Below are 71,683 nucleotides of genomic sequence, written 5' to 3'. Positions count from 1 at the left end.
ACTTTGTTTCGTTTCGTTTCGTTTCGTTTATTTAGGGCTTGTCCACAAGTGGCTATTACGGCCCAGTCAATACATGATAGGTACACACACCCACACACACACATATACATACATACAATATACACGTCAATATAAAGCAACACCCGCAGAAGCATACATAAAATATCTAAAATCAGTCATGTCACTTGTCAGTCACTATCTAAAGTGCTGCACCAGCTGTCTCCTGGAACCAGTCGCCTTCACCTCCGGCGGCAGGCCGTTCCATGCAGCGGCGGCTCTATACGAAAACAGCCGCCTGATCGCCGCCAGTCGAACCCGCGGCAGGTCGAGCACAGCTGCGCCCGCAGCCGTGGCCCGCGTGACTCTATTGGAGACGGCGGCACGCGGGCGAAACATGGACCGCAGCGAGTCGGGGGCGCCGGCGGCGTACAAGGCGCGTTGCACGTTCACCGCGTCACGGCGTGCGATGACCTCACCAATGCCGGGCCAGCCGAGCGCGCCGAGGGCGGGGGTGATGTGGTCGAATTTGCGGAGACCAGAGACGAGCCGTACAGCGAGATGGATGGTCCTCTGCAGCCGGTGCAGGCGGGATTTGGAGGCACCACCCCAGACTGACGAGCAGTACTGGAGGTGGGGGAAAACGTGGGTTTGAACGAGGATTTTAAGGATGTCAGGGGAGAGGTGATGGCGAATTTTGAACAGTGATATAAGGACAGTGATATACTTTGCTTTGCGGAGTGACTTTGCCATGCTTCTCGAAAAATGCTTTAGGAAGATATCCAATGATATTTTACGAAGAATGTAATTATTTGTTATGCACAAATAAAAGATAATTGATAGGCCTTCCAATAAAACCAACACTGAGAGATAAGTTACCACTAAATGCCTAACTGCGCTCCATTTTATTTGAGTCATTGAAATGGTCAAATTTGAAGAGGTCCGAACTTTGTATTATCTAACCATGTTTTAGACCAACCGCGATGCTGATACTTGGTATGCTTGATTATGACAAGGCTATTAAGTATTAACCCGCGCCCGGCTGGGGGTCCTGGATTTCCGGGATTTCCACGCCCTGCTGGGGGGTGTTTGAACCCCCCCCCCTTCTAACTCGGCTCCTGGGCCACGTAGCGATACGCGGAAGGCGGCGTTCGAAAGAGCGTCAAAAATAATGACGAAATCACTTCGGTCAATTTTTTGGTCAGGTCAAAGGTCAGGTCACCAGAGGTCATTGAAGGCAAAATTTCGCCGATTTCCAGGTCGAATGTCAACAATTTCCAAGAAGCCAACGCATAACTCGGGAACCAAGAGCTACAGCGCCGCGGAAAAACGCATTTGATAGCCCTATTAACGCCCTTTCTGGGTAATTTTCTCAGATTTGACCTAACGTCAATGGTTTTGCCTGCAGGGGGCAAAAACTGCAAAAATAGCCGATTTTTTCGGAAACAGTTTTTCTGCAATAACTTTTGACCCAAGCCTTGTACGAGCTTACTTTTACCGGCATCGTGTTCCTCTCGTCAAGACGCATCGAATGAACTATAACTTGACCTTGAAAGGTCAACTTGAAAATTTGACCTCAGGTCAAGGTCATGACCTGACCGGAAAGGGTCATGTTGCATATCAGTCGATCCGTATCGTCGAGCTGAACACATCTAAGGCGTTTTCATCGCTCTAGCGTGCCTCTATCAAAAGTTATTTGCGAAAAACTGTTAGATACCATTCGTGACCTAAGATGACCTCAGGGCATAAACAGGGGTCACGGACACCATTTTCATGTTCAGTGTGTCTAAACCACTTGTAATTCAGTGTTTGGGAGTGTTTATAATGTTTTTCGTCCAAAAGAGGCGCATTTCAATTTTCTCCCATTGACTTATAATGGGGAGGTCGCAAAATTGACCTGACCTTAGGTCATCGATATCAAAATTCTGAGATATACATTTTGTACATGCTATTGCTCTTAGCAATCGCTGAAAGTTTCAAAGCGATCGGTCACTCGAGTGTAGCTATGACAGACATTGAAACTTTTTATGAGGCGAGGTCACTTCAAGTGACCTGGTGACCTGACCTTGAATGACCTTGGTCTGAAATTTTTACAACATGTGTAGAATTGATGTATGATAAGGTGTACCAAAAACGGCGGCGCTCCGCGCCGCCGTTTTTGAGATATTCGCGAAAAACCACAAGGGGGTGTTCAAACACCCCCCCAGGGGAATCCCTGTTTCCCCACGCTATAATTATTACGCAGCTGTAGTGGGAGAAGCGGGGCGGAGGCGTGGAGAGGGACGCGATCGGTCGGCTGGGGTCAGGTCGCCGAGGTCAGAGGTCATCCGCCATCGTCAGAGGTCTTTTTAAAATTTGACCTCAGGTCAAGGTCATGACCTGACCGGAATTCCACCAATGCAGAATAACCCTTATTCTGCATACAGTCGATCCGTATCGTTGAGCTGAACACAGCTGACGTGTTTTCACCGCTGTAGCACGTCTCTATCAAAAGTTATAGCCCAAAAACTGCTGGTGACTTTCATGACCTGAGATGACCTCAGGGGCACACAGGAGGGTAGCAGGTGCATTTTTCCGATTCAGTGTAATACATATGTTAACCTATGAACCGATGTTTGAGAGGGTTTTGAACGACATTCGTCCAAAAGAGGCGCAATGCAATTTTCTCCAATTGACTTGATAGGTCACAAAATTGACCTGAACTTAGGTCATAGATATCAAAAGTCCGAGTTAAACATTATATATATATATATATATTTATATATATATATATATATATATATATATATATATATATATATATATATATATATATATATATATATATATATATATATATATATATATATATATATATATATATATATATATATATATATATTGTTAGTCTTATCAATCTCTGAAAGTTTAAAAAGTGATCGTTCAGTCGGTGTAGCTATAGCGAGCCTTTAATCCGCGCCGGGCCGGGGGTGTTTGAACACCCCCCCCCCCTGCGTTTTTTTTTGCAGATATCTCAAAAACGGCGGCGACGCGCCGCCGTTTTTGGCACACCTGTTTGTGCATCTTTTCCGCATATGTTGTGAAAATTCCAGATCCAGGTCACCTTAGGTCAGGTCACCAGGTCAGCCAAGTGACCTCACCTCAGAAAAAAAAATAAGAATGCTCGTCATAGCTACACCGACTGAACGATTGCCTTAAATCTTTCAGCGATTGATTAGAGCAACATTATCTATAAAATGTATATCTCGGAATTTTGATATCGGTGACTTAAGGTCAGGTCAATTTTGCGGCCTCATACCTAAGTCAATGGGAGAAAATTGAAAAGCGTCTGTTTTGCACGAACGCTATTCTAGACACTCTCAAACATCGAGATATAGGTAAAATGGACACACTGAACCGGAAAATGGCAACTGTGACCCCTTGTTATGTCCCCGAGGTCATCTCATGTCACGAACAGAATCTAACAGTTTTTCGCTAATAACTTCTGATAGAGGCGTGCTAGAGCGCTGAAGACGCCTTAGATGTGTTCGGCTCGACGTTGCGGATCGACTGATATGCAGCATGACCCTTTCCGGTCAGGTTCGACCTTGACATGAGCCATGAGGTCAAATTTTCCAAATGACCTCTTACGGACAACGTATAGTTCATTTGACGCGTCTCGGCGAGGGAAACACGATGCTGGCAAAGAAATGTCGCCACTGTCTTGAATCAAAAGTAATTGCAGAAAACGCTTTTCATAGCAACTGTTTTTTTTTAGTTTTTGCTATCTGGAGGATAAACCGTTGACCTGAGGTCAATTCTGAGGGCAATATTCAGAAAGGTTGCATTTTGAATCAACGTAATTGTGCTACTAGGGCAAAGAAATTATGAATATAAAACCTTTCTCGAATGTTCCCCACTATATTTTATAATCAACGATAAAAATGAACAGAAGTGGGCAAAACAAAAACGGGTGAGACTAAATGCTTACTTCGAAATCTAAACTGCGTTGCGGCATTGGCGGTTATGTGCGGCGTGTATGCCGCATGATTAGTAAGCGGCGACCACTAAATTAACCCGCGCCCGGCTGGGGGTCCTGGATTTCCACGCCCTGCTGGGGGGGGGGGTGTTTGAACACCCCCCCTTGTAACTCGGCTCCTGGGCCACGTAGCGATACGCGGAAGGCGGCGTTCGAAAGAGCGTCAAAAATAATGACGAAATCACTTCAGTCAATTTTTTGGTCAGGTCAAAGGTCAGGTCACCAGAGGTCATTGAAGGCAAAATTTCGCCGATTTCCAGGTCGAATGTCGAAAATTTCCAAGAAGCCAATGCATAACTCGAGAACCAATAGAGTTACAGCGCCGCGGAAAAGAGCATTCGATAGCCCTATTAAAGCCCTTTCTGAGTAATTCTCTCAGATTTGACCTAACGTCAACGGTTTTGCCTGCAGGGGGCAAAAATTGCAAAAATAGCCGATTTTTTCGGAAACAGTTTTTCTGCAATAACTTTTGACTCAAGCCTTGTACGAGCTTACTTTTACCGGCATTGTGTTCCTCTCGTCAAGACGCATCGAATGAACTATAAGTTGTCCTTGAAAGGTCAACTTGAAAATTTGACCTCAGGTCAAGGTCATGACCTGACCTGAAAGGGTCATGTTGCATATCAGTCGATCCGTATCGTCAAGCTGAACACATCTAAGGCGTTTTCATCGCTCTAGCATGCCTCTATCAAAAGTTATTCGCGAAAAACTGTTAGATACCATTCGTGACCTAAGATGACCTCAGGGCATAAACAAGGGTCACTGACACAATTTTCATGTTCAGTGTGTCTGAACCACTTGTAATTCGGTGTTTGGGAGTGTTTATAATGTCTGTTACAGAGGTTCTTTTATCACACATGTCGCGTGCACATATGTTTTGTGATGATTATCGTATTGAGGTCGGGAAGACGAGAGAACGAGGAAAAAGAAAATATATAGAAAAATGAGAACGAGGCCATTAAGTTGTTTTAAGAAAGTTAAGCGAAGTTAAGATAAATAAAGCATTAAGTTAAAAAGCTAAGCGTAACACAACGCGAGGAAATAACCATTAAGACTATCCGAACATTTGGTGCCAGTGAACACGGATGAAGCAATGCCGGGAAAAAGACAGAGAAGTAAGAAGACCGGAGGTGAAGAAATGAACAATACCAGCAACACTTCTGTAAACCCTGAGGAATCAATGATGGAAGCCAGTGTGCCTCATAGTTTGTATAGGCGAAAGCAAAAGTTAGTGACGCAGATACGTAACGACGAGTGTGAATTACATGCTATGCTCATAGAGGGAAACGCATCAATCTCAGTCATACAAGCACTGATTGCCAAGCTGGGAGAGCTAACGACACAGTTGTTGGACATAGTAGAAACTATGCAAGATGAAGATAACTCAGAAGACGGCTCATCTGTGCGATCAGGACCTCTGTGGAAGAATTATGAAGCTCTAGAGAATGACATCGCTGATTCGGTCTCGCTAGCAAATAAATACATTCGCCAAAAGATATCAGAGAACACAGATCGTTCAGATTCGCACAGCTCCAGTGGTTCAGTGAAAGAAGTTGAGAAAGTAGAAGCGTGCACGATTCCTGGTTTGAAAAAGCCTGAGCTGCCAGTCTTCAGTGGGGATCAGATGCAGTTTAGTGACTGGTCGGAGATGTTTAATGCATTCGTCGACAGCGAGAAAATACCGGCTAAGTTCAAGATGATTTACATGAAAAACTATCTCGCGGGAGAGCCTCTGAGAATTGTAGAAAGGTACAGACCCACAGAAACGGGATATGCAAAGGCGAAAGAAGAGTTAGACAAGAAATACGGTGGAAAAATGTTCAAAATCCGAAACGAGCTTGATTCAATAAGACGCACGCGGCCGATTCAAGTGGATGAAACCAAGCGGCTAGAAGAATTCTCTGACAGAGTGACAAGTTTAGTGACAAACTTAAAGGAAAGTGGATGCGTGTCAGATCTCACAAACACGTCTGCATACTACTTACTTGTTGTAGAGAAGCTCCATCATTTCTACGTGAAGAACTACAACAGATGGCTAAGCACTGAGCACAGAGAAGACAACTTCGAGTCATTCGCCGAGTGGCTGGCAGATGAAGCGCTATTCGAGAAAAGAGCAAAGCAAATGACACAAACCACGAGCAGCATGCCAAACACTCGACATCAGCAAAGGAAGACATTCCGAGTGAAAACCCAGAATCAACATCAGCCAGCAGTGCGGCAGTCCTTCAGTCCGCCGTCAGATACAAACTGCATGGTTTGTCAAGCTGATCACGCCTTGGAGAGCTGTGCTGTTTTTCAGAGCTGGACAGTGGGCAAAAGATACGAGTTCTGTAAGCAGACAAGAATCTGTTTTAGATGTCTCGCCGGACAACATCGTGGAATAAGATGCCACCGGTTTCCTGGATGTCAGTTAGAGGGGTGTGGAGGAAGCCACCACACCTTACTGCATGCCAGTCTGCGACAAGATAAGCAACTGGAACAGAGAGGACGGCTGAAAGAGCAGCACCGACAGACGGAGAACACAAGTCAGAACCGTCAGACTACGAGCCATCTACCTCAGCAAGGTCAACTAGAACAGAGCGGACAGTTGAGCTGGTCACAATACCGCCAAGAAGGAGCTCACAGCAGTGGATGTCAGCCATCGCGCAACACGCCAAACACCACCAGCAGTAGCAGTAGCGGGAACACACAAAGCTCCGGAATAAGCTACAATACGGCAGCCTCCAGATCACCACCAGGAAAAGGAGCGACCGCATTCCAGACAGTTCCAGTGCGCGTGCACCACAACGGCCGTTCGGTTACCCTCAACGCGCTACTGGACCCATGTTCTGACGCATCATTCATCAGTAAAGCAGCTGCATCCGAGATCGAATTCAATGGAACGAGCCAAAAGTTTGAGCTGGGAACGGTGACCGGCACACAAGACGTCACTATGAAAGCAGGTTCTGTGAAGTTATCCAGCCTGCACAGCAGTTATGAAGCCGCTCTGAACGTGTTCGTCATACCCAGTTTAGACGGAGCATCTGTGGGCATAAACTGGAACGACGCTAAGAAGAAGTGGGCGCATCTGCGACACATCCAATTCCCGGAGATGTCAAGAAGTCGTGGGGTCGATCTGCTGATAGGAATCAGCGCCGATACGATGCCCCTCTTCGTGCCACTGGATACTGTTCTTGGCACGACCGGAGAGCCAGTGGCAGTGCTCACACCGCTCGGTTGGACAGCGTTCGGCTGTATCGAAAGAGCAGCTGAAAACACCAGTGAAGATGTGTCATGCCTGAAAAACATGTCAAACTTTGCAAAAACCCTGCGAACACATGTGAAGAAAAGAGTGTTTGAAGATGAGGTCCAGATCATGCAGTCAATGACTGACTTGGAACTGATGCAGGTGAAGTCAAGCGAAGAGCATCTTCTCTCACGTGAAGAACAGACTGCAGTTGAGAAGGTTAAGAAGTCTCTGAAGTACACGGGTAGTCGGTACGAAGCAGCAGTGCCATGGCGCAATGAAGAACCGTCACTCGAGAACAACTACGGCATGGCGATGAGTCGACTCGTGAATACAGAACGATCTCTTTTAAGGCGGTACGACGAAGATCTTCCAAAGAAGTACAATGATGTAATTGAACAGTACGTCCACAAAGGATATCTAACAGCAATCACAGACGAGGAGCACGGACAACTCGAAAGTAGAGTGTGGTATCTACTAGTGATGTCAATTACGGAAAATCGGAATACCGATACCAAACCAAATACCAACCAAAACCACGGGAAAATACCGAAACCAAACCAACTTGGGAAACTGTGGGAAATACCAACTTTTTACCGATGTATTAGCCTCTTATACATTAGTGAGGGGTTATGATACCAACAAAATACCAAACACATTACGATTGAAATACCAAATACCAAGTTGGTATCGGTTTGGTATCGGTATACCAAGAAGTTGGTATCCGTTTGACATCTCTAGTATCTACCACACTTCCCAGTCGTTAGAAACGACAGATCGACGACGAAGGTCAGAGTCGTTTACGACGCAGCTGCCAAGTGTGGAGACATCAGCCTGAACTCACAACTGCTCCCCGGTCCATCTCTCTACAGTGACCTGACGGAGACACTCGTCGGATTTCGTCGACATCCAGTCGCCTTGATCGGAGACGTATCTGAAATGTTTCTCCAGGTGGAGCTGGCGCCGGAAGACAGACGATATCACAGAATACTCTGGAGAAACATGAGAACAGATGAAAACCCAACAATATATGAAGCAAATCGCTGGATATTCGGAAATGCTGCCGCTCCTTTTGTTGCTCAGTACGTGTTAAGGGAGCACGCTCTAAGACGGGCGGACGAATATCCACTTGGAGCTGAGGCCCTCACCAGCATGTTCTACATGGATGACTGCATTGCCTCCTATGAATCCAGCACAGTAGCCGCGGAGGCAAGAAGACAAGTAGCTAGGGTACTGCAAGAAGCTGGAATGAAGATAAGAAAGTGGATGTCAAACCGTGAAGAGGTGATGAGCACCATTCCTGAAGAAGACCGTGCGAATGAAGCTGAACATATCATTGAAGAAAGGAGTTCAGCCTCCACCAAAACGCTGGGCGTTGTCTGGTCGACAAAAGAAGACCGCTTGTCCGTCGATTCTTCAAGACAACGCTCGACTGAGATTCTCACCAAGAGAAGCTGCTTGAAGGAGATGGCAGCAGTCTTCGACCCTCTCTGCTTGTTTAAATATCCATTTGAGTAGGATTGTTCTCACCATTTGTAGTACGATCGAAGATGCTGTTCCAAGACACATGGGCCGCAGGCGTGGACTGGGATGATCCACTAACAGAAGACCTAGAAGGCAAGTGGAAAGAGTGGCTCTCTGAGCTCGGTGACCTCGGCAGTCTTTCAGTCCCAAGATGCCTGCATCCATATGAAGGAACACCAAAGCAAGAAATACACGTCTTTTGCGACGCATCAGAACAGGCTTACGCAGCAGCAATTTACGTAGTGTCTGAGTATGGTGGCGAGCGCTCCTCACATCTAGTTCTTTCACGTGCTAGAGTCACACCACGGGCAAAGCAGCACACCATTCCACGCTTGGAACTGATGGGGGCACTTCTCGGAGTACGTCTTGTGAAGAAAGTTTGTGAAGTCCTCAAGATACCAGTTGATGACGTTCACTTCTGGTCCGACTCCATGGACGTCTTGTGTTGGCTCCGAAATGAAGTTCGCCGCTTCCAAGCATTCGTGGCCCATCGTATCTCTGAGATCAGAGAGATGACCAAGCCTGACCAGTGGCAACACGTACCTGGTGTCGAAAACCCAGCCGACCTGCCAACGAGAGGTCTGACGATAGAGCAGCTGCGCGTCAATGAACTTTGGTGGCATGGGCCGGCCTACCTGTTGAAAGGAAAAGATCAGTGGCCTCTGAAGAAAGAGTTCAACAAAGAAGAGCATGATCAAACGGAGTTCAAGAAACAAGCACCTCAGAAAACAGTGCTGGCAACTTCTGTTCCAGACATGCCAGACGAATTCCGTCTTCGACCAGAGAACTTCTCTACATGGCGCAGACTAGTGCGTGTAACCGCTTGGGTGTGGCGATTCATCCAGGCGGTGAGGTGTAGAGTAGAACCAGCAAGTGAAGAACATGAAGTCCAAGAAGCTCAGAGAGTAGAGCTAGACCCAGACGAACTGCTGAGAGCCGAGAAGTTCTGGATACGTCAAGTACAAGAGGAGGCGTACGGTTCTGAAATCAAAGAACTACGAAGAGAGAGCGAAGTAACAGGGGGAATCTCAAGCAAGAAGTCACGTAAGCAGAGCTCGATCAAACAACTTACCCCTTTCCTGGATGAAGATGGAATTTTGCGAGTCGGAGGCCGGCTTCAGAAGTCTGAGTTGGCGTTTGATTCAAAGCATCCGGCTATCTTACCAAGGAGACATCACATCAGCAAGCTGATCATTCGACAGCACCATGAGGACGCAGACCATGCAATGGGGACGGAGCACACTCTGTCCGAAGTCAGACGTCACATCTGGATACCAGGAGCCCGTCAACTCATCAAGTCAGTGGTGAGAAACTGCATCGTCTGTCAAAAGGGCCGCAAGAAACCGGAAGCACAGCTGATGGCTCCTAAGATCGGCAGTCAAGTTTGTCCATCGTTTCGAGCGTTTGACAAATGCGCAGTAGACTATGCAGGTCCATTCGAAACCAGACAAGGAAGAGGCAAGACACGACAGAAACGATACTTGTGCCTGTTCAGCTGTCTACAAACAAGAGCTGTTCATCTCGAGATGGCCTATGGGCTAGACACGGACAGCTTCATCAGAGCTCTCATGAGATTTGTATCCAGAAGAGGCAAACCGTCTGAGATCACATCCGATAACGGCAGGAACTTTGTCCGAGCCACGAAGGAACTGAAGTGCTTGGTAAGAAGCATTGACTCAAGCAAAGTGCAGGAAGAGCTGTCAAAGCATTGTATCAGGTGGCAATTCACCCCACCAGGAGCTCCCCACTTCAACGGCGCGTGCGAGGCAATGATCAAGTGCGCCAAGCGGGCTCTGAAAAGAACACTCGAGAGGGCCGATCTTACCGATGAGGAGCTTCAAACTGCCTTCTGTCGAGCCGAGGCACTGCTGAACACCAGACCAATCACAGTCGTCTCAGCTGACGCCAACGATGAGAAGCCACTGACGCCAGCAGACTTCATCTTGGGGACGGCTAGCATCGAGACCTCACCGGCATCACAGGATGACGCTACAACTCTTCGGCAGCGCTGGAAACGGCTCCAGCAACTATCCATAGAGTTTTGGAAGCGTTGGCTTCGAGAATATGTACCAGCTCTCCAGGCGAAGTCAAAGTGGTTGAAGCCTCAGACCGACTTGAAATCAGGCGATTTGGTCCTGGTGATCGACGCAAATACCCCGAGGAGTCAGTGGCCACTGGGGCGAATCGAGGAAGTGTTACCGGGGAAAGATGGCCACGTGCGTGTGGCTACAGTGAAACTGCACAATAAGGTCGTGACGAGACCAGTCGTGAAGCTGATTCACATCGATGTGCTCCAGTGAAGTAGTAGCCAGTAGTCAAAGTAGTGGAAATGTGAAAGTGATACCTCTATGTAGAATTGGTTGAATTCGTGTCAATTCAAAGTCGAGGGGATGTTACAGAGGTTCTTTTATCACACATGTCGCGTGCACATATGTTTTGTGATGATTATCGTATTGAGGTCGGGAAGACGAGAGAACGAGGAAAAAGAAAATATATAGAAAAATGAGAACGAGGCCATTAAGTTGTTTTAAGAAAGTTAAGCGAAGTTAAGATAAATAAAGCATTAAGTTAAAAAGCTAAGCGTAACACAACGCGAGGAAATAACTATTAAGACTATCCGAACAATGTCTTTTGTCCAAAAGAGGCGCATTTCAATTTTCTCCCATTGACTTATAATGGGGAGGTCGCAAAATTGACCTGACCTTAGGTCATCGATATCAAAATTCTGAGATATACATTTTGTACATGCTATTGCTCTTAGCAATCGCTGAAAGTTTCAAAGCGATCGGTCACTCGGTGTAGCTATGACAGACATTGAAACTTTTTATGAGGTGAGGTCACTTCAAGTGACCTGGTGACCTGACCTTGAATGACCTTGGTCTGAAATTTTCACAACATGTGTAGAATTGATGTACGATAAGGTGTACCAAAAACGGCGGCGCTCCGCGCCGCCGTTTTTGAGATATTCGCGAAAAACCACAAGGGGGGGGTGTTCAAACACCCCCCAGCATGGCGCGGGTTAAAAACTCAATAGCTTTGACCTGTTTTCAATGGATAACACTGCATACCAAAAATGTCCATCGCTCTCGTCATAGGATATTTAGATTTAAATAACTAACTTATCTACATCATTGTTTTGAACCAAATTAATACTTTCAACTTGACCCTCGCCCGTATTGGTGTTTTTCCAGCCGCGAACGTATAAGGTATAACCCCTTGCCGTTTCGCTCCTGATCAAGCTAGAGCTTCGCGGAAAAAACGAGCGTGTTGCCCGTGACGAGAGAAAGCCGATGATACCCAATTTTAAGGTCCTAGGTCATCCAGGTCAATGACCCAAAAGGCGGGAAAATTGGGACCTGTTAGAACGTCGTAGTGTGGCTGCTATGGGGTTTTTCGGGGTGCTGATCACGAATATCATGCTAGTTTTGATCACAGATGATGTCTTCATTCATTTAGGCCAGGTCGGGTTAGGTCAGGTCAGGTCAACCAGTAGAGGTCCTGCCGGGTATTTGTAGTAGGTGTCAACCGCCTCTGACAGCCTCGTAACATGTTACGAAGGCACCAAAACTACTTTGTAAACGTTCATGTGGTTGCTTAATTCGAATTCAGCTCGAAAAAACTGGCCTAGAAACATGTCAAACTCGAAAAAGTGAATCGAGGTCACCAAAGGTCAATGACCTGACCTGACCTTCAGGTGACCTTGACACCCACCCTAATGCATGGGGGAAACATCATATCACATGTTTGAACGCTTGAAACCACGAAAAGACTGCAAACGCGCTGCTAATGCGAGCCGACATACGCTGAATCGCGGTTCCGGCCAAACGTGGTCTCGAAAAGTAGGTCACAGGTCAAAGGTTATTTGCGTCAGGGTCATGAAATTTTCAGGGTAGGTGTAAAATTGATCAACGCGAGAGTACTAAAAGTTACGTCGTGATCGGCCGCTTTTTACGCGAGTTATTTGCGAAATACCGAGGGGAGTCCGTTCGACCCCCCCCCCCTCCTAAAGGGCGAGGGTTAACTCACAGTCCGAACTCCGAACAAGTTTGGTCTTGTTTGTGAATTTGTCGGAGCATCACCTAAATCTAATAGAGATGATGGAGGGAAACTAGGCTTTTAAGGAGGGAAGGGAGTCGGTGACGGTCAGGGGCACTACAAGCTGGTGAGAGGGCTGACATACCATGTTTTGATAGCATGACTGAAACAGACTTTTTGGGTAGCGAGGAAATCGCATGCGAGAGTCTATTGAAATTCTTACATCGGCCTTTATATACACCAGTCGTATACAGGTGCGGGATTTGGCATACGCAGACAATCGAAGTACTGTTTGGAGCCAACGAAGGAAGGAATGAGTGAGTACTAAGTTGAAAGCATTAATTTGGTTCAAAATGATGATGCAGATAAATTAGTTATTTAAATCTAAATATCTTATGACGAGAGCGATTGGCATTTTTGGTATGCAGTGTTATTCATTGAAAACAGGTTGGAGCGTTTAAGTCTTTAATTTAGTGGTCGCCGCTTACTAATCATGCGGCATACACGCCGCACATAACCGCCAATGCCGCAACACAGCTTAGATTTCGAAGTAAGCATTTAGTCTCACCCAACAAAAACTCCGACGGCGAGCCCAATTCTTTTTTTTTTAATCGTAAGACTATTTTTTTTACCGTTATATGAATTAGTCCGTCTGAAAATCACTTCACTTAAAAAAAAGTTACCTTCGACCAGCCCTATTGCACATACCTTTGCTTTGCTGTAGTTTACGTCAGACGAAAATCTTGTGCCATTAATAGTCAGCTGTGGTGCCTCACAGCCACCTGCAATAAACAGAGCATACTAGGGTGACCCGCGGGCTCCGCAACGCCAACAGGGGTATCATTCGATCGGTGGGTGTTTGGTTTTTCTTGTGTCGGTTGGGCTATCCTATTTAGGGCCTTGTTGGCAAGTAAGATTAGCGTGATGCTAGCGACATCTATTAATGTCATTGGGGACGCTGATTGGCTGATCGAGTCCGTGAGCAGTATCGCTAATTTACGCTAGTACAGGGTTGAGGTAATATGCGCATGCGCAGGAATTTGTGCTCTAATGGAGGGGCTTTTGGTACCTCGGGCAGCGTCCAATGCTTTTTGGACCTGTTATGGCCTCTGCATCGAAAAACGCTAGATAAAAAGGTTGTAGAGGAAGCTTGAGGCTACCTTTTCCCACAATAATATTGGCACTTTATCTTTTAGCTTACGTGTGGGGCTCGCTTGAAAAAGGCCGATTTAACATGGAAACCCAATGGGGTAGTAGTTTTTAGCGCCAATTTGGCCTAATGCCACCAACTGTTACTGGCTACCCCTGGATGAGACAGGGTCCGAGTACCTAGAGTTTAACGAGCGACCAAGACCCGAGACGGAGGAAGTACTTCCGGTGCTCGGGTGTTCAACCCAAAAGTCTTCAAAAACGAAGAAGATTCCAGAAGATGTCCCATCGAGGCTCACAAGAAGCTTGCCGTACACCGCCCAAAGGAAATGCTGGATGACGAAAGTCCCTTTTTCTTGGCGGTAAACAACTGCTGGTCCCCAGAGAAAGACACAACATTTCAATGGTACAAGAAGGCTCCCATGGGGAAAAATAAGCTAGCTTCATTCCTCAAAGAAGCGTGTGAAAAAGCAGGCATCGGGGAAAAAGAAGCAATCACTCGGCACGCAAAACGTGCGTAAAAAGAGCTCTAGACACCGGATGCCCACGCGAATAGGTAGCACAGCTAACTGGGCACAAGTCTGTGGCATGTCTTGAACGCTACGCTATAGCAGACGTGCATGTTCAGAGGGCTCTGTGCACTAGCATCATGAATGGGTCAGAGTTTTCGGCCACAAAAAGACGAAGTCATCCACAGAGGTCACCGTGGCACCCGGCGCTACCTTCGTTTTTAACATCAGCAACTGCCAAAACGTGGACGTTTCAGGAAAGTAGGTGGTTCATGTACAAGTACATACATACCTGTCATTCGTCGAACAAAATGAACGAACCGCGCATTACTTGGTAAACCACCAATTTAACCCGCGCCCGGCTGGGGGTCCTGAATTTCCACGCCCTGCTGGGGGTGTTTAAACACCCCCTTCTAACTCGGCTCCTGGGCCACGTAGCGATACGCGAAAGGCGGCGTTCGAAAGAGCGCCAAAAATAATGACGATATCACTTCGGTCACTTTTTTGGTAAGGTCAAAGGTCAGGTCACCAGAGGTAATTGAAGGCAAAATTTCGCCGATTTTAAGGTCGAATGTCGACAATTTCCAAGAAGCCAACGCATGACTCGAGAACCAATAGAGCTAAAACGCCGCGGAAAAGTGCATTCGATAGCCCTAATAACGCCCTTTCTGAACAATTCTCTCAGATTTGACCTAACGTCAACGGTTTTGCCTGCAGGGGGCAAAACTGAAAAAATAACCGATTTTTTCGGAAACAGTTTTCTGCGATAACTTTTGACCCAAGCCTTGTATGAGCTTACTTTTACCGGCATCGTGTTCCTCTCGTCATGACGCATCGAATGAACAATACCTTGACCTTGAAAGGTCAACTTGAAAATTTGACCTCAGGTCAAGGCCATGACCTGACCGAAAAGGGTCATGTTGCATACCAGTCGATCCGTATCGTCGAGCTGAACACATCTAAGGCGTTGTCATCACTCTAGCATGCCTCTATCAAAAGTTATTTGCGAAAAACTGTTAGATACCTTTCGTGACCTGAGATGACCTCAGGGGCATAAAGAGGGGTCACGGACACCATTTTCATTTCCAGTGTGTCGTACTTGTAATTCAGTATTTGGGAGTATTTGGATTTGTTTTTGGCTTACATTAGTTATGAGCAAAAGGTTACTAATCCATCTGATTTCCATTATAATCATAATCATGCTCAAAAAAACGTTTCACACCATTCAATCAGTATTTGGGAGTGTTTAAAATGTCTTTCGTCCAAAAGAGGCGCATTTCAATTTTCTCCCATTGACTTATAATGGGGAGGTCGCAAAATTTTCGTGATCTTAGGTCATCGATATCAAAATTCTGAGATATGCATTTTGTACATGTTATTGCTCTTAGCAATCGCTGAAAGTTTCAAAGCAATCGGTCACTCGGTTAGCTATGGCAGACATTGCAACTTTTTATGAGGTGAGGTCACTTCAAGTGACCTGGTGACCTGACCTTGAATGACCTTGGTCTGAAATTTTCACAAAATATGTAGAATTGATGTATGATAAGGTGTACCGAAAACGGCGGCGCTCCGCGCCGTTTTGAGATATTCGCGAAAAACCACACGGGAGGGTGTTCAAACACCCCCCCCCCCCCAGCAGGGCGCGGGTTAAAGACTCATAGTGCCCTGACTGCATGCACTTGCGTCACTGTCTTATCGAAACACACTTTGGATGTTAAATCAATGTCTTTGTTTTATCATTATTAAACGAAGTTTGTCTTGGCTTTGGCAGGTTCCTCTTTCTCAGGAAATGCTTCAAAAGTTCGCTGGTAAAATGTTTTGTAGTGGTGTCAATTACGGAAAATCGGAATAGTTACTGATACCAAACCAAATACCAACCAAAACCGTGGGGAAATACCGAAACCAAACCAACTTGGGAAAATGAGGGAAATACCAACTTTATACCGATTTCTTAGCCTCTTATACATTAGTGAGGGTTCATGATACCAACAAAATACCAAACACATTACGATTGAAATACCAAATACCTACCAAGTTGGTATCGGTTTGGTATCGGTATACCAAAAAGTTGGTATCCGATTGACATCTCTAATGTTTTGCCCATGGTCCGAAACCTTTGTCCAATTGCCTTAAGCATTATGCGCTTTAATCCAAAAAGCTTTTACCGCACGCTCGCGCTAATGCTAAAGGCATACTTCGGCATATGCTAAAAACAGAAGGTCTCAGGACGTTAAATACATACAGACGTGGCGATATGGTGGCGATTGTAACCATGCTGGGATGGACATTGAGTTAATGGGGAGATCCATCGAAAGCGTTGGGAATCGCGCCGGTTATTCTATAAGGAGTTCTGCGCGCCTGATTGCAGGGTCTTCCGAGATATTACCCGACTTTGCTCAACTAGATACAACCTCCCATCCCACACAGTAAGATGATGGTGCAGATAACAATGTCATTGCCGGCGGCGGTCGTCGAGCCGTACCTGCCGAGATGTGCTGGCAGCTGGTAGAGGAGCAGACGGCTACCAGCAGCGCGGCCAGCCGGCAGCCGCTTGCCGAGCACCACATGGCGGCGGGCCCGCCCGGCGCCAACTGCGGCCGGCCGCCGCCACCGGCGGCGGCACCGACGCACCGCCCACCCCCGGCACACCCCTCCCCTTTTTCCGCCACACCCTCCCCGCAACTCTGTTTACCATCAGAGACAGAACCCCTCCCCTTTTCCCGCCACACCCTCCCCGCAACTCTGTTTACCATCAGAGACAAAACCCCTCCCCTTTTCCCGCCACACCCTCCCCGCAACTCTGTTTACCATCAGAGACAGAACCCCTCCCCTTTTCCCGCCACACCCTCCCCGCAACTCTGTTTACCATCAGAGACAGAACCCCTCCCCTTTTCCCGCCACACCCTCCCCGCAACTCTGTTTACCATCAGAGACAGAACCCTTCCCCTTTTCCCGCCGCACCCTCCCCGTAACTCTGTTTACCATCAGAGACAGAACCCCTCCCCTTTTCCCGCCGCACCCTCCCCGCAACTCTGTTTACCATCAAAGACAGAACCCCCATGAGTGTCGATCTTTATACCTTTGGGGGTGTTGCAGCACCACTAATGCTCAAATGGCAGACTCCCACTAACTCTGCTTGAGGAAAATAATACGTTGCGCAGTCTTGCGCTACTAAAAATAAAACCAGTACTTCACGACGCATGAAATAAAGATGTAAAGAAAAGCAAGTAGGGGAGACCCGGGAGGTATGGGCCCCCAGGAGGTATGGGCCATCGCAGTTTTGAAGAAGTGTTGCGTATTTTTACACATTTGACCGCGTAAACTGGTAGCAGCCATTTCGTTATGCAACTCACGTGATTTCCAAAATCTTCCTCAGTCTTCTTTGGCAATGAGTGGTGATAAAGCGTTTTTGCCCTCTTCTAGTAAAATACGTTCCATAAAGTAAATTCGTGATCAATGTGAACCATGCTCGTTTGATAATGTCAGACCATCGCTAACATTAAGTTGAAAGCATGCAAATTAAGACTGGATACTATTTGACGCTTTCTTTCAAGATTATCACGGTGACTATAAAAATATTGTTTAGCTTATTTCATGGAACATGATTGAGTTAACCATAATACGTGCCCAAGTGGTCTCCATGAAGTAGGCTGTTGGCGGCTTATGCGGTACCTGGGCTCTAAGAGAGCTCAATGGGGTGGGACTAAATGCTTACTTCGAAATCTAAGCTGCGTTGCGGCATTGGCGGTTATGTGCGGCGTGTATGCCGCATGATTAGTAAGCGGCGACCACTAAATTAAAGACTCAAACGCTCCGACCGGTTCTCAATGAATAACACTGCATACCAAAAATGCCAACCGCTCTCGTCATAAGATATTTAGCTTTAAATAACTAGGTTATCTACATCATCATTTTGAACCAAATTAATACTTTCAACTTAACCCTCGCCCGTATTGGTGTTTTTCCAGCCGCGAACGTATAAGGGGGGGGGGGGGTCCGTTGGACCCCCCCTTGCCGTTTCGCCCCTGATCGAGCTAGAGCTTCGCGGAAAAACGAGCGTGTTGCCCGTGACGAGAGGAAGCCGATGATACCTAATTTTAAGGTCCTAGGTCATTGGTTGACCTTGCAGGTCAGGTCAATGACCCAAATGTCGGGAAAATCGGGACCTGCTAGAACGTTGTAAAATGTGGCTGCTATGGGGTTTTTCGGGGCGCTGATCACGAATATCATGTTAGTTTTGATTACAGATGATGTCTTTATGCATTTAGTCCAGGTCGGGTCAGGTCAGGTCAGGTCAACCAGTAGGGGTCCTGCCGGGTATTCCTAGTAGGTGTCAACCGCCTCTGACAGCTTCGTAACATGTTACGAAGGTACCAAAACTACTTCGTAAACGTTCATATGGTTGCTAAATTCGAATTCAGCTCCAAAAACTGGCCTAGAAACATGTAAAACTCGAAAAAGTGAACCGAGGTCACCAAAGGTCAATGACCTGACCTGACCTTCAGGTGACCTTGACACCCACCCTAATGCATGGGGGCAACATCATATCACAAGTTTGAACGCTTGAAACCACGAAAAGACTGCAAACGCGCGGCTAATGCGAGCCGACATACGCCGAATCGCGATTCCGGCCAAACATGGTCTCGAAAAGTAGGTCACAGGTCAAAGGTCATTGGGGTCAGGGTCATGAAATTTTCAGGGTAGGTGTAAAATTGATCAACGCGAGGGTACTGAAAGTTTCGTCGCGATCGGCCGCTTTTTACGCGAGTTATTCGTGAAAAACCATGGGGGGGGGGTCCGTTCGACCCCCCCTATACGGGCGAGGGTTAACTCACTCATTCCTTCCTTTGTTGGCTCCAAACAGTCTTTCGATTGTCTGGAAATCGTATGCTAAATCCCGTACCTGTATGCGACTGGTGCATATAAAGGCCGATAAAAGAATTTGAATAGGCTCTAGCATGCGATTTCCTGGCTACCCAAAAAAGTCTGTTTCAGTCTTGCTATCAAAACATGACCTCGCCCGCACAGGGGGGGGGGGGGGGTTGGCATCAACCCCCCTAAGGTTTTTCGCGAATAACTCGCTTAATAAGCGGCTGATCGTGACGAAACTTTCAGTACCCTCGCATTGATCAATTTAACACCCACCCTGAAAATTTCATGACCCTGACCCAAATGACCTTTGACCTGTGACCTACTTTTCGAGACCATGTTTGGCCGGAACCGCGATTCAGCGTATGTCGGCTCGCATTAGCAGCGCGTTTGCAGTCTTTTCGTGGTTTCAAGCGTTCAAACATGTGATATGATGTTGCCCCCATGCATTAGGGTGGGTGTCAAGGTCACCTGAAGGTCAGGTCAGGTCATTGGTTTTGGTGCCTTCGTAACATGTTACGAGGCTGTCAGAGGCGGTTGACACCTACTACAAATACCTGGCAGGACCTCTACTGGTTGACCTGACCTGACCTAACCCGACCTGGCCTAAATGAATGAAGACATCATCTGTGATCAAAACTAGCATGATATTCGTGATCAGCACCCCGAAAAACCCCATAGCAGCCACACTACGACGTTCTAACAGGTCCCAATTTTCCCGCCTTTTGGGTCATTGACCTGGATGACCTAGGACCTTAAAATTGGGTATCATCGGCTTTCTCTCGTCACGGGCAACACGCTCGTTTTTTTCCGCGAAGCTCTAGCTTGATCAGGAGCGAAACGGCAAGGGGTTATACCTTATACGTTCGCGGCTGAGTATTAATTTGGTTCAAAACAATGATGTAGATAAGTTAGTTATTTAAATCTAAATATCCTATGACGAGAGCGATGGACATTTTTGGTATGCAGTGTTATCCATTGAAAACAGGTCAAAGCTATTGAGTTTTTAATTTAGTGGTCGCCGCTTACTAATCATGCGGCATACACGCCGCACATAACCGCCAATGCCGCAACGCAGCTTATATTTCGAAGTAAGCATTTAGTCTCACCCAGCTCAATGTAGATCCCAGCACGAGTATTGTTCTCAATGTCGAGAAAAGAATATGAAATAAGACACCGGCCATATGCCTCCCGGGCCATGGCACATACCAAGGCCGTATGCACATACGCATATTTACGTCTGGACAACGAGTTGCGTTGGAGAGGCCGGAAATAGTGGCGATTTCAGGACCGCAAGAATGGACCGTCATTTGAATGATTCTTTTTTAAACCGTGGACTGTTTTCAGCCGGAATTTAATAGTTACTACAAAATATTTTGTAATTACGTTTCCACCAAGAATGAATGCCATCAGGGCTAAATTTTTACTTGTATTGCATTTTGTCAAGAAGCATATAGTGCTGTTATATTGCAGTTTTAGCGCGTTTGTTACAAAATATGAAGCGAATAAGCGTCAGTGTAATTCATTAGTGCCAGAAGTTAACTTGAGGGGAAGCTACGCTAATTGCTCTTGTCCATCCACTAAATTTTATTAAATATTTTGCTTTGTGTATTCCAAAAGGAGAGGGAACTATTTCATTTGTGCCTTCATGTCAGAATTGATGGTGGATCATTAAATTTTCAACGCAGTTTACAAACAAGCATTTGGTCTTTCTCGTATATATGCAGTGGCTAAGAAAAGGTTGATCAATCCTGAAGTTCAGTCATCGTACCTCAACTTGGCAGCAAGATCCCCCAAGGACAGAGGATATATTGTATACATGTCCTGTAAATCAAAGAAACAAGCATTTGGTCTTTCTCGTATATAAGCAGTGGCTAAGAAAAGGTTGATCAATCCTGAAGTTAAGTCATCGTAACTCAACTTGGCAGCAAGATCCCCCAAGGACAGAGGATATATTGTATACCTGTCCTGTTAATCAAAACATTTTTGTGCCTGCAAAGGCTTAAGTTATCTGTGGTGTGTTCGGAGTTAGGCCATATGGCCGTTTTTGTTGTATGTTTGTGTGGAGATTGAATATAACTGTGACCCTGTGCTTGTTTGTATACTTACTATGGTCAAACAGGGAACAGCACATCCACATTCACATAACATACTCACCTAGCACCTAACTCATAGCTGTACCCTGCAGGATCTGTACTTGTTCATGTCTCGAGCATTAACAAAGAACTTAAGTAGCTAAGTAATCATTTCCCACATTTCTGAGCATCTAACATGACATACAGCAGTGCAGAGCAGCTTCAGAGAAGAAACACTTTAAATGCACAGACTCACACCAGCCACCCAATGAGCCAGTTCCTCAGTTGACTGTTTCCCTGGATAGTTGGATACGGCTTGGCAAGGTGAGCTCAGGGAGACACCGGTTGGTCACGTGACTCGGAAACAAAAATCAGCTGATAGAGTGGCGGAATCGCCGTAATCAAACACGAATAATTCCGGACGATAGAGCGGCAGTATAGGAGTTTTCTTCACAACAGGCAAACATTGCAATGTTTTATCATTCTATGATCAAGAAACGTTCATAAATCATATATTTCTTCGATGATTACTGCCGCAACCGACACGCACATATCGTAGCCAGCGCATAAAGCTGTGCTTTGCGATATTAAATGTAAAGAAAAGCATTCTATATCTTGTTTCAGCCTTCTGCTTACGCTTTTATAATTACGACAGCGACACCATACGGCCTATCGACGCTATGCAACTCCATGGAGTGTCCGGTCGCACTCTGCCGAGTGTGCCGAGATCAGATGCGGACCATCCGGGGCACGTCCAGCTGCACTGCCCGGTCGCTGGGAGGGCGACACCTAGCGCCGCTCTGGCCGCTCGCTTCCACGCACAACTTAGCTACCTGACTAGTGGCTACGCTTGTGGGAGGGGAAGGAGGAAACCAACAACAGTCTGATGAGCCAATGGAGTCAGCGAGCCGCGCCAATCAGAGCCCTTCCGCGCGCAGACGGGAGCTAGAGCTATTCATCTCCTTTCCTGTTTTCGCTGGTCCGCCAGTCACCAGCATCGTTCCGTGCTCTCCATCGTCGCGATTCGGCTGTGTTGTCCTGTGTGCGTCAGCAACAACAGAGAGCGAGAGAGAAAGAGAGAGAGAGAGAGAGAGAGAGAGAGAGAGAGAGAGAGAGAGAGAGAGAGAGAGAGAGAGAGAGAGAGAGAGAGAGAGAGAGAGAGAGTCTCGGATCACGCCAGGCAGCCACATGGATATCTATTGTTTATTTACTTTCCAGTGATCGCAAGCGTTTAGTTGTTTGGAACCGGGTGTGATCAGTATTTGACGCATTTCTGTGATCTGTATGATAAAACTGAAAAAAATAGTGAAATATATCCACTTTAATTCACATATCGCTTTTGATTCATGGTACGGCTGCTTGATTTTGCCACAGCGTACATAGTACATACCTACACAGCCGATCTCGGCATGTTTCTGTTCCAGAACAGCAGCTGCAGTGGACACCAAAAATGCATTCATGTTCTGACAACTTATTCCAAAGATACACATATTTTACGACGAACGTTCCAGAGAAAGTATTTTCTCGCTCACAGATGCTCAGCAAGAAGCGCGCGATTGATTGCAACTAGCACGCTCACGATTTCTAATATAGCGCTGGCCAAAACCTGCCCCTTACATCCAAATATAATAATCTTAATTCCGGTCTCTGTCCTATTTATTATTTATTAGCGCATCGAGAGTGAATGATACCACGGCATAGCCGTCATATTACATAGCACAAATTGCGAGACGACGTCGAGATCCGTATCGGCGTATCATTCACAGATCCGGGTGTTTCGCCTCCACTCTCAATCAACCCTGACACACTATCAACCGAACCACGTCGGCTCCAATCATCTTGAGTTCCGTACTGAAATCTGATGGCCGGCCCGTCAGTTGATCATATCTGTCTGCGCGCACTACACCCGAGCTCAGCCTTAAGTGCACTGTGCGGCCTTCTCCAGATGACGCCTCTGAGCATGGCGCTTATCCTGCACCTGGATGTTTAGAGCCTCTTGTTCGTGTACGGCCATTAGCATTTCAGGAGTCGGATGTTCTCGGCGGAGGCGGCGCTGGTCACCGTGGAGCCGTCAGACGACACCGTCAGCTCGAGCGCCCGCGACTAATGACCTGCAAAACAGCGAGTCGCGGCACGTCACGACGAGTGACGACCGTCACGTTTCAGTCACGAAGGCCGTTATAGAACAGTCACGGCGACTGTCATATAGCAGTCACGGCTGCCGTCACAGGTCACGACGGTCGCGTAAAATGCCACTACCAGCCACGGCGACCACGAATCATACCTCATAACGTTCCCTGTCGCACACTCATCCATAATAACAGTACATTCGCCTGTATAATACACATTACACATTTCTCACTCAGCATTTCTCACTCACTCGAAGCTCAAGCCTGAGACCATCAAGCGTCACGACACTTGCAACGGCACCTGCATTAGCAGACATCCCATCCCGGCAACACATAAAGTTCCCCCAAGCAACCCACCTAGGGTCACTGACCTAGTAACGAAGCAGGACACAGCTGACCTGTGGATGCGTTGGTTGACACAATTACTGACCTGGACATAATGTGATCGTTTCTGATCAATGTCGACACGCGCGCCGGCGTATCGACGCCGTCGGCGAGCGGGACGCGGTCGGCTGGCAGGGCGCCGTAGGCGGGCGGGCCGGCGTCGATCGGCGTAGGTCGGCGAGTCTCGTTCGGCTACCGGATCACCTTCGGCCGGCGAGCGACCGTCGGTCGTCGGGCCACCATCGGCGAGCAGAACGCCGTTGGCTGGCGGAAGCCCGTTGGCTGGCGGGAGCTGTCGGTGAGCAGGCCATCGTTGGCAGTCCCATCGTGGTCGCGTGGCGCTCTGAAACACAGTAAAGAGTTAATGACTCATTAGGGACCATATTATTTTCAAGTCCTATGCTGAATATCCCTAAGGTAATCTATTTAACTCACCAAGAAATATTCAGAGCATTCACTGGAAGCATAGTCATGCAAGTAGGCCTTTAACTGCAATGCTATATTTTTTCCTTATGACACAATATGCCATGCCATTCAAACAGCCCATTATGGTCAAACAGCAGACTGAGTGGAGCATAAAGCAATTAATCTGGTTGTAACTTGTAACACCAAAGGATTGTACAGTGAAGGATAGGTGGTGCCTGCCGACCCTCAATGACAGGTTCATGCTCTGGAGCTGGTCCTAGATCTGACTCAGCTGACTGCCTGAGGGTGGAGGGCAGAGGAGGATGCAGGTCGGGTTATATTGGCAGACGTTGAACAGTGATTGGTCACAACCATTTACCTATAAATTGATAAATTCATATATTGATGGGAAATGCATGTATGGGACCACGCCTCCATCAGACGGCCAAGGAGGTCGCCCCTGGGCCCGCCTCGGCTCTCGGACCACAGCGACAACCGGCCCCGATCGACCTGTGGTCGACCGGTGACCGGTCACAGTCATCACGCCACTCACCGAGGACGGGGGGACGCCATTATCACCTATCAGGGGGCAGGTAACACAATTGGCATTATATCACTGCCCTACAGAGTCGGTGGGATGCACAACTGACCTGGAGATGACCTGATTGTTTCTGGACAATGTCTGTATGCGCGCCTCGTAGCTGGTGATAACACGCTGCCATTTCTGCTGGGTGACGTCCGGCCCACAGCTGGATCGAACCGCGCTGTCTCCAGAACCACCGCCAGATACAACCTGGTGGATAGGATGATAACTCAAGAACCACACAACACACAATGAAAATAAAGGCGACAGCAGCGCATGATGACGATCTTATATCATTTGGCTTATTCAATGTCACCACAGGTTGCAAACACTACATTTTACTAGTCAGACTCCCATGGTGGGCTGATGTGCCTAGCTGTACTCCGAATGTAAGACTTTCCAAATGTAACTTGAGTAAATGTAAAAAATCAACAAATAACTTGTCTAGAAATAATGTTGCTAGTCTAAAACCAGCTCGAGCTCCCCCCCCCACCAAAAAGGCACCCAGGAGCACATGAACACCAATGCACAATCACCTGCACAACACAGCACATGCTCAAGGATGCCTGGTGCATGGTGGGGTTTGTAAGTCTACACAGCAATTCACGCTTAGCATGGGCTCTGGCTCAATTCTTCCACATTTATGCAGGGCATACTGGTACACTGGAGGGTACACATTTCCAGATTGGTTGATATAGAATGATGCGGATTAGTCGAACTAAGTGATGCATTTTGCTTGCCTTTTTGCCAAGTATTGTAGTCTGTTTCATACTCACGTCTTCGTCTCCGCGTCAGCATGACACTGCTTTGCTTCGCATACTCCATGCAGCATCGGCAAATGAACCTCGATTGCTTTGAAGAATATCAAAAATGTGCAGCATCCATTCGGGCACAGACCTGCTTTCTTGAATGCAAATCAAGGCTACGAACGAGCCAGGACTTGAGGCAAACTTTGCCCTGCCGTGTTGCCCATAATTGTGGCATGAAAACAAAAAAAAAAACACTGTGTCCTGGTGGCATTGTGATTGCAAATTTCCAACCCCTGCAAAGATCTCAAAAGAGCACAAGAAAAAGGAAACTACAAAAACGCCAACACCCCATACAATCTCTACACAATTCTTTTATGTTATGCGCTTCACAACTTCTACCATCAACAAGCTGCACAATTTTAAATTGAATTTTAACCGAATTCCAATGTGCCTAATCGGCCTAATCAAAACAAATTCAAAAATCAGGGATGTTCTCCGTCAGCAACGAACACGCCGTTAAACCAATCAAATGAGAGCGCTGGCGTTCGCTAGCGATAGCAGTACAGTAAACTGTGCGCAGCTGCAGGTGATAATCATGGTCTGCAGATTTGAACATCGAATTTCGTACTGAGCCCCAATTTATTTTGTATAAAACCTTACACCAGCAGATATAAAATTTAATTTTGTATATTATTGTACGATAAATAGATGCCGACTCGGTTTTATTTCTTAGTAATATTCCATTGATTGTTACAGTGTGACTTTTGGCAGCAAGGTAGCTCTCACATTCTAGACCAAAAAAATATATCTTATGACACCGAAACTGCAATAAAACATGCTTATCGGGAAAGAAAATTTAATTTTTATTATGATGAACACCTTTTATGAGCCCATCTGCGGTAGGTTTACCAACTATGAATGTTTTTGTTCAAGACTGTTTGGTACCCAAAACTTTAAATTTCAACTTTGGAAGGAAAATTGACAATGAGCCCCAATTAGCTGAGCTTTAACACTTTTATATGTTATAGTCTGTGCATTTTTGCACATTTTGTTGGTTTATTTAGATGCCGACTCGGTCTTGTTTTTAAACAATATTAAATTTAGTGGAACAGGGTGACAAAGAACACCAATGGTAGTGATGTATTCAACATGGATTAATTCTAGTTTTGAGCATTAGTAAATGCAAAACACACATAAAATATGAAAGACAATTCAATTTTGATATTGACTGCTACTGATTTGAAACCCACACCACTGGTATTATTCGAGAATTCGTGGTATAACTTTGGCAGGTCCGGCGGGATGACAACTTTGGGAGCATGGTGGTTTCGAAATTCAAAGAAGCAATATTAGGCTATGATAATAGGTTTTCACTATTAGTTTTTATTTTTAAGGATGAAAACACATTTTCGTTACTAAAGAATCCCTACAACCTAAGATTGATTATTTTCGAAATGGCGTGGCCGGCTTCAAAATTATCTTCGTAAATACTTTACAGAAATACACCAGTCCTGCCCTGAATACATTTCTTGATAATATATATGTAAATAATAAAACATATAAAAATATGAGGCCTAGTTCCCTTTTTTGGAATGAAAAGGCCAGCTGAAAATAGTGGTCAAAATACCTTAGTGTTGTGGCGGCGAACCGGTTTTACCTAGTTCTCTATATACCGTGGGTGAGCTAACTGTTGGCAAGTTGAAGGTTAGCAGGTAAGATTGAGTTAGGGTGAGTACCTACCTATAACTGGGTGCTACTGCTATGCAGGTCTTGGGTAGGCTGCAAATATGTGTGATGATTGAGGCTAGGTCAGCTGTCAGGCTAGTCAGGAGAATGCTCATTGCTCAGGTCACATTTTTATGGACACTTTGCAAATTAAAAAACTAACCATCTAATCTAAGCTAACCCGACTAAACATACACAACTACTGACTATAGGAACTAAGCACCTACCTACTTGTGCATACATCTCATACTATGTCAAAGTAGAGTTCCTTGGTGGAAGATTACCCTCAGTACTTTTTATCCCAGCCCTGTGAAGAAAACTAATACTTCTAAGCTCTGAGTCACTGCTGGCCATCCACAGGAAGAAACGCTGAGACGAGAGCTTTGCCATTGTATATTGGACCAATAATCACTATCACGAATGACTATGAACACATTATATGATCACATCGTTGCATGGATTGTCACATTGACAGTTCTACTATAATCCTTTTTTTCAAGAAATACAGTGATGATTAACAACAAAATCAACATAAAGTGGATTTAGTGATCCAAGCTTTCTAGTAGCAATAGAATGATCGCATGTTTCATTTGCCAGACACTGAGTACCTGATGCACATTACAATCTGCATAGCATGAAGCATCTAAGCTGCCCAAGTCCATTCATTCTAGATTTTTAACTTGAAAGTTAGCACTACTTTATCTTGCTGTTGTAAGTTATCATTCAATATCCATACCAAGGCTATAGAACTCCAGGTAAGGACACCAGCCGTTTGACCTTGAACGCCGCCGGCCGGCCGATGACGTCATTGGAGGCAAGCCGGCTCGGCGGACGCATCGAGCGAGCGTGTAACGGAGGAGCGTTGGGACGTTGCGGGCAAGATTCCTTTACTACTGCGGGAGCCGGGGAGAGATTTTAAAGCGTTTGCATGCCACCATTGTTAAGTTGATTGATCTAGACTGCATTCTTATAAAGCTCGACGCATCTTAGGCCTGGATGGTGCGTACATTCGTAGAACGGTCCGACGTCCGTGGTCGAAGCTGTCTACTAGTACCAAAAGACGCCAAGAGCGGTGCAATAACGGCGACCCGATCCCGTCTCTGGCGATTCTAGGACTCGTTAAGACCCAGACCGAGTCTGACCCGTCCATTTTTAGGGAAACGGGGTGAGTGAATTGACAACCGAAAACCGATGGTTAGAATTGATCCCGTCGTCGAGCGATGGTTGATTGACAGACAACACATGTTGTAGTGGGCGGATAAGCATCAGGGATGATGCCTGAACGAAGCAAGCATAATTGGTGTGCCATGTTGTTTAGGAATATAAAATCGTAACGGAGGTCCTTGAGGATATTATCTCTACATTACGAGGATTCACCACCAGTGAAAATTACTACTGTTAAACCCTCGGTCCCGGGCAACTCCGGGGAGCTGCAGTATCCGGCTGCCACCTCATCGACTCGCAGGTCCTGTGGGCTTCCGTGATGCTTGTGCTTCACCCAGAGGCACGGGTAGAGCAGTAGGATGTGGGGTGAGGTGTCTGTACGCCTCTTCATTGTAGGCAAGGCCCTAAATACAAGGTTGCACGGACTTATTTCTACTAAACCTACCAGAATATAGTTTCACGGTTGATTATTTAAATAATTATTCAATCAAAATTTCTTTATTATTATCTCGTAATCATTTATAAGCAATTTTATAAATCAACTTTCAATTTGCTTGCCTTTTACTAGCAAAATAACTTTTCTAGTATTGGGTCAACATAGTGGTGTAGCAGTAGGAACCACATCTGGCAAAACCCCAATGCCTACATACAGCAGAAAAGCAGCCACCAGGTGTCGCCACAGTCGCCACTTGGTCGCCACACAGATGTCGCGCGCGTCGCCAATCGCCACACTATCGATTTCCATAAGGACGCATATGTACGGATATGTATAGGAAAGTCGCCCTTAAGGATTACGCTTACATCCTTTGCTTATGAGGTTGGTGGTTGGAAATTGGGAGGGGCTCAGCTATTTTCGACCACGGATATGCCTTTATCACATGATGAGGAACATGCTGATAAGCGTTTTATGCGTCATAACAGCACAAAAGTATTTTTAATCATTTTTCAAAAATAGCCGTTCTGCCGTATCTTTCAGTGCAAGGTGCCGTCGGTCATCCCCGACGTGACGTCACGCAGGGAATTTGCCAGATTTTCCTACTAGACTTCGACACCCCCTGATTGTAGGTACGACGCATACAGCGCCCAGTCCCGCCGAAGCTCGATAATCGACCGTGACATATTCTTAACTGGCGGATCCAGGAACACATCGGGGGGCATATACCTACCCCAAAAAAGGTTTCTGTGAATTAAAAAAAAAAACATCGGATTTCGATTCCTTGCGCACTACTGTGCAGTTCGATCAATAAACTTTTCCTCATAAAAGTTGTGAAGTTTTCGTTTTGTTCTCGAAAAACGATTTCGGACGCTGCCCCGGATGTGGGCCTGTGGGGGATAACATTTGTCCCAAATGCCTTCCCTTGCAATCGCCAGCGGGTTGCTCCACCCTGAGCTTAACTAAAAACGTCATAAAATCCCACCAGAGAGCCGAATCCGATAACTCATCTCTGTCTGCCCGTCTAAATTACTACGCACCGTACGGCGCCCGGCCCCGTCGGAGCACTGAACCGACCGTGATATTTTTAGTTTTCCCCCATCCCGAGCTCCATTAGAAACGTTCTCTCTCCCCATCCAATTGCTCATGATGTAAATTCAATACCTACCTCATCTCTGTCTGCCCGCCCATTCATTGCACACCTTACGGCGCCCGGCCCCGCCAGAAGGATCCTAGCGCGCTGAGTGGTTGCCTCCAGCCGCGTCATCGCGAGGCTCCGCGGGGCCCGCAAATGAATACATTGCGTGAATAGTCGTGTCGCCCCCTGATCCATACCAATACATCAATATGCGCTCACCAGTCAACATTTTCTGGCATGATCCTGCTCAGCGTGCTCTTCAGTAGGTATTGCTCCAAGGTCTGCAATATTATAGCTTGTTTTTGGCCAATAAGCTCTTTTAATTTTGCTTTTTCTTGCTGATATATGAGCCCGATCACCTTGCGTTTATCAACTAAAATTTCATAACTTGTTCAACTTGATATTGATTATTGATATTGCTCAGGAGTCAGGACCTCTGTCAGCCTCCTGGATACTTCGGATTGTTTTCAGTCAACATGCTTCTTAAATATGATATAAGTCAATATTCAAAACATCCAACAAAACGACGTACAAGAGTAAGAAAACCACCAGATAAACTAAAAATAGCCTTGGAACAGAGCCAAGTGGTGCTCCATTTGTTTGTTTACAATGATTGTAGTGCTGATGTATTTTTAGGAATCTGAACGTCGGCTTATAAAAAATTAAACGTTTTTACTAAAGTTGTAAGGCAAGTAATATTTATCTGAAAGAACTAAAATATTCAAAAGCCAAACACTATGAAATACATGAATCGGAACGAAAAAGTAATCCAAAAATCCAGCCTTATCACCGGCTCCTAAAACTGCAACAAAATCAGCACTTTTCCCCGCAACTCGATGTTCAGACGTAAATATGCGGCACATACCTCCCGGTGCATTTTGATGGATCGAAAAAGCGCATGATATATTGATAGTTATCTCGAGACAAAATACCTGATCCCAGGTGCCTAATAACAGGCACACTTTACAGGCGAATGGCGATATCACGTACAGAGTGAAAAACCAGATCTGGCCACTGCCCACTGGAAGAAAATAACCATTTCACAAAACCGGCCCATACCTCCCGGGTCTCCCCTAAGTCTTAAGAACAAGGCGGTACTAGACAGGGTATATGGAGTGAAGGGTAGGACGAACTTTGGTAGGAATTTCTAGTATAATTACTAGAAAACCTACTGTGTGGTCGGGACTAGCAAAAACTTGTTCAAACTAGAAAATGGTAGCGCTTATGGTCGGCAGTCGTGACGCGCACGTGACATTCATTTCTTAAATTTCTTAAATAACGGGTTTTAGGGGCCAATTAGTGGGCAGATACATTCAATTCGCTATTAATAATTGATTATGCAAACATTAAAGAATCTACATCATTCAATTCCAGCCAAAATCATGAGGCGCTCCCAGGATTCGAACTCACGACCCTCGGATCCGTAGCCCGATACGCTACCGACCGCGCTACCGAGGACCGAGCGCCGACGATCGGAGAGGCGGATCGCGGGTGCTGGCGTGCAGAGAAATCTTTACCCTGTACGCCGTAGAAGATCGGCTGGGTTTCGTGAAAAATGGTAGAGGAATTGTCGAAAGAAAATTCATCGATCTATCATTTGAGACTAAGAACCATTGATTCCTTCAAAGGTTGACCAAGATATCGCTCGCCGAAAACGGGCCATTTAACATGTAAACCCTATGGGCTGGTAGGAAATGTACGCCGTGGAGCAGCAGTGCTACCAACTAACTTCGGCGGGGGTCGATACTAGACGCTAAGTTGCGGGCGAACAAGACGCTAAGTTGCAGACACTGGTATGAGTCCGTCGTAGACGGGTGTGGGACCCTAAGAGCTGCTGGCCCGTACCCTTTACAAACCGGCAGGGGGCTCCAGAAACCGGCAACTTACCTCAGAGACCTCAGAGGCCGTCAAAGGGCCATTAGAGGCCGATGGTACCTTCAGAAACCCTGTGGGTCCTCAGAGACCGGCACGGTAATCTCAGCCGCCGATGGGGCCCTCAGAGTCGCCGGCGTGATACGTTCACTTCAAAGTCACCGGTGGCCCTGTGCGGGACATTTATCTGGTCTCTCATCCGCATTTATCGTTGGATTTGTCAGACGAGTATGCTCATTTTGGGCTCGAGCCACGCCAGCCGGCTGAGCAGGCGGCTACGGGAGTACCGAAGGATAAGCTCGTCGCAGCCGCCCATAGTCGTGTTTACATAGGAGTTATGGAGGTTCCCCTAATCCTCCCCTATTTCTCCCCTATTTTCAGATCGAATTTTAGGCATCATAGCCCTCGAGTATAACACTGATATGAGTGTTATTGTTATCAGAGGCTTACAAGGAATGTTTTTTACTGTAAAAACTGTAAGTTGTGTACTTAATGTACACATGCCTGAAAATTCACATTCCATAATTTGAAGAATTTTCCCCCTGCCTTTCAATTCCCTCTTTAACCTTCGCCCCAGTGGGGGGGGGGGGCATGTGTTACCACCCTGTCGCGTTTTTTGCGTGTGAATAAAAAACCGCGGCGCGTAGCGCCGCGCCGCTTGGGGTAGCTTTTGGTATATCAATTTTGGACAATGTGTGAAATTTTTGACCCCAGGTCATGTCAGGTCAGGTCACAAGGTCAAGTTAACTGACCAAGCCTAAAAAAAAGTTTGCAATCATGTCCAGCCTGCAGTGTTTGTCAGAAAGGTTTTAAACTTGGTGGATTGCATGCTGTTATGGGCGCCTACAATTTGTATATCTCGGATTTTTTATATCCGTGACCTAAGGTCAGGTCAAGTGGCGTGACCTTTCCATTACAAGTCAATGGAGAAAAATGATAATGCCTCTAGATCCGTGTGTACGCATCGGAACAGTCCAAATACTTCAGAATCACAATGATTTAGTCCACTCGTGATGAGCAAGGTGTCATTTTTGCTGATAGCCTCTAGACAGGTCATCCGAGGTCACTTGAGGCTACAAACAGTTTTTTTGCCAATAACTCGCGATTGGAAAGAGATAGAACGCTGGGGATGGTCTCATTGTGTTTGTCTTGTTGAGACGCATCGACTGATATGCAACATGACCTTTTCCGGTAAGGTCATGACCTTGACCTGAGGTCAAATTTTCAAGTTGACCTTTCAAGGTCAAATTATAGTTCATTCGACGCGTCTCGGCGAGGGGAACACGATTCTGGCAATAGAAATGTCGTGGCTTTTTGTAGTCGAAAGTTATTGTCGTAAAACACTTTTCGTAAAAACAGCTATTTTTGGAGTTTTTACCCTCTGGAGGCTAAACCGTTGACCTGAGGTCAATATTGATAATGACCTTCTTAAAAGAAGAGTTCAAAAGCTATCGATTGCTCTTCCATGCGTTTTTCTAGCTACCATAGTTCCTGAGATAGCGGCATGTTTTCTGAAAAATATAATGACAATTGGCAAATTTTAACCTTTGATGACCTCTGGTGACCCCAATATTGCTCTAAGGTGAAAAATGACTGAAATACTTTCAAACGTACGCGTTGAGAGCTATCGACTGCTTTTTACCGCGTCTTTCTAGCCCTCTTAGTTTTTGAGTTAGAGGTGGGTGGTAACATATGCCCCCCCTCACTAGGGCGAAGTTGGCTGCGACCGCCACTGGGGCGCGGGTTAACCCGCGCCCCACTGGGGGGGGGCCTATTTATAGCCCCCCTCCCGTGTTTCTCCCCCTTCCCGTAAACCGCTGGACGTATCGACGCCAAACTTTCAGTGCTTTCGGCTGCATCAATTTGACACCTTGTGTCAAAATTTGAACTTCGTACCTACCATAGGTCGGCCGGAAATAACGTCAGAGTGACGTCATGTTCGGCCGATTTCGTCGCAAAACATTGAACCACGGCAATCGCTCCCAAGAGCTCAGTTTTTAAGCTAGATCCAATTTCTTTGCATGAGAGGACTCAGAATAGACTGCGCTATCAAACTGCAATCCCGGATTTTCGAAATTTTGAAAATTTCGAAAATTTGATATAATAAAATTCAAAATTTATATTTTTACATTTTTTCAAAAAAAAAATTGAATTTTCGAAAAAACCGGAATTTTTGTGATAGAACGCATTATTATGACTAACTCTAGCAAGTTTTAGCTAAATATCTTCAAAAATGGCCAAGTTGTACGCATTATTGCAAAAAATTAACATTTATTAATTTTTCAAATCAATTTTTCAGCACGAATTTGACATCGTACGCCAATATAAATAGCACCATCGTGTTCCTGAGCTCAAACTGCATCCAATAGACACATGTTTTGTTGAAAAATTTTAACTTCAAAATTTGACCTTTTTTGACCTGAAAGTGACCTGACCTAAGCTAAATTTGACTCAAAATGACCTCGAATGACACAGACGACATCACATTCGAAATGTTTGGCCTAAATGGACCATAAAACATGTGTCACGTGACCGACGGATGATATGATATTTTCGTGACCTGTGATGACCTGACCTTGACCTGAAAATCAAAGTACAAGTTTGGTACCCTCAGAGTATCTAGAGCATCTGTTCACGAGTGTGTGAACCAAAAATGAGCCTGATCTGACTTGTAAGACGGCGGCCAGAGCCCAAAACGTGAAGAAGCCAAAATGCTAATAATTTTTACTTTGACCTGACCTGTGACGTCATCGGTGACCTCGAGGTCAATGAAATTAGGTTACGCTCGACAGTTTTTCCAGGGCTATCAGACGCCGTTTGAATTTTGACGATCGGCCCAGTAGTTTCGGAGTTAGGGCTAGGGGGGGGGCTAGCCCCCCCCCCCCAGTAGGGCGTGTTATACGCAGACCCCAGTGGGGCGCGGGTTAAGCGACAAATAGGGGACGACTAGGGTTACCCGCGTGCTCCGCAACGCGAAGAAGGGTCATTTTTTACCCGTGGGTATTGGGTTGGTCTGTGTCGATTTGGTTGGTATCCATTTCGTTCGATTGCTTTTTGACGGCCAAGCATTTTGTAATAAAACCAAAAAAGATACATCGCATCGAGGTGCCCGTGTCGTATTATCATGCGTTCTTCTATAGAATGATTCGAAAACTGTCGTGAAGTCTTTTGAGGGCAATCGATGAATTTCGCTAAAAATGACAATGTAATGGCTTGGAACATTTACATTTTTAAGAATACTGTTGTTTATAATGCAAAAGTGAATCTTGAATCTTGAACAGAATTGAATGCTCTTTCCAACTGAACCATTTTCAACTGCCAAACGTATCAGGTTATGCGGCAAAACCCTCAAAAGTACCCTCACGGGTACACGTGGCACGTGCCATTCTCTGCATCGTACACCATTCGACAGCCCGTTCGATTCTCTAGACGATGCTGTTTTCCCCGTGCCGGTCGGACCCCTGGTCACCAAGATATTGCACGGGGACTGGACCCGTGTCGGCCAAAATTAGCCGTTTTCGCCCGATTTCGCACGCCGATTTATACATGTAAAGTCAATGACTCGAATTTGCACTTTTTGGGCACGCGCCACGCGCTCCCTATCGACCCGATCGAGCCCAGACCCCTCAAAGGCACGTCGCGCATCCTTAATCTATAAGTTGTGCAAATTTCACCGGGCTAGGTGCAACGGTCTGGCCTGTAGTCCACGCAAAGCACCACTAAGTCGGGACCTCGGTAACGGACAGACGCACCCTCCTCAAATAGTAATATAGAATAGGGTTACCCGCGTGCTCCGCAACGCGAAGGGGGGATTTTTTGACCCGTGGGTATTGGGTTGGTCTGTGTCGATTTGCTTGGTAGATATCCATTTCGTTCGATTGCTTTTTGATGGCCAAGCATTTTGTAAGAAAACAAAAAGATACATCGCATCGAGGTGCCCGTGTCGTATTATCATGCGTTCTACTTTAGAATGATTCGAAAACTGGCGTGAAGTCTTTTGAGGGCCATCGATGAATTTCGCTAAAAATGACAATGTAATGGTTTGGAACATTTACATTTGTATGGATACTGTTGCTAATCATGCAAAAATGAAGAGTGAATATTGGACAGAATTGAATGCTCTATCCAATGGTACCATATTCAATTGCCAAAGGTATCAGGTTATGCAGCGAACCCCGTGTGATTAATAAAGTGGCACAAAATTGACAAACACCATTTTCTCCTGTGATTTGCACCACCTTGATTTGGATCAATCAGCTTTTCACAATTTTTCCATGAGAGGCGGTACATTTTTATTGCTAATAGGCGTTGATTCAACTCGCTCCATTTAACGGTCACCTAAAAATAAAATTAATTCCAAAATCCCTCAAAAACCGCAATTTTTCAAATAAAAGTGCCCTCTCCGGTGCACGTGGCGCGTGCTATCCTCTGCATTGCACACCATTCAATAGCCCGTTCAATTCTGTACACGATGGTGTTTTCCCAGTGCCGATCGGACCCCTGGTCACCAAGATATCGCACCTGGACCGGACCCGTGTCGGCCAAAATTAGCCGTTTTCGCCCGATTTCGCACGCCGATTTATACATGTAAAGTCTATGACGCGAATTTGCACTTTTTGAGCACGCACCACGCGCTCCCTATCAATCCGATCGAGCTGAGACCCCTCAAAGGCACGTCGCGCATCCTTGATCTATAAGTTGTGCAAGTTTCACCGCGCTAGGTGCAACGGTCTGGCCTGTAGTCCACGCAAAGCACCACCAAGTCGGGACCTCGGTAACGGACAGACGCACCCTCCTCAAATAGTAATATAGACCATGTTACCTGGCCTGAATGTTAGCTTGCAGGCGTTCCTTATAAATAACTTATTTAGAAGACTAATCAACTTGGACGTTTCAAGATCGTACCAATATAACGATCGTTTGCACAAAATGCTGACCGAAATAGTGAATACTGATAGTTCCATTGCGGTTCCATAGCGTGTGTCTCAACAATCTCCGTAAAATTCTAGCTCTTTTATCATTCTCATTCAAGTTATTCGCGTTTATTTGGTTTTCAATACTCATGAGCGACAAATCTGACATTTGCCATCTAGCGGCGGAGGGCAGGGCTAGTCGCAGACAGACGCCTGGCCGCGGACAGACGCGGCTCGCTGCTGAAAAACATCGACGGGCCTGCCATCTACCGGACGCCGTCTCCGCGCTGTGATCGGCTATATTTCTTTCGGGACGCGTAAATGGCGAAAGTTTATTGGTCTCACCGGGGCTATTGAAGACGCTCTTTGTCACGGTATCATTCGTTTTTATAAACGTGCTTTGTGTGCGCCGTATCGAAGGATAATATCGGTAGGCCGAATGTAGAGCTTCAAATCCTACCGATAGATGGCGCAAACTACAGTTGGTAAAATCGGGACCTGTTTTTCACGAATGGCTGGTGCATATTTGGAGCTAAGGCAAAAGCGTGCATAGCGTAGAGTGGCCAACTATGTCACGATGATATCTAGACTGATTACAGTGTCGTACGTTGGTCGTGCTCACTACAGGGCGCCGCAGAGCGTCGAACGGAGAGAGTAACTCCTCACCCGGTTATAAATATAGTCTGAGATTCTCGTTCCGAAACCCATCAAATCCACGGCAAATAGTTGTGGACAAGCGGCTGCGCCACTTGCTTTGCTGCGTGGTAGGAAAAATTGCGGCACCAGCCAATTTGCTTTCGAATGGTGTTTGATTCATGTCGATGTGTCGTCTAGAAGCATAGATATGGACGGAAATGTGAAGAGAATTTAAAAAAGAACTGTTCTGAGGGCGTTGTTGGATGAAATTTGGGTGATACGGGGTCAAGACGGGTAAAAGGGGTCAGCCCCGGTCACTTTGGGTCAGGCCAGGTCACATAGGTCACCTCTCGTCCGCTGGGATCAGCCCGGGCCACTGTTCTGCTTTTGTCTCCACCACTACCCCTACCACTACCCCTATCCCTACCACTACCCCTACCCCTACCTCTACCACTACCCCTACCACTACTCCTACCACTACCCCTACTACTACCCCTACCCCTACCCCTACCACTACATCTACCACTACCACTACCCCTACCCCTACCACTACTACTACCCATACTCATACCCCTACCAGTTACCACTACCCCTACCACTACCCCTACTTTTACCCCTACTACTACCCCTACTACTACCCCATGCCCCTACTACTACCCCTATTACTACCCCATGCCCCTACTACTACCCCTACCCCTACCACTACCCCTACCACTACCACTACCCCTACCACTACCACTACACCTACCACTACCCCTACCAACACCGCCGGGTCATTTCAGGTCACAGAATAATTGGATCCAATCCATACTAAAATATCAGACTTTAAGTGTTCCCAGCCCTGCCCCTATTCGTGTCATTCCATTACGCTTAATCGTATTTGTCGGAAATTGCGCTTTGTGGCATATGTGGCGCATTGCGGCAAACGCGGTTCATCTGTCCCTGTTGTTTAAGCATGCATCCGTCTACCAAATTGTACATTTTACCCACCATATTTGACAAAACTGTGCGATTTGCGGCAAAAATGACGCCATGAGACAAATGTGACGCATTGTGGCAAACCCGGTGCATTTGTAAACTCTTATGACAAACTGTTTCCATTGAACGGAAATCAACACATATTTTCGCCACTTTTCATTCAAATTAATAACTTGCCGATCCGCCAATGCGAGGCACCCGCCACCGATCGGCATGCATTTAGCTCACAAAGTTTGTCGACCCCGGCTCTCAATGAAGATATACGAACCGATCAAAATTTCATTGGCGTTCTTCCAGCACGCCCCACGCGCGAACCGTGCACCCCAGCGAGTCGGAACCCAGAAAAGGCGCTGACCCGCTCTGTCACCTATAAGGTGTGCAAATTTCAACCTCTTACGGCATACCGTCTGCCCTGTAGGCCGGCTAAATTGAACCCACTACACGGCGTGGCGGACAGACAGACAGACTTACAGACAGATGGATCCTGTTTAAATAGTAATATAGACAAGCGGCTGCGCCACTTGCTTTGCTGCGTGGTAGGAAAAAATTGCGGCACCGGCCAATTTGCTTTCGAATGGTGTTCGATTCAAATCGATGTGTCGTCTAGAAGCATAGATATGGACGGAAATGTGAAGGGAATAAAAAAACTGTTCTGAGGGCTTCGTTGGATGAAAGTGGGGTGATACGGGGTCAAGACGGGTCAAAGGGGTCAGCCCCGGTCACTTTGGGTTAGGCCAGGTCACCTAGGTCACCTCTCGTCCGATGGGATCAGCCCGGGCCACTGTTTAACTTTTGCCTCCACCACTACCCCTACCACTACCCCTACCACTACCCCTACCACTACCCCTACCCTTACCCCTACCACTACCCCTACCACTACCCCTACCACTACCCCTAACCCTACCCCTACCCCTAACACTACATCTACCACTACCACTACCCCTACCACTACTACTACCCATACTCCTACCTCTACCACTACCCCTACTACTACCCCTACCACTATCCCTACTACTACCCCTACCACTACCCCTACCCCTACTACTACCCCTACCACTACACCTACCCCTACCACTACTCCTACCACTACTCCTACCACTACCACTACCCTACCCCTACCCCTACCCCTACTACTACTACTAAAACTACCCCTACCCCTACCACTACCACTACCCCTACCCCTACCACTACCACTACCTACCACTGGGTCATGTCAGCTCACATAATAATTGGATCCATTTAACTTTTTTTAAATCAGACTTAAAAAGTGCTTCTAGCCCAGCCCTGCTCCTATTCGTGCCATTCCATTAGCCTTAGTCGAGTTTGTCGGAAATGGCGCCTTGTGACAAAAGTGGCGCATTGCGGCAAACGCGGCGCATTTTTACCCGGTGGATGAGCATGCATCTTTGCACCAAATTGCACCCACATCGGACCATATTTGACAAAACTGTGCGATTCGGGGCAAAAATGACGCCCTGTGACCAATGTGACGCCTTGCGGCAAACGCGGTGCATTTTTATACTTGTATCATCAACTGTTCCCATTGAATGAAAATCACCACATTCTCTCGCCACTTTTCATTCAAATTAATAACCTGCCCATCTGCCAATGCGAGGCACCCGCCACCGATCGGCATGCATTTAGTCCACAAAGTTTGTCGACCCCGGCTCTCAATGAAGATCTACGAACCGATCAAAATTTCATTGGCGTTCTTCCGGCGCCCGCCACGTGCCAACCGTGCACCCCAGCGAGTCGAAACCTAGAAAAGGCGCTGACCCGTGACGTCACCTAGAAGGTGTGCAAATTTCAACCCCCTACGCCGTACCATCTGCCGTGTAGGTGAGGTTAATTGAACCCACTACACGATGTGCGGACACACAGACTCACAGACAGACGGATTCTGTTTGAATAGTAAGTTAGATTTGGCAGCGTAGCAGCTTTCAAAAAGCTGCTACGCTACCATATCCAGTGGCTCTCAAACTATCACATCACAAAAGCGGCGTGCTGATTGGCCGACAGTTCCGAATCGCCCGACTGGTGGTCCTCGACTCGACAAGCGCACGTGCGACGACTAAGGTTTTTTAAGTGGCATTAACCATAGATATAAAAGACTAGATGGGACCAAGATGGGACATCTGCACTCCCTAAGGGCTGGTAGGAAATGTACGCCGTGGAGCAGCAGTGCTACCAACTAACTTCGGCGGGGGTCGAGTTTCCTTGCCTTCTAGTGCATGTTTATGCATTTCACATACGTTTTTTTAGTGTTGATGTCTAGATAACGTGCATTTGCCTCGAGGTCAAGGCTGCGCTTCATATGGGCAGTTTTCGGATTTTATTCTTTTTTTCAACTAGCAATAACAGCACCTCGGATAAACCTCATTGGTTACTGTATCGCCACTGCGATTTTATTCTCATTTTATTCGTAATCCTTAAATATGTTTGCGGATTTGTGCCCGCAAATCATATTTTTAAGTAAGATTGACACGGGATTCGAGATCTGCGCCCATAAATACACTTCACATGACCCGCCATGTGTCAAGGCCATCCGAGGTCATCTAAGGTCGCTGACCTTGTATGACCTTATGTGACCCGGTTCGCTAGATTTCGAGATGAGGTTGATTGGGAATGATGTAACCCATTTCGCCGACGGTTCACGCGTTTTGGTCGATTTTATAGCGAAAGATCTCAAACTCCAGTGACTTTACTGGTTCGACCTGACCTCTGAGTTCACCTGTTGACTAAGTACCCTGAAATTAGGGATCACTGATTTACATCGCGGACAGCATACCTATTTTTCCGTTCTTGCTCCGTCGAGGGGCGAACGGCTGGAGTTCACTCCGTTCACCCTGGCTTCCCCTACTCGTAAGACGCTGACAAACTACGAACGGGTGAGGGCTAAAATTGCACTTATTGTCGATCATTGTCCATTGCATACTGCATACATAGATATAAAGTATGGTAGCCATAATGGGAAACGAATTTAATCATTGGCATGCCAATTGCATCTACCTCCGGTGCCGCATATCCTTTATCAGCGCCTTCAGGGCTATATGTCTAGGCCTGATGTAATTAAATTACAACTAGAATACAGGTTTACGCGATAACTGTACGTTTGGATAGATACTGTTGATGGGGCCATTAGTTGGGTTGTCAAAACTTGTATGTTTATATAAGTAGGGTTGTGTTTGGTAGTTACTTCTCTTAATTGTATAGTAGGTAGGGATGGCTTTTCGAGGAGCACTACGAATCCAAAGGTTTGGACATTGAATTATTAAAAAAAAAAACACGCCCGCCCGCCGCCAACCGCAAACGCCGCAAAAATAAAAACGACCGCCTCCAACCGCAAACAATACCGCAAACGCCGCAAAAAAACCGCCCGCATCGCGCGCCCGCCCGCCGCCAACCGCAAACTCGGCAAAAAATAAAAACCGCCCGCATCGCACGCTCGCCCGCCGCCAACCACAAACGCCGCAAAAAATAAAAACCGCCCGCATCACACGCCCGCCCGCCGCCAACCACAAACGCCGCAAAAAATAAAAACCGCCCGCCCGACCGGCGCCAACCGCAAACGCCTCGAAAAAATGAAAACCGCCCTGCATCGTGCGCCCGCCCGCCCGCCGCCAACCGCAAACGCCGCAAAAGTAAAAACGACCGCCTCCAACCGCAAACAACACCGCAAACGCCGCAAAAAATAAAAACCGCCCGCATCGCGCTCCCGCCCGCCGCCAACCGCAAACGCCGCAAAAAATAAAAACCGCCCGCATCGCACGCCCGCCCGCCGCCAACCACAAACGCCGCAAAAAATAAAAACCACCCGCATCGCACGCCCACCCGCCGCCAACTACAAACGCCACAAAAGATGAAAACCGCCCGCCCGACCGCCGCCAACCGCAAACGCCTCGAAAAATGAAAACCGCCCGCATCGTGCGCCCGCCCGCCCGCCGCCAACCGCAAACGCCACAAAAATGAAAATCGCCCGCACCACCCGCCCGCCCGCCGCCAATCGGGAACGCCGCAAAAAAGCGCTATTCTACCCATATACATGTCCTACCCTACCTATACCCTACCTACACCCTTCCCATACCCTTCTCATAGGCTCTATTCCCACCTTACTCTAGTGCATTCCTATAACCACCAGTAAGTCGTAACATAACATACCTACGTTCTTAACATGAGCACTGTAAACTACTCTAATTGTATTCTATCACATTCGTTTGTTCAATATCATGGATATTATTAATGCTGTAAATGGTGAAAGGTTGTTCTCTTGAAGATTGCCAGGTAGGTAATCGAGTGCGCATACCTACCCAATAAGTGCGGCTCGCATAGCCGCCCAAACATTCCTTTTTACTCGCTAGATGGCAGGAGCGTCAAGCGCCTGAATGGACGCTGTGCCGCAGTGCCGCGTCTGCCGTATCACCGCCTGAATGCACACTGTACCGCAATACTGTCTCTAGGGCATATGCACACATACAGATGGACACGTTTGTTTTGAAATCATTTTTGTTTTAAGTGCGACCAGATTTACCCCCGAGAAACTGATCCTGGATACGCCTCTAGCTAAGGAAAAGTCGCCAAATTTCGAACCCCTAAGGCGATTTTCCATCGACAGCAAAAATACTACAGGTGGGGGCCGATGCCCCCCCCCCAAATAGTCTAATGCTTGGTAGAAAGAATGAAGCTACCCTACAAAAAATTACCGCATGTAAATCGGTCAAGTGGTTGCTGAGATATAAGCCTCGCAAAAGCGTGACCACGGCCGGCCGGCCTAGAATACAGGTTTACGCTATAACTGTATAGATTCGATATATATGTTTAAGGGGATTATTAGTTTGGTTGTTAATACTTGTATGTTTATGCCAGTAGGGTTAAGTTAAGTTTGTTTACTTACTTCATTTAGCTGTATGGTAGGCATGTAGGTATATGCGCTTTTCGAGGAGCGCTGCAGATCCGAAAGGTTGCTCGCTTCGCTCGCACTTTGCTCGCTTCGCTCGCTTGATAATAAATTTATTTCATTTACCGGTAAAACCTGTACCAAATACCTGTACCTGCGCCTATACCTGATCCTAATTGAAAACCTGTATTCTTTAAATCCACAGAGTTGACTTCCCGAGCTGGCTTTTATCGTTTTCACTCAGTTTTTTTTTAGCGAACAACTGAGCTTAAAGCACGTGCTCTCTGCTCGGTGCCGGCCTCGGCCAGCCTGGGGCAGAGATGCACGCGCTGACGCCGCACCCGTGGTCCGATTGCGCCCATCTTTTGATACGATGGTCCGCCCCACCCAAAGTTTGTGGTCACCAAATTTCACGTCGATACGCGGCGCCGTTCCGGCGCAAGAAGACACATACGGCTGACACACACACAGACAACTTATAATTTATTAAGTAAGATAAATACACATGTTTCTACCCTTGTTTCACAATCTACTCATTCCAAAGAATGCCATAGGCAAAAAAGATTAACACTTTTCGGTCGAAAAATACCACAAAATCTGTCCCAAACACCCCCCTCCTCCCATAGTGTTTACACAGCGGCACAGAGTCTCGACTCGACCTCACCAACATGGCAGCCGCTGCTACGTATTCGCGAGTCGCTCCCGACATGGGGGTGCCCTATCTAGTTACGGAGCGAGCGAAGCGAGCGTAGTCTTTCCTTAGATTAACGGAAATTTCTGAGTATGAGCGGCCGGCCGGCCGGCCGGCCGTGGTCACGCTTTTGCGAGGCTTATATCTCAGCAACCACTTGACCGATTTACACGCGGTAATTTTTGTAGGGTAGCTTCATTCCTTCTACCAAGTATTGGACTATTCCCGATGCATGTGGGTGACCCCTTATGCACGTGCCACGTGCAAAACGAAGAGGTATCAGTTTTGTTATTGTTGCAATATCTCGGTAACTACTTGGCCGATTGCGCTGAAAGTTGGCATGTAGGTAGGCACCCACTAGGCACTGCATATACATGTGCCAGAGTTGGGGTGCTGCTGCACGTGCGCACGTGCAGGGGTCGTTTCCAGATCTCGGGAACGGCTTGACCGATTGCGCTCAAATTTGGTACACGGTTAGGGACCGGTTAGTAGGGTGCCGTGCACAAGTCAGTTGGGACCAATTTTGCACGTGCGCACGTGCAGGGTGCCGCTTCCAGATCTCGAGAACGGCTGGGCCGATTGTGCCCAAATTTGGCACATCGCTAGAGACCAGTTAGCAGGGTGCCGTGCACAAGTCAGTTGGAGGTACCCCCTCGCAATTTCGCACGTGCAAGGCCCACCCTCTCGCTCGCTCCGTTAGTCGCCCCAAAAGGCGTTATACTGGTCTTTATATCTATGGCATTAACGCATAAACGGCAGAAAGTCAGGCAGAAAGTCGCTTGGTGAGGTGTTCTGATATTGCCGTGGATGTGATTATACCTACTCGAATAATATTTCAGCCGTTTAAAGTATAGTATGTTAAATGTCAGATAGTGTTCTGATTTTTCTTGCTTTGAGCTTTCATGCAGGGGCGGATCCAGAAAATCTCCAAGGGAGGGGCCATTAGAAACCAGGAGGCCCCCCCATAATCCCACCTGTTGGAGGCCCCATCTTCCCACTTGTTGGGCCCCCCCCCCCAAAAAAAAAACTGCGTCTATTGAGCTTATCTAGCTGTTCAGGCAACATCTCAACATCTGTGCAGGCTTGGAGGCCCTCTGTGCAGGCTAGGAGGCCCTGTAAAAGTGGTCATCTCTGTGAGTATAAGAGACCTCCAAGTTATGAAAAGCTTTACCAATCTTCTAACAAAGAAGTCTTCTCAGCTAGTCTTCTAAGAAATAACTGAGTGGGTAGGTTAAAAAAAACTCATCGGATTTCGGCCACTTTATTTTCAGGAGGCCCCCTTTTCAGCTTTTTAACTTTTTAACTTTTTATTTTATTTTTGAAAAAAATCGGCCAAGGGGGGGGCCATGGCCCCCATGGCCCCCCCCCCTTGTATCCGCGCCTGCTTTCATGTGATATCACTTTTACCTCAGCGTCTAGTCTGGAAGCTATTTTGGAAAGCCCTAAAGGTGAGTTACAATTGCAAACTACTTCTAGAATGACTTAGTTGCGCCATATTTGTAGTGGAGCGAGGTAAAGGAGACAGAGGATTCCTTTATAAGGGACATTTAGGAGGCAAATAGGCGAAGAGGGAACCCTATGTAAACACGGCTAATATTGGCAGCCGGGATCCCGGGGGCTCGGCTATCGAGTCTTCGCAACCAGAGGGAGGTGCTCGGCCTAGCCAAGGTATGTAACCCAAAGTCTGTAATTCTGGTTTTGGGGGTAACGACTTGGCGTATAAGGATCTCGACGTGCCTGAACTCTCCAATGACTTAGTAACGCTGGTACTCTCCAATGACTTAGTAACGCTGGTTCTGGGGCTTGCGGCCATCGGGATTGAAAAGGTATGGGTGCTCACAATCCTGCCAAGGGCGACCACCCGTCCTTGCGATATATCTCACGCACGGTATGAGGAGCGGCGCCAGGCGGTGAACCGCATCTGGGCCACGAGATTCCGGCGGCCGCCAGTGACGATGCTCAACATTGAATATCCCCGAGGAATGTTGGGACGGGATGGGATCCGCCTGTGCGCCCGAGGGGAAATGGCGATGCTAGAGATAGTGAAAAATATAAAATGAGCGCAGTAAATTGTTCCTCACGTATATGACATATTTAACCATTGTTGTATCTTGAGACAGTTTGTTTAACCAGATGCGGTATATTTGACTTTACGGCAACAGCACCATACCGATGGCTAGTTCAGCGGTAACCGACCGACTCCCCCGACCGGCCAGCACGACGCGGCCCTGACCGTCTGACACGATCACGTGACTGACCGATCAACGGTCAGCCAATCACAAAGCGAGACGCCAGACAGCGAGACACCAGACAGCGGAGACTCTAAACCAAACTGGGCGAGTACCGCGCACTGGGGATGGGTAACCGCTCCGGAATGTTCCCAGCACAAAACGACTGTTCCCAGCATACAACAACCATAATCTGTCCTTGCTTTCTTTTTCTTCGAGATGCCGAGAGGGAGGGGGCGAAGTCCAGCCGCGTCGGGCGGAAGGACTCAAACTGTGTCTCGGAGATCGACTCGCACAGCGAGATCGGCATCAAGAGCCAGCCCGGGTGCTTCAACGGCAAGCTCGCCTCTGGCCTCTTCTTCGCCGGGAGCGGCTCACGGGGCAGAGAGCGGGCCGGTGTCGTGGGAGGAGATATCGGCACTGATCAGTGTCGCCGTTCGGGAGGCAGTCAGCGCCGCCACCGAGAACGGAGAAACTACGAGGTAGGTCTGCGGAGCTGGAGAGTTCCCCTCTTCCATGGGAGGCAGGGCCGGAGTATCAGGGTGCGGGCAATGGGCCAGCCACCTAACACCTCTCGCTTTTGATGGTGCACCCTCTGGGACAGGGGGCGTAGGCAACTCTATTCGCCAGAGGATCATCAGCCACAAATAGGGGAGAACGGGGCGATTTGGCCGGTCTTTTGTGACAACGATATTTTGAGAAAACCAGCGGGCGTTTGGTCGATTTCTCCATGGAGGGGTGTGGGGCGTTCAATTGTTGTTCCGGCCTATTACTTGCATCATGCCGGGACATCTCGTTTCGGTAGTAATTAAAGGGACCCTCCCACCTTCAAAAAAGTTAATAAATTGGCATGAAAGTGATGTCGCTCGGTTCAGAAAGAGCAAAAACGAGTATCTACCAAATTTCATCGAAAAATATTCACCGGTTTTCAAGATATTAGACTTTTACTTTTGTTTACTTTTTGGGATCTCCGCTGTTCCTAGCGACTTTATTTGAAAGTGCGGCATTTGTTGCGCGCAAAGCAGCATATACCACCGCGTGCTACAAAACGTTTTAGTCAAACATTTAACGGACGTTCGAAAGCCTGATGACGTCATCAGATTCCCGTAATGGTTAAGAGATAGGGACCACGCTGGTCCCACCCTGCAAGTAAAGGGAAGAAATTTCTTGAACACCATAAAGCTGTGGGGGTTGCGACCAGGATAAATGGTGGTTTCTGAGCCTGGCCGCAAACTTGGCTATCTCAACTCAAAACTAATGTTAAGGTGGGAGGGTCCCTTTAATCGTTCTTTCAAAGACTGCACGGCGGCCAAATAACCCCGGTACCGGGGTCATTTGGCCGGGGGAGTAGGGTCATTTGGCCGGGCATGTGATTCAGAGATATACCCTTTACAGAGCTGAGACAACCTGAAATATTGTCGCCCAATATTGTGCTTAACTCATGAATTCTGGATTGATTCGACCACAGACTTCTCTATATATGGACTGTGCGCTGATCCGAGGAAATCAGCATTGGAGACCCAAAAATAAGTGCACTTTTATGCATCTTTCTACAATGAAAAGGGTATCAGAATATTTACCAATTTGGATATAGGGTAGCCCATACCTTTATCTATTGGTCGGATTAATTTTTGTTTTGTTGAATTCAAGATAAATAAGAAATAAATGCATATAAATGAGAACATGTTTTCTCGTTCAGTTAGCCATTTGTTCACGCTAGAGGTATATACTTCACAAATGCAGCCGTACTTTGCACGCATTTTCTTGCTTTTGAATGTTGGTTGCATTCAAGGCCCTAAAACATAAAACATTGCATTGTTGGTTGTCGTTGCTAATTTGTCGGATCGAGACATTTACGTTGGTTTTGAAAAGGGCTTTGAGAAATAACGATACATAATATAAGGCTACAATGAATCATTAAAAATAAAAAATAGCTTAAAAAAATAGCTTAAAATAGCTTAAAAACGGTTAAAAAGGAAAATATTGTCGATCACTACCTCATCACGAACGGATCAGAAAACGTGTGGTGCGAAGAAGTCATTCCGAATATCAAGCCAGAGTCAGGACAGAAAAAATGTGAAACGAAACATAATTTCTAGCAAAAAGGCAACTTTTTTAGCATTTTTAGCATCCCGTATAACTAAAGGGAAAAACTTTCACAGACGAAACCACCAATCGAGATAAGAGATTACGCTGAAGACAATCAGATTTGCAAGTTTACTTTTGCAAACGCTGACTTCTGTGAGACTCACACAGCAAGAAGAAAAACAGGACTTTATCGACGGCGCCAGTCTCAGCATACTTCCTATAATGCCTAGTGCCTTTTAATGCTTAATGCTTTTTAATGCTATAATGCTTAATGCCTAGAATCAACTTTTGGACGAAGAAATAAAGTTCAAAAAACGTCGAGTTTTAGAGCTCAAGGATGACTGCCAGAAACAACGTAACCTGCTTTACCGTTCGCTTTCTCTTTTCAAATATTTTTGGCTCTCATAATGTACGGTCTACTATTTCAACGTTTGTCAAGAGCAAAGAGAGAACCCATGAACGAAAACTTCAACGCATTGGAATTCATGCCGACTGCCAACCTTGCGACCCTTCGAAGGTTATCTTCAATCTATCTTCCAAACCTGTTCCAAACAGATTCAAGTGTCTGCTCGATTTTGGACTGGAATTTAAGCTACCAGTGTGGAAGCTTCACTTTTATGACTACTTTCTGTCCTTTGAGAAACTCATACACTCGATTTCAAGACTGCATCTACCAGAAAGATTTCAATTTCAAGATGTAACGACGAAGCTCAGAAATGTCTGTCAGAAGTACTATCATGGCTTCAAATCATCTAAAGTGTTCTCATCAATATTTACAAAGGACGATGTTAACCTGTTTGTCGCAGACGCAGCAGCCGGCGCCGACTCGGTGACGTGTGTGCCTGTGCGTCACGAGCGCTCTATAGTGGACTGTATCTTGTTTCTGTGTGACTGGGCTTCGCTACTGATCCATGGCATTTAGGTGACTGAAACGCAGACCCTCATGATACAAGGATAAGAAGGGATAGAGGCCACGATGGCGTGACTCGAGGGGAGGTTAAAGAGTCGCGCTGACGCAACGGGGGTTCGTAGGACAGAGTCCACGATGACGTGAACAGAGGTGAGGAATAGAGACCGTGATGGCACGATCGGGCGAGGTTGGGGCTGTGCCGGCCTACCTTTAAGAGAGATAAGGATAGAGGCCACGATGGCGTGACACGAGGGAAGGTTAAAGAGTCGCGCTGGCGCAACAGGGGGCTCGTAAGGACAGAGTCCACGATGGCGTGAACGGAGGTGAGGAATTAGAGACCGTGATGGCACGATCGGGCGAGGTTGGGCTGTGCCGACCTACCTTTAAGAGAGATAAGGATAGAGGCCACGATGGCGTGACACGAGGGAAGGTTAAAGAGTCGCGCTGGCGCAACAGGGGCTTGTAAGGACACGGACAGAGTCCACGATGGCGTGAACAGAGGCGAGGAATAGAGACCGTGATGGCACGATCGGGCGAGGTATAGGGAGGAGGGTAATTCTGCGTTTGAAGTGTACTTGAAGTGAAGTGTAACTGGAATGTATACTGTGCCGCTATCTTGATTCTATCACTCCTCGCTCTCGGTGATCACTTCCTTTGTCACACCACTGCACTGATTTCACAGTCTGTATTGCAAAGAGCAAGATCCGGCAAACCAATTACACTGCTTGAAGGCTGCGACGAGCGGAACGAAACAACCGCCCGGCTCGACGACTGAGGCAGAACAGAGAGAAACTTGAGTATACTGTGCCGCTAACTTGAAGTCTTTTGCTCAATCGCTCCAGGTGACCACTTCCTTGGACACACCACTGCACTTATTCACAGTCTATATTGCGATGAGCAAGAGCCGGCAGAGAACCACCACACTGCGTGGAGGCTGAGCCGAGCGGAGCGAAACAACCGCACGGCGCGAAGACTGAGAGAGAACAGAGAGAGGGAGGTGTTTACAGCAGGTTTAAATACGACTGGCAATGGGGTCACACACAGGGGAGATAGCGAGGGAGCAAAGCACACGGTATTAGGCAAACTAACTGGACGCGACGAACCGGAGATAAAGAAAGAGATAGGGCGCGACGCAGCGCGCCAACGGCCGCCGGGACGGACGCAGCGCGCTAAACAAACGTAACCGGGCCTGCCGCGCCGACGACGTTCCCCGTGAACAAAGCTATCGACGGGCGTCGCCGCGAGAGGGGTCAGGTCCGGCACACACAGGTGCGCGCAAAACACCCCCACCGGGGCGGGGGGGGGGACGGCGCGGCGGCCCGCTCGGCTGACCCACCGGCCGCCCGCCACCCTGCTCGCGAGACAGGCGGCAGGACAGTTTTGGCGGTCACATCCCGCCCCCCGTGTTCGACTCTACGAGAACACTAAACTCTGTACCGCCACTGATATATCGGCTGGTAGAAGGCCTCGACGGGGCGGAGTCCGGACCGGGCGAGCAATCGGCAGTTCCCACATATTTACACATATTTACATTACTGTTCACAGCAGTTGCTCACCGTTCTCCCATCACCGCGATCTGGGCGACGGCCATCTACCCGCTTATCCTCCCGCTGTCTTGGTCTGGACAGAACGGGCTACTTGATCTGGTCCCGGGAACACCTGGGTCATGCGGGCGAGTGGTCGCGTAGCCGGCGGTGTGTTGGAGTCGGCGAGGAGCGCTGGATCTCCGGCGAGCATGCTCTTGATGCCCCTCCGTCGGTTGCGTGGCTGGGGCGAGGGCATGCATCGCTCGCGGTGCTGCCGCTGCTGCTGCTGCTGCTGCTTGCTTGTCGCGTAGACTCTGGGACGAGAGCATGCACCGCCCCCGGTGCTGCTGCTGCCGCTGATGCTTTCTGTTGCGCGGGCTCTTGGACGAGGGCATGCACCGCCCCCGTAAGGGCCCAGCCGAAGTCGGTTCGGATGGCGACTGGCTGCCCTGGTGGTCCAGCTCTCACCTCGTGCTGGATCACAGCTTCGAGAACATTGGCACCCAGAAGCAGTTGCACTTCGCCTTTGGAACAGTCTTGCACATCTAGGTTCTCCAGGTGACGCCATGTTTGTCGGTGCCGTTCGCTGATTCGTGGCACAGAGATGTTCATCTTCGGTACGGCTTACACCTCGGATAATGTTATCCGCTTCTCGCTGGCCTCAGGGGACAGACCTTGCACTTCCATTACCAGCTTCCTGGCCACTTGCCCCTTTCCAGTGCCTTGAATCGTCTGCATACATAGTTCCTGCGGCTCGCCTGAGATGCCCAGCTTGTCCGCTAATTTCTGACTGCATAGGGATGTCTGGGCGCCAGGGTCTAGTAGAGCCAGCGTGTCTTTGGTTCCTGTACTTCCAAAGACTCGGACTGAGACTACTTGCAGCAGCGTAACATTGCCTTTGTCTTCTTGGTGGCATCCCAAGCTGCCACGACCCTCTTCTGCTTGGTTGCGAGACGTATCCTCGAAACTGCTTCATCAGCCTTTCTCTCCGTTTCCGCGGTTGACACTTCGGGTGGCTGAAGCCTGACTGGCTGGCCGCCGTGGAGGAGAGCGTGGTGCCGGTACTTGCAGCCGTTCTTCCCACAGCGTTTTGCCTTCCGGCAGTCTTTCACGCGATGGCCCTTCTTCAGGCACCGGAAACATCGTTGCTCACCAAACACGTGCTTCAACCGGGCGTCGGGAGATTTTGCAGTGAACAGCTTGCACTGATCCAGGTTGTGATGTTTTCCGCAGAGAGAACATTCCTGTTTCTGGATGGGCCTCGCAGCTGTGGTAAAGGCCTGTCTGCTGACAGTCTCAACGGCGCTCTCCTTGCTGTTCTTACGGCTGGCTTCTTCAAAGCTCTGTTTTCCTTTGGGGCAGCTTCTGCTTATCTTAACTTGAGTCTGCAGCCACGCATCTACATCCAATAGCGACGGTTTTCCAGGTTTCAGCTCCAAAGAGAACTTGCCCCACTCGCGAGGTTTCAGCTCCAAAGAGAACTTGCCCCACTCGCGCCTCAGCTCTCTTGGTAGTTTCTCCACTGTTCGCTGCAAGCTATAGCTGCTGTGCAGGTCTGCGTTCGCTCCTATGTTCTGCAGAATAGTGACCGCACAGTGCACGGTTGCTTGAAATATTTCCAGTGATTCTGCGTCGTCTTCACGTGGGTCCGGAGCGTCGAAGATGCTGTTGAGGTTGTGCTGAATGACGTCATCGTCCTGGCCGAAACGCTCTTCAAGCGCCTTTAGAGCTTGGTGGTAGAGATTTCCGTCGTACAGCATGCCAGATATGGTCTGCTGTGCCAGACCACTTACAGATGATTGTAGGTGGGCGATTTTCTCAGTGTCGGAGAGGGATGGTTGGTCATGGACCAGCGCCTTGAATAACCCAACCCACCTCGGCCATTCTGATGCCTTTCCGCTGAAGGTAGGGAGAGATAGTCTTGGAATACTCTTTGTGAAGGCAGAAAACGCGGTCGCTCCATCTGTGCGCGGCGCCTGCTGCGGGCCTTGCAGTCCTTGTATCCATGACGTCGCGTTTCCCACCTTGCGTGATTCCGATCTTTCAACTGGCTCTTCAAGATGCGCTCCCACTCGACGGGCCGTTCCGGCGATCGCTCCTTCACGTACTTCACGCTGACGGCTCCCGATCACAACCTCTTTGCCTCCAAACAGTTCATCCTCAAAATCATTTCTTCTTTCCATTTGGAGGTCATCGCTGAGCTCTTTGCACAGGTTGGCTTTTAGCTGGGCGGCTTCAGCTTCATCTTCAGCGTCTTGGAGCCGTCTTCTCCTCTGAGCTTCCCTTTCTTAACGCTGTCTCTCCTCTTCTTGCTTCTCCTGAATTCTTCGTCTCTCCTCTTCTTGCTTCTCCTGAATTCGTCGTCTCTCATCTTCTTGCTTCTCTTGAAGCCGCTCCTGTTCTTGCTTGCGCTTCAGCTGCTGTAGGAGTAAAGACTTTGACTTTGCGGCGACTTCTGCTTCAACCTGCAAAGCTTTCGAGGCGTTACTTATGTTGCTTCTCTGGGCGACAGATACATGAGAGCCGGCTTCTGATGGCGCCTCATCTTTGCGCTCAGCAAGGTGCTGAGTGATTCTTTCCCCAATTTCTTGTCTGTCGCGCTCGGCTTTTGCGCAATACGCTTCTGCCTCAGCTCTTTCAGTTTGAGATGTCAGACAGGCTTCTAAAGCTTCATTTGCTGCGATGACACCTTCCAGGGTGTCATCGATGCGACCGTGAGTCAATGGTTTCCAACAAACCTGCCAGGCGCGACCGACTCCCGCGAGCGGCGATGATCGCTTCCGCTCGGTGACACGCCCGTGAGAATGCTGCCAACTTTTGCCCCCGTTTTCGGCGCAGCAGTTTCAAGTTTTCACTGGCTGCTTCTTGACGAGCTTCTTCCTGGACGCTCTCTTCCTGCTCGGCTGCGCCGGGCTGATCTGTACCTTCTGTTTCTGACATGATGCGGGCTCTATCCGGCCCGGAGGACCAGTTAAATGTCGCAGACGCAGCAGCCGGCGCCGACTCGGTGACGTTTGTGCCTGTGCGTCACGAGCGCTCTATAGTGGACTGTATCTTGTTTCTGTGTGACTGGGCTTGGCTACTGGTCCATGGCATTTAGGTGACTGAAACGCAGACCCTCATAACAGGTACAAGGATGAGTAGGGATAGAGGCCACGATGGCGTGACTCGAGGGGAGGTTAAAGAGTCGCGCTGGCGCAACGGGGGTTCGTAGGACAGAGTCCACGATGGCGTGAACGGAGGTGAGGAATTAGAGACCGTGATGGCACGATCGGGCGAGGTTGGGCTGTGCCGACCTACCTTTAAGAGAGATAAGGATAGAGGCCACGATGGCGTGACACGAGGGAAGGTTAAAGAGTCGCGCTGGCGCAACAGGGGCTCGTAAGGACAGAGTCCACGATGGCGTGAACAGAGGCGAGGAATAGAGACCGTGATGGCACGATCGGGCGAGGTATAGGGAGGAGGGTAATTCTGCGTTTGAAGTGTGAAGTGAAGTGTAACTGGAATGTATACTGTGCCGCTATCTTGATTCTATCACTCCTCGCTCTCGGTGATCACTTCCTTTGTCACACCACTGCACTGATTTCACAGTCTGTATTGCAAAGAGCAAGATCCGGCAAACCAATTACACTGCTTGAAGGCTGCGACGAGCGGAACGAAACAACCGCCCGGCTCGACGACTGAGGCAGAACAGAGAGAAACTTGAGTATACTGTGCCGCTAACTTGAAGTCTTTTGCTCAATCGCTCCAGGTGACCACTTCCTTGGACACACCACTGCACTTATTCACAGTCTATATTGCGATGAGCAAGAGCCGGCAGAGAACCACCACACTGCGTGGAGGCTGAGCCGAGCAGAGCGAAACAACCGCACGGCGCGAAGACTGAGAGAGAACAGAGAGAGGGAGGTGTTTACAGCAGGTTTAAATACGACTGGCAATGGGGTCACACACAGGGGAGATAGCGAGGGAGCAAAGCAAACGGTATTAGGCAAACTAACTGGACGCGACGAACCGGAGATAAAGAAAGAGATAGGGCGCGACGCAGCGCGCCAACGGCCGCCGGGACGGACGCAGCGCGCTAAACAAACGTAACCGGGCCTGCCGCGCCGACGACGTTCCCCGTGAACAAAGCTATCGACGGGCGTCGCCGCGAGAGGGGTCAGGTCCGGCCAGGGGCGGATCCAGAAAATCTCCAAGGGAGGGGCCATTAGAAACCAGGAGGCCCCCCCCCATAATCCCACCTGTTGGAGGCCCCATCTTCCCACTTGTTGGCCCCCCCCAAAAAAAACTGCGTCTATTGAGCTTATCTAGCTGTTCAGGCAACATCTCAACATCTGTGCAGGCTTGGAGGCCCTCTGTGCAGGTTAGGAGGCCCTGTAAAAGTGGTCATCTCTGTGAGTATAAGAGACCTCCAAGTTATGAAAAGCCTTACCAATCTTCTAACAAAGAAGTCTTCTCAGCTAGTCTTCTAAGAAATAACTAAGTGGGTAGGTTAAAAAAAACTCATCGGATTTCGGCCACTTTATTTTCAGGAGGCCCCCTTTTCAGCTTTTTAACTTTTTAACTTTTTATTTTATTTTTGAAAAAAAAATCGGCCAAGGGGGGGGGGCCATGGCCCCCATGGCCCCCCCCTTGTATCCGCGCCTGGGTCCGGCACACACAGGTGCGCGCAAAACACCCCCACCGGGGCGGGGGGGGGGACGGCGCGGCGGCCCGCTCGGCTGACCCACCGGCCGCCCGCCACCCTGCTCGCGAGACAGGCGGCAGGACAGTTTTGGCGGTCACACTGTTGAAAGAGTGGTCAGCGAATAGGTCAATAATCGTCACGAAACCGGACAAAGGTAGGGGGGTCGTTATTTTAGACAAGTGCAAGTATGATGAGAAAATGTCTGTTATTTTAGCTGATGAATCTAAGTTCAGACTTGTGAATGATTCGACAGAATGTCCAGCACTGCAGCCTAACTCTCTCCACAAAGTCATGTTGCAGGTTGAGGATAAGGTTAACAGACTACTAGATAGAATGAAAAAGTTAGGAATGATTTCAAAAGAAGTATACTCCAGTCTTTTTGCATCGGGCTCCGTTCCGGGCATTTTGTATGGTCTCCCAAGAGTGCACAAGCTTCTGGTTCCATTACGTCCTATTTTTTCTGCCTGTGGTACACCTACTTTTAAGCTGGCCAAGTACCTAGTTCCCATTCTCTCACCACTTACAGTAAATGACTTTACCATAAAGAACAGCTATGAGTTTGCCAACGATGTACGCCAACTTAAGGCCAACGACAACATGTACATGGCTAGTTTTGATGTTGAGAACCTGTTTACGAACATCCCCGTCAAAGAGACTATCGACATTTGTATCAGCTCATTGTTTCAGAATCCATTGCGGGTATTGCAAAAGACTGTTTCCGTTCTATGCTTGAAGTATCGGTTCTGAATTCTTACTTCATTTTCGACCGGAAATTGTACAAACAGATAGACGGCGTTGGCATGGGCCTGCCGTTAGGTCCTACCTTTGCAAATGCATTTCTTTGTCATGAAAAGAACTGGATAGAAAACTGCCCATCTGATTTCCGTCCAGTATACTTTAAGAGATATGTAGATGACTGCTTCGCTATTTTTCAGCATCCCTCATTACTTGATAAGGGGATGCATTCAAATTTAGTGAAATTACTCAGTTCGTGGTATAGGTCGCAGCGTTTTCATGTTCGATGGGGTAAGGCATTATCTGATGGTTTTTCCGTGTCAAATGGCGTTAGGCAAGGCGGCATTCTCTCACCTTATTTGTTTAATGCATATACGGATGGTTTATCGACTCTTCTCGACCAAAGTGGCGTGGGGTGCCATTATCTAGGTAGTCTCAACCATCTCTATTATGCAGATGATATGGTCATTCTTTCGCCTACGCCTTTTGGGCTTCAAAAATTGCTGAACATTTGCTCCAAGTATGCGAAAGATCATGACATTCTATTCAATACTAAAAAGACAGTCTGCATGGCCATGCTTCCCGTGAGTCTTCGAAATCTATCACTCCCTAAGATATCATTGTGCAATAGTGTGCTTTCATATGTCGACGAATATAAGTATCTTGGATACCACATTTCGAGCACACGAACCAAAGTGGACAATGTCGAGATTTGTCACCAGTACCGATTACTGTGTTGTCGTGCCAATTCATTGAGTCGTAAATTCGCTTTATGTACATATTCGGTTAAAAAGTATTTGTACAATGCATATTGTTCTAACATCAGCTACATGCATTTATGGCACTCGTTTCATGCATCGGTTCTTCGGAAATTTAAAGTGTGTTTCAATAACGCTGCTAGAATGTTTTTAGGCTACCCTAAATATTGTAGTGCCTCTGGAATGTTTGCGCAAGAACACATAGATGGCTTTGATGCGGCCTACCGCAGAGCTGTGTGGAATTTCATGTCGCGTTTGAAAAAGTCAGAAAACCGAATAATGTCTACGCTGTATTACAGTGATATCGCCCACACATCTCCTATGCGTAAAGTGTGGACTGCAGAATTGTGTGGTTGTTGAGCGCTGCTGATGTTGGTCATATACCCATGTCATCTTCATACCGTCATCATCATTTGATCGTCACGTCATCATTATTGTGTGTTACTTCTTATGGACCCAGAGTCTGCCAATAAAGGGATCTCTCTCTCTCTCTCTCTCTCTCTCTCTCTCTCTCTCTCTCTCTCTCTCTCTCTCTCTCTCTCTCTCTCTCTCTCCCTACCCTTCCTCCTGTACAGTTTTATTCGTGAGTTTTGTTTTTGCGTGGAAAATCTAAGAGTCCATGCAACCTAAGTTTCTCTTCCTAAGTTTGTCTCCGGTTTTGTCATCAGAGCCATCTCTGGTATATCCCGAAGGTCCCGGCGATGCCCACTGACCACTGTGTGCCGGTGCGCACTGTGTCGACGGCGACGGTCTGGATGGGCGCTGGCGCGGCGGCCCAGCTGTCGCGGCCGGCTCATTTGTGCAGCGGCTTAAGCGGCCGACGCACACTGGTCGGAAACGCTCCAGCGAGAGGCCAGCGGCCTTTCCGTAAAAAGTTTTTTGCTTGCTCTTCCACAACTAGTGAAGCAAACTTCATAAAACTTTGCATACCTTCTTTGTCATATGTAAGCTATCATTTGGATGTCAAGCACAAAATATATGACGTGAATCTGTTAAGTTATGACGTCATAATTGAGTATAATACAGGATCTAGCACCACTTTAAGTCAACAAGGGAAATTGGGAGCTGCTATTCGGGCACCGGGAATAGTTTCATGCACTCCTTGCAAGGTCCAGTGCTTCACTTTAGCATTGTTGACTTTGCGTGACGTCATTTATGACGTCACTAATGCCATATAAGTTTTTCGTCAATAACTCCTGATCAGATGGAGCTAGAGAGTGGGGAAAGCCACCATTGGACTCAGGAAGACCTGCCGAATCGAATGATATGCGATATGACCTCCTTCAACCATTTTCGTGACCTGAGGGGCTCCGACCTGACCTTGACCCGAGGTTAACACCTTAAGTTGACTTCACCCGAACACCAAGTATAGCATTCAACGCGCCTGAGCTAGACAAACACGTTGATGCCAAAATCGCGGCAGTGCGACCATTTTTGGCAAAGAAATTAACCTAAAACCGAGCCCGTGCCTTGTGGCACTTACCTGACCTAAGAGGCCACTGGCTGACCTAAGACCTTAAAATCGGGTAGTACCTAATTGTTGCGTCTTATAACGGCACACAGCTCGTTTTTTTTTTCCGCGAGGCTCTAGCTCAATTAGAGGCGAAACGGCGAGGGAGTTGTACCAACCCTCCCCGGTCAATATAGAAAACCAATCGGTCCGGCCAGGGTTAAATACCGGAATTGTGATCTAATGTAAAAAGACGGCCCAGGGTAACCTGACGCCAGTGACAGGTGTCCTATATTTGCAGCGTCTTATATTCACGAAGGTTTCAATTTACACTTTCTTCAGCCGAATGATGGCTGTCAATAGCAAGGCTCTCTAAATGCAAGCCGTAATCGCCACGCAATATGTGGAAGGCTTTTGATGTCAATGCATACATAAATGCATACATAAAACGCGCTTTTCACAAAATTCATAAACCCAAGCGCATCTGTTTTTAATGACCAGTCAACTACGCATGGATGCGTGCAGGCCACACAGGTCAGCGTAAGCCGGGCGCGACGGCCGAGCCGAAACTGGGGCGGGGCGGGCGGTAATGGGTAGGAAGAGTGGCTCCTGCAAATTTTGCGCAAATATGCGCAGTTAGCTTTTATGTTGCCCTGGTGTAAATTTAAATCCTGCTTCAGCTCACAAAAAATCAGAGTGGGACTAGATGGGACTACCAGTTGTTTCCTTACCTAAACTTTGCAGTTATATTCCAGAATCACTGTAGGAGAGCCTTCATAAAAAAGCTACAGTAAATCTTAGTTAGGGAAAAAGTATACCAAAAATTTTGCACTGACCAGTCGGCAACTTCATAACGAACATTTTGATGCATAATATGTGGGATTTCAATTTGGTGTCTATCAGCAATAAGACTCTGAATATCCGGCTCAAGAAACCTCTTGCTCCGCGTCAGTTTCCGAGTTCTGGGATACCCCATCTTCGGGGGCTGATTACAGTTATTTTTGGTCACCCGGATTAGTTTTTTTGGCCTAAGTATAATAATTTGATCAATTTCAAATCGATCTATATAAAAAATAATCCGAAACTCCGGAATCGCCCGTGGCCTCTCGTGAGGGCGTTTCCGACCAGTGTGCGACGGCGCGGATCCCGGTGATGTGACGGCCGACGGCGGGCCGCTGATGAGGCCGCTCCCGCGGGGGTGACAACCGCGGCGACCGGCAGCGCCGCCGCACTGTAGGCCGGCAGCCCGAAAAAGCGCTAGAAATTCCCCCAAACTGACTGTCCGCAATATGAACAAAATAGGTATCATTTAATCCCAAATTGATCGAAGAATACGATTCCGATGCCAGTTTTCCCTAAGGTCAAAATTGAGGTCGTCAGTTGTCACCAAACACAAGACAATTTAGACTCTCTAGTGGCCACCACATTTACCGATTTTCATGATGATCTTTAGTGGTATTTTATTAGCTGACCAATCGTTGTTTTGAACGAACTTTCCTGTCAGACTAGTTCAGGGCACTGTTGTTCACTGTGCCAACATCATTCTCACATATTGCATCGCTTTTCTGCAAGATAAGCTAGCTTTTTGCAAGCAGCTGCAAGACGTAATTAAAAATCATTTCTTATTTTTTAATTAGACTTTTATAAAAATGTTATTTCGAGCGGCTAAAAATGAACATTTTATACTAGCCTCTGATTACTGATCTTTCGTTGCATATAGGTGCTTTGCTGCTTTTCCCTGCTACTTTTCGAGATATGCGCCAGTAAACCACATGATGTAGGGGCAATTGTCACCTCGCCGCTCTACTGAAGGCCCGGCGCTCTTTAAAGCGCTGGAAGTTGTGAAAAACAAACGCGTATAATCTAAATAAAATATATGTCCCTGAGCTCAGAATTGATCAATGCACACAATGCTGTCAAAAAATTTGGGCCAAACTCAAAAATTCAGTCATTATTAACCCCCAAACACAAGTCAGTGATAATCAACAACAACTTGCTCTTTAGTTAGACTTCTTGAGAAATGTTATTTCGAGCCGCTAAAAATGACCATGCCATACAAACCACTAATCATCTTTCTGTCATGCCCTACTCGCAATTTTTGCTAATGCCTGCTACAGGGGCGTAGGCAGGGGGGGGCCACTGGGCCATGCCCCCCCCCCCCTTGGGCGCCGAAGGCGCCCTTTGCGATTGGAGGGCGCCGAAGGCGCCCTCCAATCGCAAATGCAATTGTGATATAATCGAATCGAAAAACAATCGCGACTGGAGGGCGCCCTCCAATCGCGAATGTGTTTACAGGGAAAATACGGATGGAGGGCGCCCTCGGAGGACGCCCATTCCAAATACGCCCTCCAAATACGGTTGGAGGGCTCCCTTGGGCGCCCTCCAACCACATTTGTAGGCTGTAGCTCTCTAAGCGTAACGGTGGTCGCCTATGTAAGCCGCTGTCCCGTAAATAAGCGCCCTCTCACCCGAAGGCGCCCTCCTGTAGGTCGCCACCCTGCTACATATTGCCGCCCTTCTGCTGATCGGCGTCCTCATAATTATTGGCGCTCTCCTACCTATTGCGCCCTCATGTGAAATTTTCAAGGCCGCCTTTCTCCTTTTTGGCACCCTATTGTTCAGTGCCGCCCTCCTACCTATTGGTTCCCTAGTCCTTCCTGTTGAATGTTAATCGGGGCCCTTCTCTTATTGGCGCCCTCGTGTTGATCGCCGCCCTCCTAACCACTGGCACCCTCCTGTTGATCACCGCCCTCCTATCCACTGGTACCTTCCTGTTGACCAGCGCCCTCCGCACAGACGCCCTCCTGTTCGTGTCATCCTCTTGAGCAAAGGCGCCCTCCTCACCATTGCCACCCCCATTTTAATCGTCACCCTTCCGCTCATTAACGACTTCCAGTTGATGACCGCCCTCCCACCTATTGGCGACCTCTTGTTGATCGCCACCCTCCTATTGGTGCTCTCCTGTTCCTCGCCACCCTCTTACCTGGTGGCGCCCTCCTGTTGATTGTTGATCGGGGCCCTCCTACCTATTGGTGCCCTCCTGTTGATCGCTGCCCTTCTATCCATTGGCGCCCTCCTGCTGCTCGCCAACTTCCTACCTATCGGTGCCCTACTATCGAAACTCGGGATGTTGATCGGGGCTCTCCTACCTATTAGCGCCCTCCTGTGGATCGCAGCCCTTCTACCTATTGGCAACATCCGTTGATCGCTGCCCTCTTATCATTTATTTACTCCTTTGGCATGTTTTTCAACTTAGTCGTTCTATTGCACATAGTTGATGTCTTGCCTGTGAAAACTGCCACAAATGAACGTGCATTCAGCACAATGAATGAAGTACCTATACCTACCAAAACTATCTACGCTCTACGATGCATAAAACACGTCTTTGGTCTTAACGAATTGATCCTACTCATGGTGTGTCAAAAGTGGAAATAGCCGCGCGGCTTTAGTTCGCCAGCCTTGTCAATAGATGGCAGTACCACAGTATGGGCAGCGGATCGTGCAATTGACGTCAAATTTTCGTTATCTGCTAAGAATTGAATGGCGGATCTTTTCATGCAAGAATCATGTAAATCGGTCCACAACTTTTCTAGCAACAGAGATATGAAGTCAAACACCCTGCCAGAGCGGCGGCGCGCGGCCGGCGGCGGCCGTTACGCGCCGCCTGGGAGACTGGCGGCGCTGACCGGTTCCGACTTGGCACTGCACTAAAACCTGTTAACTGCTGAGAATGGTTATTATAGCAAAATTTTCACTCAAGTGAGGGATAACCAAGGGCAGGAAGTATGTATGCTTGTGTGCGTACTGTGTAAGCCAAGAAACTGCATTAGCAGATACTCGCTAATATTAGATCCAGCCAAGTCCAAACGCATTCCAGGGGATGTGTTCCTGATGGGTCAACAATATTTATCGTTCGAGGGCGGATACAGTTTTAACAATACAAAAAATATTTTTACACAACACTATTCCTTGAATAATTCTCTTCAACGCCTCATTCCTAGTTAAGCGAATTAGCCCACCCTGGTTGAATAAATAAGGCGATTTCGCCACAAGGTCGCGGAAAACCGACCGAAAACGGCCGCGCTCAGCGTTAATTTGGGCATGCAGACTCTTAAATACTCGCATTGGGCGGGTAGGGTTTCCCAGGTATTGGCTCCAAAACACCGTATTCGGCTCCCGAATACGTCCAAGTGACCCGCCTCGTTCCTAGTTAAGCTCTAATTAGATCAAGTGACTCATAAGGAGCGAAAAAGCGACAAAAAGCATGAATTTCCCTATGGCGGCGGGCTGCCGGGTTGCCAGACGGCGCACCGGCTATTTCCACTTTTGACACACCATGTTTACGTGCATCATGGCATCTATATGGATTACGATTAAGTATTGTCAACAGGTTCGGCCGCAACAGCAGGCATCTGAAGTTTCGGTGATTGAAACTGGTTATGTGGGTACACTGTATGCATCTGTGAGAAGGCTATGAAGGCTGGTCTGAGGTAATTTGGATGATGTTTACGCATCTCGCGCTCCGGTATCAATCCGATACGGTGATCTGGTGCGTAAATATGCCACCGCCAATAAACTTTTATACATCGACACCCATGAGCCAAGCTTTCTATACAGTTTGTGTGGCAGCGGCCCGACCAAACCTTTGGTATTTTTTACACCTTCAAATTTGGTAAAAGAGCGAGAGGAGCTTTGAACGGTGATCGTATAAAAGGCGTGCCTAAAAATCGGAGGAAAAGGTTGTTTTCAAAAATTTCGCGCGCCTTCGGCGCAGCATTTCAAGAACACTTGACCTTTTGTGACCTGGAGTATAAAGAATACACACGATGCAAAATCAATGCAGCACGACCTATACGAGGTTACGCAAAAAAAAAACTGGTGGCATGGTAAAAAACGCCTCCCAACCCCCCCCCCCCACCCCGCTGAGCGATTTTTTATCTCGCGACCGTATGGCGCCCTCCTTGGGTGAGGTGGCGCCCTCCAAACCCTTGGCCCCCCCTTCGCGATTTTCTAAATACGCCGCTGGCCTGCTACTCTTCAAGGTCACGTGACCTCACCATTAAAAGTAAATGGTAAAATAAGGAAACTGTTGTTTTTGCGCATGGAATGATCTCAAACTATCTCAAGCACACGGAATCGTGATTTCATGCACTCCTTGCAAGATCCGATGCTTTACTTTTGCATTTTTGACCTTCCGTGACGTCATTTATGACGTCACTACGGTTATAGGAGTTTCTCGTCAATAACTCATGATCAAATTGAGCCAGCGACTCGGGAAAGCTACCAATGGACTCGGAAAGACCTCCCGAATCGAATGATATGCAATACGACTTCCTTCGATTAAGTTCGTGGCCTGATGGGCTCTGACCTGACCTTGACTCGAGGTCAACACCTTAAGTTGACCTCACCCGGACAAAAAGTATACCATTCGACGCGCCTGAGCCAGGCAAACACGATGGTGCCAAAATCGCTGCTCTGCGGCCATTTTTTGCGAAATTATTTACAAAAAACAAACCCTACCTTGGGCTTTTTGACTTCACCTCAGAGGTTACCGATTGACCTGGGACCTTAAATTCGGGTATCAATCGTTCCGTCTTGAAACGGCGCACACGCTTGTTTTTTTCCGCGAGGCTCTAGCTCCATTACGGGCGAAACGGCGAAAAGGGGTCGTACCGACCCTCCCCCCTCGGCCGGCCGAGGGGGTGGGGGGTCCGACAATAGGTCCGGCGAGGGTTAAGCAGCCCCACTTCGTTTTTAGCATGTTTGCTTGTCACTGAGATCAACAACTCAATCACAGATAATTTCTAGCACTTTTCCGGGCCCCCGGCCCAGTGTGCGCCGGCTCAGCCGCTGAGCCGCCTACATACGTGCTGGTCGCCACATAGACACCAGCCACCATTAAAAGTTCTTGAAGAGGTTATGTGTGTGCATAGTTTGTTTAACCCTCGCCCGTATTGGTGTTTTTTCCAGCCGCGAACGTATAGGGGGGGGGGGGTCCGTTGGACCCCCCCTTGCCGTTTCGCCCCTGATCGAGCTAGAGCTTCGCGGAAAAAACGAGCGTGTTGCCCGTGACGAGAGGAATCCGATGATATCCAATTTTAAGGTCCTAGGTCATTGGTTGACCTTGCAGGTCAGGTCAATGACCCCAAAGGCGGGAAAATCGGGACCTGTTAGAACGTCGTAAAGTGTGGCTGCTATGGGTTTTTTTGGGTGCTGATCACGAATATCATGTTAGTTTTGATCACAGATGATGTCTTCATGTATTTAGACCAGGTCCAGACCAGACCAGGTCGGGTCAGGTCAGGTCAGGTCAACCAGTAAGGGTATTCGTAGTAGGTGGCAACCGCCTCTGACAGCTTCGTAACATGTTACGAAGGCACCAAGACTACTTCGTAAATGTTCATATGGTTGCTAAATTCGAATTCAGCTCCAAAAACTGGCCTAGAAACATGTAAAACTCGAAAAAGTGAACCGAGGTCATCAAAGGTCAATGACCTGACCTGACCTTCAGGTGACCTTGACACCCACCCTAATGCATGGGGGCAAAATCATATCACATGTTTGAACGCTTGAAACCACGAAAAGACTGCAAACGCGCGGCTAATGCGAGCCGACATACGCCGAATCGCGATTCCGGCCAAACATAGTCTCGAAAAGTAGGTCACAGGCAGGGGCGTCGCCGACGGAGGGTCGGGGGGGGGGGGGTCGTGACCCCCCCCCCGGCCCCTTACTCTTGAAAACTGGGGGTGTCGACCCCCCCACTTTTTGCGATGCTGAGTATGCTTTTTTAGCTTTTATGTCAGTGAAGCAGGCGTCAGCAACACCAACAAATACATCAGATTCAAAATCGCTTCAAGAGCTCCCTAAAGCCAATTAGCCAATTACCTAAAGGTCAATTAGCTGTGGGCGGGGAACACCAGCACAACAATGTTTTTAAGTAGCCCCCATCCTAGTACCTTTTTATCCCTCAAAGGATTGGACGCGCCAAAACTGCCCCGAGCGTTCGTCTGATCGTTTTAAAAAAATGGTCGCAGTCGATTCGTCGGATCAGTACCTAACTACAAAACTACAAACTAGCCTCAGCCCCATGGCTACCGTCACAACTAGCTGTACAGTGCACATGTAGGGGAAAGGGAGTCAGATGGAACCGTCTCGGGCTTTCGCAAAGAAGTCGCGCAAAAAGGAGCCGATTGCAACAAAACTTTCGGTGCGCTCGAGTTAATCACCTAATTAAAATAAATCAATATCCCTGATTCAAATAAAGATGACCTTAGTTCACTTTTTCATAACGTGCTTTTAATTGATAGGGTAGTTTTTGGAGCTGATTTTGAAGTTAGCGCCCATCTGAACATTTAAGAAGTAGTTGTGTTGCTTATTCATATAACATGCTAGGAAGCAATTGGTGCTGGTCATCCACTATTAGGTACTGGTCGATCTGACCTGACCTGATCTACCCCAAATGCATGGAGTCATCATCTTCGTTCAAAACTAAGATAACATTCGTAATCAGAACCTCGAAAAACCATCACAACTTACATTCGTTAAGTTCTAGCAGGTCCCGAGTTTCTCTACTTATTGGCGATGACCTGAGTCCTGAGATGACCCCCGAAAACTTGTAAATGGGTATCATCGGCTTTCTCTCGTCACGGGCAGCATGCTCTTTTTTCCGCAAACCTGTAGATCGATCAGGGGTCGAAAGCATGCCTCAGCGTTAGTTTAGTATACGTTATACGTTAGCGACTGGGAAACCACCAATAGAATGGCTACAGTGAAGCAGAAAATTATTCGATAGCTCTTTTAACGCTCTTTCGCTAGCTTCGCGTTAGATTTCATCTCAGGTCTATGTTTGGCCCTTAAGAAGGCAAACAGCTAACTGGACAGATTCTGCCGAAACATCTGCTTTGCAATAACTTTCGATTCCGTGAATTTGTATGGTATGTACAATTTGTACATATGTTGTCTTGTCACCACCGTCTTGATCTCTTTGAGACGCGTCACATGAGTTAAAATTTGACCATTCAGAATTAACGTTAAAACGACCTCAGGTCAACGTTATGTCCTGATCGAAAAAGGACCCCCTGCTGCATATGAATGGATCCGTGTTGTTGAGCTGAACAGTGAACACCTTCCAGGTGCTGTCATCGCTCTACCGCGTCTTCGTCAAAAGTTGTAGAAAAAAAAAATGCTGGTGGCCATCGATGGACATTTCCACTAATGACCTTTCGAGTCATCACTCGCCATAAGTTGCACCCTGTCCCTGGCAATGATGAGCTGATTTGTCATGGCTCCAAAGATATTTTGCGTTTCTGACGAACTTTTTCAAAGCAGGAGGCATTCGTGCTTTTTCTAATTTCTCATTATTTTCTAATGATGAGGTCACGTATTTGACCTGCCTTCAGATCATGATGTAAATCCTCAGTTAGAATCATGAATTGCTGACACGTACCTATAACCCCATACATTAGGTACCTATACAGTGTACCAAATTTCGAAGTTATGGGAGAAAGCTACAAGAATGGCGAGAGGGGAAAGTTTTTATAGAGGTATACCGTATAACTGAACTTGATATGGCGACCTGACCTTAAGTGACCAGTGATAATTTTTACGCAAGTGATGTAGGTAGGTATACCTACCTAATAGGTTATACCAAATTTGGCGGCGCTGCGCGCCGATTTGTTGCACACGCACACACACACACACATACGCACGCACAAAACTGGGAAGTGTGGCAAAAAAAAACACTCCTACCCATCGGGTGAAGACTAGAAACCCGACCCCCCCCCCACTCAAAAATCCGTGGCGACGCCCCTGGTCACAGGTCAAAGGTCATTTGGGTCAGGGTCATGAAATTTTCAGGGTAGGTGTGAAATTGATGAACGCGAGGGTACTGAAAGTTTCGCCGCGATCGGCCGCTTTTTACGCGAGTTATTCGCGAAAAACCATGGGGGGTCCGTTCGACCTGGGGGGTCCGATAGCGCGGGTGTAGGTTATACCAAATTTAGGTATAACCTACATCCGTGGCGACAACAAAAAAACAACCTTGAGATAGATGATAATGTAAATGTGTGTCTCGGGTTCATTTCTCGCGCCTCATCAGTGTGGAATGGTAAGTACTAAGTAGTAAGTATGTATGTACAGTCACCAGCACTTTCCACTGTGGCATTCGACGATAGATCGTACCAGGCCCGTCACCCTCATCCCTCAGATTTTAATGAGAATCGGTCCAAGGGGTAATCATAGGCCCCAAAGACGCCTGACAAAATATCAGACTTCTCAGATCAAAACTTTTTGAGTTATATTGCATTACATTTTTTAACTTCGGTTTGTAACGGTGAGTTTTGATGGCCTGTAACTCAAGAAAGGGTTAAGCAACCAACAAACGGTAAACAACACTAAGCTTGCGATGAATCAGAAATTAATATTACTTTTAAAATATTACAAAGGAAAATTCTCATTGTTGAACAAAAACCTTAATCTTTTTTCATTTGCCTCTAATGACTTTTGGGACCAAAATTTTTCACATTTTTATTTTTTTCAAAATAAACTTCATGTCATTGCAAATCGACATGCAAAAAATTAGAAAGGTATTCTTTCTGTAAGTTCCTCATTTTCCCGCAAACAAAATGGGTTTCGGAGGGTTTGATACGACCCCAGCACGCTGTTTCGCTTCTAATAGAGCTAGAGCCTCGCGGAAAAACGAGCGTGTGTGCCGTTACAAGTCGCCCATTGCTTAGGGTAGTGGTAACACATGAACCTCAGCATTTCACAGGTTTGGCTCTAATTAGAATTGTCAATCTACTGTGGTCTATCAAAGGAAGAATAATCATTCATGTTGCAAAAGCACAACCAATTAGTAAGCCTAATGGTAGGTAATATGTATAATACAATAAAATAAATAAATGTTCATGGCAACATTCCCTAGGCAAAAGGCAGAATCAAAACAACACAAAACACTGTTTGGAAACTGGCCTTGATCCTGAGATGTGGTCTGGGACAGGGGGCGTCGAAGTCTAGTTCCTACCAACCTGGCACTCCCATGCCTACGTCACCACGAGGACGCCCGAGGGCATTTACATGTTGAAGATAGGGAAACTGCCATAGTTTAGAGCCGCCTGAAGGGCAACCTTGAGATAGATGATAATGTAAATGTGTGCTAATATGATCATCAACATGTTATTTACCCAAATCCAGGGCCAATTAATCGATAACTTGTCACGATTTCCAGTGGTGATGCGCCAACTTTCGTGGTTCTTGCAGCCAATAAGGGTGTTCCATAGTGCGATTCAGCCGCATTATCGACTTTAATGCCATAAACCGACACGGAACATACGATTTGCAGCTCCCTGGTGTGATAGCTGCCAGTAGGGCTCCGGAGTCGGAGTCATGAAGTCTGTCGGAGTTGACAGTTCTGACCTGAGTCGTCGAGTCGGAGTCAGAGTAGGTTTTAAAAGCTGGAGTCTTGAGTCAGTCACCGAAATTCGATCCCCTCCGCAGACCTTTCAGGGTTCCGTAGTCGGAGTTGTAGTCGGTCGGAGTCGACAGTTCTGACCAGAGTCAGTGTCAGAGTCGATTTTGAAAGCCAGAGTCGGAGTCGGAGTCACCAAAAATCCATTGCCTCCGCAGACCTGCTAGGGCTGTGGGGTCGGAGTCGGTCAGAGCCGACATTTGAAATAAAAGTTAGAGCTGATTTTTGAGTCTGAGTCAGGGTCGGAGTCATCAAGAAACCCATCGACGATCCGCAGTACCATGCAGTAAGGGCGCTGCCGATCGATGCCCTGAATTGCCTATGAATTGAATGAATAGATGACAATTAATTAGGTAGGTACCTACCTTCTATTATTCATCCCCTGTCACTTGGAGGACTACTTTCAGTAGAAAAAGACGCATTACTTGTTTGTTTATTTATTGACAAATATTTTTTGAGCAGTTGGGATACAGACATAAAACACAATGATAGCACCTCGCTGGTGCAAATCATTGCTAGATAGATGTTGAAATGTGTTGCCATTGAAGAATCTACTGATTTTCCTGGCGGCTCTCGTTTTCAAGTAACTACTGGTCTTGTAAGATCTCTTGATTGCTCACCGTCTGGCGTCTTCCAAGGTGTTCTGAAAGCTAATCAAACGTTACCATGGCTGCTCTTGATTGCATGGCGCTTGCTGGTTCTGGGTTCTTAATTGGTGGTTCTTGCGTCTGATCCTGCTGCTTCATGTCATGTTCCATCACATCACATTAAATTTCTAATGGAACAGACACTTCTACCTTTTATTTCACTATCAGTCGACCTGCATATACCCCTGCGGCCTGCTCGCCCTTTTATTTCCACTCTAGAATCTACCAATTATTGAAAAAGCCTCGGATAAAAAAGCAAGAAAAGTATGTCACGTTTAGTAATTGAGACGGTCCTAGAAGACATGAAAAAAATCAAAAAGCCTGTCCATCTCACTTCCCTCACTTCATAACAAAAACCAGGCAGCAAAACATGCGAAAGAGTCCTTAGCAGCGCCCTAGCAACGCATTTGTCTGAAGTGCGCAATATGTGTCACATCTGGAAAATTTAGTAGCTGCTTGATTATTCAACTAGAGTTGGATTATATCAGCTAGGCTTTTATATAGAAAATAAGTGTTTGCTTATCGAATTTATAGCAACTGGTTGCTTAACTTCGAAATAATGATTTATTAGAGAAAAAGGTTGTTTGCAACATATTTGTGAAGAAACAACGGAAATAACTTTGACTCGTGCGCTATTCTAGTACATTTTTGGTAGAAAACTTCATCCAACCTTATGTTTTAGGGCCTTGGTCTGGGATACTCTACAAAGCATTTGACACTGAAAATCCAGCTGAAAAGGCAGGTGCACTGTAAACTAAATCTACAAGTTGGCTCCTTGTTACAAGTTTGGTTCCAGTTCGCATAGGCGTCACCTTGTCGATACCTTGTCGATTCACCAACCCCAGGCTTGTTGGCCACCAAACTAACAGTTTGTCTACAAGTTTGGTTCCAATTCGCATAGGCGTCACCTTGTCGATACCTTGTCGATTCACCAACCCCAGGCTTGTTGGCCAACAAACTAACAGTTTGTCTACAAGTTTGGTTCCAATTCGCATGGCGTCACCTTGTTGAGTACTAGTCTGGGCCTTGTGAACCTACCAACTTCTGGATAGGCATAGTCGTTTCCTTGTCGGTTCACCAATCCCTGGTTTGTTGATGAACTAGCCTAGCCTTTGACTGGGCATTGCTAGCTTACAAATTGTCAACAAGTAAGTGTACTAACACTCTGTTCGAACTTGCTCTTCCTTACAATCGCTTTGTTTGCCTTGATACTTGATAACCTTAAAGGAAGACTGCCACCTTCAAAAAGTTTTCTCAGATCGGCCTATGATTTATTCCCTGGACAAAACAAAATTTTAGAATTCACCTGACAAAGTATCATCACGTGAATCGCGAAAAAAAAATTGTCGATTATCATACAATTATCAATCGGTTAATGTCTAGCGACAATGTTTACACATCACTAGACTTCAAGGTCATAAGATTATTACATTTTATTTGAAAAAGTAAGGTATGTTATGATTTACTAATATATGATTTCATAAGAAATTGGCCATGTTTAATTTATTTTGCATTTAAGTTCGTAAAACATTTAAAAATCATGGCTCATTTGGAATGGGTCTGGCCCATGTTAAACCCCATTTCCCACACTTTTTTGGAAAAAATGAACTACTGAATATATAAGTTTAACTTTTATTTTGACTCTCCAAAATTCTTCTCTGATCTCGAAACAATCAAAGTTTTGACATATATTTACCAAAAGATAAGAAAATTCATGTTTCAAAGTTATCGATAAACAGTAGAGATGTCGGTTTTCTTGGACTAAAAAAATGGCATCAAACTGAACTTTGGTCTCCGATTTCTCGCAAACGGGTTCGAATTTCGGAAAACCGACTTCAGTCTGGGACATAGGTGGCTCAGCTCTAGTGAAAACCGTTTTGTGGAAAAAAGGTGGCAGTCTACCTTTAAGAACTTACGTTTCGCGTTCGTTTTCAACTGCCACGATACTGATTCAGGAAATATTTTCTATACGGACAGGTTATTTTTTGTCTGGAAGTGGTGCACAAAACCATGACTGGCATCAGTTATTGCTCATGCTCAAAGGCTTGCGCTGACAAGAAACGAAATACATACTGATGGGTTATATAATCAAT

The 71,683-nt window shown here is 47.2% G+C and overlaps 4 protein-coding genes and 1 pseudogene across 5 annotated transcripts in view; 1 reads left to right on the top strand and 4 right to left on the bottom strand.

Annotated features, from left to right (window-relative positions):
- Positions 1-17,034, bottom strand: part of LOC122385553 (locomotion-related protein Hikaru genki-like) — a gene marked incomplete at its 3' end in the record, with an annotated part of 234,824 nt that extends 217,790 nt beyond the window's left edge. Inside the window, exons 1-2 of the mRNA XM_043373899.1 lie at positions 16,941-17,034; positions 13,509-13,582 (exon numbers count right to left, since the gene is read on the bottom strand). Of these exons, the coding sequence (XP_043229834.1) occupies positions 13,509-13,582; positions 16,941-17,025 (159 nt within the window). The remainder of the gene's footprint in view (positions 1-13,508; positions 13,583-16,940) is intronic.
- On the top strand, positions 6,196-11,147 carry LOC122385552. The gene is made up of 2 exons (XM_043373898.1): positions 6,196-6,769; positions 10,489-11,147. The coding sequence occupies exons 1-2, from the start codon at positions 6,267-6,269 to the stop codon at positions 11,063-11,065; spliced, it is 1,080 nt and encodes a 359-aa protein (XP_043229833.1). The 5' UTR covers positions 6,196-6,266; the 3' UTR covers positions 11,066-11,147.
- A 5,674-nt stretch (positions 17,035-22,708) lies between the features above and the next one.
- LOC122385554 lies at positions 22,709-27,124 on the bottom strand. 2 transcript variants are annotated; one of them, XM_043373900.1, is made up of 4 exons: positions 25,644-27,124; positions 24,971-25,113; positions 23,962-24,258; positions 22,709-23,513 (listed from the first exon to the last, which is right to left on the bottom strand). In XM_043373900.1, the coding sequence occupies exons 1-4, from the start codon at positions 25,726-25,728 to the stop codon at positions 23,487-23,489; spliced, it is 552 nt and encodes a 183-aa protein (XP_043229835.1). In that variant the 5' UTR covers positions 25,729-27,124; the 3' UTR covers positions 22,709-23,486. The 2 variants fall into 2 exon arrangements, with proteins under 2 accessions (XP_043229835.1, XP_043229836.1); XM_043373901.1 differs by having other exon boundaries at positions 25,680-27,124.
- A 13,616-nt stretch (positions 27,125-40,740) lies between these two features.
- On the bottom strand, positions 40,741-40,920 carry LOC122385564 (annotated as a pseudogene).
- A 10,642-nt stretch (positions 40,921-51,562) lies between these two features.
- Positions 51,563-55,005, bottom strand: LOC122385551. The gene is made up of 2 exons (XM_043373897.1): positions 54,478-55,005; positions 51,563-52,747 (listed from the first exon to the last, which is right to left on the bottom strand). The coding sequence occupies exon 2, from the start codon at positions 52,606-52,608 to the stop codon at positions 51,721-51,723; it is 888 nt and encodes a 295-aa protein (XP_043229832.1). The 5' UTR covers positions 52,609-52,747; positions 54,478-55,005; the 3' UTR covers positions 51,563-51,720.
- Positions 55,006-71,683: the final 16,678 nt, after the last annotated feature.

The sequence above is a fragment of the Amphibalanus amphitrite genome, unplaced genomic scaffold (assembly GCF_019059575.1).
Source record: "Amphibalanus amphitrite isolate SeventyFive unplaced genomic scaffold, NRLGWU_Aamphi_draft 000223F_arrow, whole genome shotgun sequence".
Lineage (NCBI taxonomy): Eukaryota > Metazoa > Arthropoda > Thecostraca > Balanomorpha > Balanidae > Amphibalanus > Amphibalanus amphitrite.
This window is presented reverse-complemented; position numbering and strand designations above follow the sequence as displayed.

Excerpts from the sequence above, each read along its gene's own strand:
- LOC122385552 (XM_043373898.1), top strand. The coding sequence starts at position 6,267 with ATGGTTTGTCAAGCTGATCACGCCTTGGAGAGCTGTGCTGTTTTTCAG. Across the intron at positions 6,770-10,488 it reads CCAGGAAAAGGAGCGACCGC|ATTCACCCCACCAGGAGCTC; the intron begins ATTCCAGACAGT and ends TATCAGGTGGCA.
- LOC122385554 (XM_043373900.1), bottom strand. The coding sequence starts at position 25,728 with ATGGAGTATGCGAAGCAAAGCAGTGTCATGCTGACGCGGAGACGAAGA. Across the intron at positions 24,259-24,970 it reads AACAATCAGGTCATCTCCAG|AGCGCCACGCGACCACGATG; the intron begins GTCAGTTGTGCA and ends ACTGTGTTTCAG. Across the intron at positions 23,514-23,961 it reads AACGATCACATTATGTCCAG|GTCATTAGTCGCGGGCGCTC; the intron begins GTCAGTAATTGT and ends GCTGTTTTGCAG.
- LOC122385551 (XM_043373897.1), bottom strand. The coding sequence starts at position 52,608 with ATGCTGTACGACGGAAATCTCTACCACCAAGCTCTAAAGGCGCTTGAA.